The 60,948-nt window shown below is 47.9% G+C and overlaps 1 protein-coding gene across 4 annotated transcripts; it reads left to right on the top strand.

The window, feature by feature from the left end:
• The first annotated feature begins 8,418 nt into the window (after positions 1-8,418).
• LOC146334040 (E3 ubiquitin-protein ligase RNF126-like) lies at positions 8,419-35,313 on the top strand. 4 transcript variants are annotated; one of them, XR_014786453.1, is made up of 10 exons: positions 8,419-8,561; positions 22,368-22,426; positions 24,358-24,421; positions 25,280-25,524; positions 26,574-26,642; positions 27,065-27,134; positions 28,016-28,109; positions 29,895-30,010; positions 31,779-31,879; positions 34,363-34,441. XR_014786453.1 is itself a non-coding variant. In XM_084825395.1 (9 exons), the coding sequence occupies exons 1-9, from the start codon at positions 8,487-8,489 to the stop codon at positions 34,522-34,524; spliced, it is 954 nt and encodes a 317-aa protein (XP_084681521.1). In that variant the 5' UTR covers positions 8,419-8,486; the 3' UTR covers positions 34,525-35,313. The 4 variants fall into 4 exon arrangements, 3 of the variants coding, with proteins under 3 accessions (XP_084681521.1, XP_084681523.1, XP_084681522.1); XM_084825395.1 differs by lacking the exon at positions 31,779-31,879 and having other exon boundaries at positions 34,363-35,313; XM_084825397.1 differs by lacking the exon at positions 34,363-34,441 and having other exon boundaries at positions 31,779-33,050.
• Positions 35,314-60,948: the final 25,635 nt, after the last annotated feature.

Here is a 60,948-nt window from a genome sequence, read left to right as displayed (position 1 = left end):
TTTAAGCCGAAATTTTGCAAGAAGCAGCTCATGATCTGAGCCACAGTCAGCTCCAGGGCTTGTTTTTACTGACAGTATAGAGCTTCTCCATCTTTGGCTGCAAAGGACATAATCAATCTGATTTCGATATTGACCATCTGGTGATGTCCATGTGTAGAGTCGCCTCTTGTGCTGTTGGAAAAGCGTGTTTGCTATGATCAGCGTGTTCTCTTGGCAAAACTCTATTAGCCTTTGTCCTGCTTCATTTTGTACACCAAGGCCATGCCTGCCTGTTATCCCGGTGATTTCTTGACTTCCTACTTTAGCATTCCAATCCCCTATGATGAAGAGGACATTTTTTTTTGGTGTTAGTTCTAGAAGGTGTTGTAAGTCTTCATAGAACCGATCAACCTCAGCTTCTTCGGCCTCAGGGGTTGGGGCATAGACTTGAATTACTGTGATGTTGAATGGTTTGCCTTGGATTCGTACTGAGGTCATTCTATCGTTTTTGAGATTGTACCCCAGTACTGCTTTTCTCGCCCTTTTATTTCCTGAGTGCTGCTCCATTTCTTCTAAGGGATTCTTGCCCACAGTAGTAGATATGATGGTCACCTGAATTAAATTCGCCCATGCCTGTCCATTTTAGTTCGCTGATTCCCAAGATGTCGATGTTCAATCTTGCCATCTCATGTTTGACCACCTCCAGCTTACCTTGATTCACTGACCTTACATTCCAGGTTCCTAAACCATATTGTTCTTTACAGCATCGGACTTTCTTTTCACCACCAGACACATCCACAGCTGAGTGTCCTTTCGGCTTTGGCCCAGCCACTTCACTCTTTCTGGCGCTACTTGGGAATTCCCTCTGCTCTTCCCCAGTAGTATATTGGACACCTTCCGACCTGAGGGCTCATCTTCCGGCATCATATCTTTTAGCCTTGGGATATGTTCCATGGGATTTTCTTGGCAGGAATACTGGAGTGGGTTGCCATTTCCTTCTCCAGTGGACCACATTTTGTCAGAACTCTCTGCCATGACCTGTCGGTCTTGGGTGGCCCTGCACGGCATAGCTTATGGTTTCACTGAGTTACACAAGCTCCTTCGCCACAACAAGGCAGTGATCCATGAAGGGGGGTAGGCTCCATAGGTACCAATAATCCATTTGACCTGGAAATCTGTCTTCCAACACATTCCTCAGGTCTCTTAAAATCTTTTTGTTAAAGGATCCTAATCTTGGCCAAGTGTGTCACAGTACAGGCCATTTTTCAGTGCACAATAAACACAATCTTTTCTTAAACATTCCTACCGGTATCTCAACAGAAGTTAACATGACGTCTAATGGTGAACCCGCAGGTATACTCTTCCCCACACCCATGATTCCGACCTTAGTCGAATTTTCCCTTTGGACGTGTATACCTTTCAACACAGTCCGACGTGAATTCACTTACCTCTATTTGTTGGTCTTGCCCTTCTATGAGGACCCAGCCTTATTGAAGGTTGCCCGGGCCCCTCCCAGAATGCAAAACACCCCAAGGTGTAACTCACCTAGAGCCAGCTGGGTGGTTGTTCTCTGGGAGACCTGAACGCTGACAACTAGACTGTCTCCTGGCTAACTCGCCAATTGTGGTAAGAGGGCAGAATGGCCCCCGTAGGTCGTGTCTAGTGCAGGTCCAATAAAGCCATAGACACCGGGTAAGGATCCAACGCTGTTTTATTGCTGCAGCAAGGCTGAGTACAAGAAAATATACTCCAGCCCCAAGGAAACCTCTGGCTGGTCTTTTATAGCAAGCTGGAGTTACATAAGTCAAAGCGCGCATGCGTCAATAATCTTTCACATTGTTATATATGTTACTAAGAGAGAAGTGTCTAAAGTTCTTAGATCACTATCAGGAAAGTCCCTACACTTTCTCATTGCTCAGATGTGACAACGGGTGACAACTTGTTTCTAAGTGTCAGGAGCACCCTAGCTGCCTCTTGCAGTCCCCACCAATAGCCAACTCAGGACACAGATGACGAGGATCCTTTCTGAGGCTTTATTCCTTTATGACTCTTTCAGATGCTAATCACTAGCGACTAAGCAAGGAACTGCACTGGGGAAAGATAGCAGAGTAGCCTAAGCTCCAGGTAAGGCAGTTCGTCCCCGTTTGAAGGGGAACCATGGGAAGACCCTGAACTTATGGGCTAAGGAGAGATCCTCCCTCTTTTCCTTGGGTCCTCAGGACGCCACCATTGTTTGCGCACCAAACGAGCGGAGCGCCTCTGGGGCTCTATGGACTCAGTGTCCGCCCTGACATCATCCCCGCTCCCATGTGGCCTCCCCCTCGTGCTCCTCCTCTGGGGCCCCGGGTTTGTGGGGGTACAGCTGGTGGAAGCACCTCAGCAGCAACGGAGCACGGGTTCCCAGGATCGCTCATCTGGCCCGTACCCCTTCCAATCCACCAGATATTGCAGGTGGCCATGAGAAAGGCGGGAGTCCAGAATCTCCACGACCTCAAACTCCTCCTCCCCCTCCACCAGCACTGGCGGCAGGGGGGGGAGCAAGCCGAGCGATGAGGGTCGCCAGAAACCAGGGGGGACAGCAAGGACCGATGAAAAACAGGATGGATCTTCATGGCGGGGGGGAGAGCCAGGCGAAAAGCAACAGGGTTAATCTGGGCCGTAATCTGGAAAGGCCCCGTGCGGCGAGGCGCAAGCTTCTTCGCAGGCGAGTGAGTGGGGAGGTATTGGATGGACAACCAAACCCAGTCCCCCAGTTGCAGAGACGGACCCGGCTGGCGCCACCGGTCCGCAGAGGCCTTGTAGGCTGTCTTGGCTTGCTCGAGGGAGTCCCGTAAGAGGTGGTGTACCGCTCGCAACTCCTCTAAAAACTCACGGGCTGCCGGCACCAAAGAGGGAGCTAGGGTGGATGGGAAAGCCCTGGGGTAGTAGCCAAAATGGAGTCTGGCGGGTGGAAGCATGGCAGGCATTGTTATAAGCAAATTCTGCAAGAGGCAGCAAGGAAAACCAGTCATCTTGCTGGTAATTGACATAACAGCGCAAATATTGCTCCAGAGTCGCATTGGTGCGCTCGGTCTGACCCGAGACACCGTCTGGGGATGGTGGGCGGAGGAAAGACGGAGCGTCACATGGAGAAGCCCAAGTAGCTCCCTCCAGAAATGGGCAGTGAATTGGGCCCCCCTATCCGAAATGAGACCCTCGGGCCATCCGTGGAGCTGGAAAGCATGCGCCAAAAACAGCTCCGCCGTCTCCCTGGCTGTGGGCAACCCAGAGCAGGGGATGAAATGGGCCATCTTAGAAAACAAATCCACCACCACCAGAATGGTGGTCTTACCGTGTGAGGGAGGCAAGTCAGTGATGAAGTCAAGGGAGAGCAGTTTCCAAGGTCCTGAGGGGGTAGGCAGGGGGTGAAGCAAGCCTGTGGGCTTGCCGGAGGGGGCCTTCGCCCACTGGCCAATTGGGCAGGAGGCGACATAGGTCTTGTCATCCCGACACACATGAGGCCACCAAAAATCCCGCGTCACTCCGTGCAGGGTCTTGGCGGAGCCAAAATACCCAGCAGTGGGGGAGTCATGGCACTGATGGAGGACCTTCTCGCGGAGATGTCTAAAAGGCACACAGACCCAGCCTGAATGGTGAAGCAGGCCACCTCGCAAAGAGAAGGGTGTAGGGGGGGGCGGAGGCTTGCCCCAATTCCTCCACTTTTGTGCGGACAAAAGCATCCTGAGCCTGTTCCCTCCCAAGAGTGAGGCACCGCAGCTGCCGCCAGGCTCTGGGGGGGAAGAAACAGAGGGGGGGGGATTTCCCTCACCCCGTGGCTGGAGGTCCAGCTTATGAGAAAGAGCATCTGCTTGTAGGTTGTCGGAGGCCTTCACATGGCAAATCGTACGGTGGAACCGGGGATAAAAAAGCAACCACCTAATCTGCCACTGGTTTAAGGCACGGGCTGTCTGAAGATGTTCCAGATTGTGATGGTTGGTCCTAACTTCGACTGGGTGCTGTGCCCCCTCCAGAAGATGACACCAGGTCTCCAAAGAGGACTTGATGGCCAACAGTTCCTTCTCCCAGATGGTATAATTCCTCTCAGACATGTTCAGCTTCCTGGAGTGGTAGGCGCAGGGTTGCAACCCGCCGCCCGCCCAATCTGGCTGAAAAGGCACCGCCCCCACCACAAAGTCAGAGGCATCAGTTTGCACTACAAAAGGCTTCCTCGGGTCAGGATGCACCAGGATCGGCTCAGAGCTAAAAAGCTTCTTAAGTTCCTCGAAAGCCTGCTGGGCAGATGCCGTCCAATGAAAAGGAGATTTCCTGCCCTTAAGGAGGTCCGTGAGAGGAGATGTCAGCCGAGCAAAGCTGGGCAGGAACTTTCTGTAGAAATCAGCAAACCCCAGAAAACGTTGGAAGTCCGTCTTGGTGGATGGAGCCTGCCAGGAGAGGACAGCCTGGACCTTTGCAGGATCCATCCTGATACTGTCGGCTGAGATAATGTAGCCGAGATAGTCCAAAGAGGTTAGGTCAAACGCACATTTCTCCAGCTTGGCATAAAGCTGGTGCTCGCGGAGGCGCTGGAGGACGGCGGGGACATGGTGCTGATGGGTGTGGGGGTCCTCAGAAAATATAAGTAAATCATCGAGATACACAATGAGGAAAGTGTCCAAATAGTCCCGGAAGATGGCATTCATAAAACGCGAAAACGTGGGGAGGGGGTGCAGGTGAGCCCAAACGGCATCACTAGGTATTCATACGCTCTGTACCGGGTGCCCTAACAGGTCTTCCACTCATCCCCCTCCTGGATGCGAATCAGGTTGTAGGCGCCACGCAGGTCCAACTTTGTGAAAATCCTGGCTTGCCCCAGGTGCTCCAGCATCTCCGGTATGAGGGGGAGGGGGTACTTGTTGGGGATCGAGACCGAAAAAAACGCTCTGAAGTTGTGCACCGGGCGGAGTTCTCCCGATTGTTTGCGCACGAACATGATAGGGGCGCAGGCGGCGGAGGAGGAGGGGCGAATGAAGCCGCGGCTGAGGTTTGTGTCCAAAAACTCCTGCAGAGCTTGAAGTTCCGCCTCCGACATCGAATACAGCCAGCTGGCGGGGATGGTCACCCCAGGAATGAGGTTAGTGGCACAGTCGAAAGGGCGGTGTGGGGGGAGCTGGTCGGCCTCCTTCTTGTCGAAAACATCCCGAAAAGCCGCATACTTCTTTGGGAGGATCATGGTAGCTGAAGAACTGCCAGAAGCGGACGAGGAGGGGGAGGGAAGGGTTAAGGCCTGGGCTGGGACTGGCGCCTCGGTCGGGAGGCAATGTTCCCGGCAGTAGGGAGACGCGAACTCCACCTGCTGAAGCCCCCAAGAAATCTGAGGATCATGCTTAGAGAGCCAGGAAACACCCAGCACGAGTGGGTACTGGGGAACCTTGGCCAAGTGAAACTGGATCTGCTCAATGTGGGACTGGGCGCGCAGAGTGAGCGGAGCTGTAATCCGGGTCACCATGCCCGAAGAGAAAGGACGCCCATCGATGGTCTCCACTGCCAAGGGGGCAGGAAGGGGCAGGGTAGGAATCTTGTGGAGGTGAGCGAACGTTTCATGCATGAAACTGGTCGTAGCCCCAGAGTCCACTAAAGCCAGGGCCTCCACCCCACCCCACTGGGAGGAGCAGAGGTGAACATGTAATAGCAGATGGGAGGGTGGGGGGGGTTGTGGAAGACACCCACCGGGTGGGGAACCGACCCCCACACTGGAGACCCCCAGCAGGCTTGGGGGGCAGTCTAGTCAGGCCTGAGGACGAGGAGGAGGAGGAGGAGGAAGAAGAGGAGGGGGAGGCAGTGGGGCTGCGGGTCTGGCGTGGCAGGTTTTGGCGAAATGTCCCAGCTTTCTGCACCGAAAGCATCGGTGCGCCACCGCTCTAGTTCCTCTGGAGACAGTGGGGCTCGGGTACCTCCCAGCTGCATCGGGGTCTCCTCCGCCCCCACCACAGGGGCGGGGGTGGGGGAGGGGGCAGGAAACGTGGGGAAAGGGAGGAGGGAAATCTTGTCCCCCAGCGTCCCGCCGGGTCTGCCAGCGCCCCTCCAGCCGACTATCTATCTGGAGGCAGGTCTGGATGAGGTCCTCCAAAGTAGGTGGGCTAGGCATGCGCGCCAACTCGTCCAAGATCTCTTTGTTCAAACCGTCCAAAAACTGAGCCACCAGCGCGGCATCATTCCACTGTAAATCCTGCATCAGCAAGTGAAAAGTCGTCGCATAGCTAGAAACTGAGTCCTTGCCTTGCCTGAGGAGGCGAATCTCCCGAGAAGCCGTCTGCATGTGCAGGGGGTCACCGAAAAAACTGGCCATCGCTGTCATGAAACCTTAATAGTCCCTGAGCAGGAAGCTAGAAGGAGTCCCGAAGCCCATCTAGCTGCCACGCCTGAAAGTAGGTTAATGATGAAGCCCACACGAACCTGTTCTGTCAGGAAATCCTCAGGTCAAAGGCGCATGTACAGCTCCGATTGGGCCCGGAAAATCTGAAAAAGTCCTTTCTCACCAGAAAACTTCTCTGCAAGAGCTACCGGGCACTTGCAGCGGGGGGGAATCGGGGGTGGCGGGGGTTGAGCCGCAGCTTGCAGACTCTGTACGGCAGTCGTCAGTTGAGCCACTTGATCACGAAGAACCTGGTTCTCTTGCGCGAGAACTTGCACCGCCGGGTCCATGGCAGCCTCCAGAGGCAGTAGGAAAAGAGAGAGAGAGAAAAAAAGAGGAACGGGGACCAAGCTGTCAGGAGCGCCCTAGCTGCCTCTTGCAGTCCCCTACAATAGCCAGCTCAGGACACAGACGACGAGGGTTCTTTCCGAGGCTTTATTCCTTTATGACTCTTTCAGATGCTAATCACTAGCGACTAAGCATGGAACAGCACTGGGGCAGATAGCAGAGTAGCCTAAGCTCCAGGTAAGGCAGTTGGTCCCCATTTGAAGGAGAACCATGGGAGGACTCTGAACTTATGGGCTAGGGAGAGATCCTCCCTCTTTCCCTTGGGTCCTTGGGATGCGACCGTTGTTTGCGCGCCAAACGGGTGGAGCGCCTCCTCTCGGCGCCCTCCATCTGGCACTGCTCCCTGCGTCTGCGCCGAGTGTCCAGCAAGCCCTCCTCCAGCGCTCTCTCGCTGCCAGGGTCACTCTCTCTCCCAGGAATGCTGGCAGGAGGAATCTCTGCCAGCCGCTGTGGTTGTGAGAGACGAGCGAGCTCCTCTCCCACGGATTGCTGTTCCTCCTCAGAATCAGAACTGCTCTGGGGCTCTCTTGGATGAATTTCCACCCTGACACTAAGAATGGAAAGATATGCCTAACCACAAAGCTAATAGAACATTCTGTGGTTTGGCCAAAGTACAACAGTTGGTTATATGTTCTCGCTCGAGCAATTTGTTTCTTGGAACACCTCTTGCTGCTATGACAGCTAAAGTGCAAGCCTCAGCAAAGGTTATAAGTTGATGTAAAGATGGAGTTACTCTAGTTAAGCTATTAACAACAGTTCTAACCTTATATGGTAAAGCCTCTGAACCCTGTCAAGATTATACCAGGAACTGGGGAAAGAGCTTGTTTGCACTTCACAATGGTCATCCCTGGATATAAACTCTGTAGGAAGGACAGGGAAGGGCGTACTGGGGGAGGTGTTGCCCTGTACGTCAGAGAGGGGACAGTGTCGAGCGGACCAGCGCACCTAAAAGGGGTAGGCTCTTCCAGAGAAGCGCTGTGGGCGCCAGTACCAGGCTCCAAAACTACTTTAGTGCTGGGAACGTGCTATCGTCCCCCAGACCAGAATTAGGATCCCAGCCGTACTTGGGAGTCGTGAGCCACTCTTACCCCACCACCTCCTTGCAATGTGGGGAGGGAGCAATGGGGCTTTGTAGAGTAAGAACAGGACTCCTTTGGTTAATGCTGAAAAACTGGAAGATGTTAACATGCTTAACACATACATGGAAGTATTTCTTTTACTGCTGCATGGTTTCATTGAGTTTTTGTTTGTATTTATTTTTTGTTTTTGTGCTGAAGTTTTGTTCATCTAGATTTTATTGTGAGGCGACCTGAGCAGGGGGAAGCAAGGTGGGGTAGAACTTAAATAACAACACTATACAAAACCCTGGCTAGGAAGACCTTTTTTTGCGCTGCCATTTGCAGGGTGGGTTGGCAGTGGTTTTCCAACAACCCCCCCTCCCTAAAATCCTAGTTTGCTCATCATTCCCCTGTGGGCAGCCCTCACTTCCTCCCCACAATGCTTCCGGAATGACGTGCCGCTCTAGAACGCGACTCCATGTGCGAGGGTCGATGAGCTTTCTCTTCCGGAGCGGTCTTAGCCGCGCCCACTACTTTCTGTCCGTTGAGTACTGGGTGTCGCCGGTTTACGGCCCCACACGGCCGCCGTAGTGCGCCTGCGTTTCCAGGCGTGGTGACGTAGATGTGACGCAGTGTGCGGAGACCTTTCTCCCCGTAAGGGGACGGGGGAGAAAAAGAAGGGAGGGGGTGGAGGAGGAAAGGGAAACAAAATGGCAGAGGCTTCCCTGCAGTCGGGACGTTATTTCTGCCACTGCTGCTCGGCCGAGATTGCGCCGCGCTTGCCGGTGAGTGAGGCGGGCGAGGGAGGAAGAGCGGGGCTGGCTGGGTTCTTCGGGTTCTCCCCGCGGGTGGTAGTCAGAGGTGGACTGTCCTTGTCTAGGGAAGCTCTACTTCGGGCAGGGGGCAACCGGAGGCCCCTCCAGGTGTGTGTTGCTGAGACTCCAACTCCTATCATCCCTGACGGCTATGCTGGTTGGCTGGGGCTGATGCGAGTTGGGAGCCCCAATCCAGCCCTCTGAGGCCCCCGCCACCCCGCCACCCCTTGTTTGGTGGCTCCCCATCTTTCGTGCACTTTCCTCCCATTCTAAAAGCTTGAAATGCTTCTCCGGAGGCTGAGTTACTGGCAGTAAGAGCTTGCAGCTAATCTTTTTTTTGTATTTTTGTATTTTTTTTTTGTATTTTTGGCTCTGCCCCCTTTTTTCCTTTGACCCCACCCACCACTGGCATGCGCCCCCCCCCCCCCGTTCTCCGAAATGGAATGTGGCCCTCAGGCTGAAAGTGATTCTGCAGCCCTGCTTCTGGACCTGGTGTGGTGCGTTCAGTGGTGGACTTTGGGTCTGAGAAGCCTGGATCTTCAAATGCCAGCTCCACCCCATGGATTCCTTTTTCCTGGCCTGACCTCACAAAGATAAAAACATGGGAATGTCCAAGTATTGGGTATAGTGCAAAGGTCGACAATCTGATGCCTTCCAGATGTTTTGGGCTACCAGTCCCGTCAGCCCCAGCCAGCATGATTAATGGTCAAGGGTTATGGGAGTTATAGTCCAAAACCTCTGGAGGGCACCAGGTTGCCTGCACCTGATATAGTGTGAAGCAAGAGTTGGGAACTGGTGACCCTCCAGATGTTGCTCCTCCTGTTATCCCTGAACTTTGACCACACTGACTGGTTCTTATAGGAGATGGAGCCCATCAACATCTGGAGGGGCCACAGATTCCCCCCCCATCTATGCACACCTGTTGATAGGCATGTCTCTCCCATAACATCATCATTGCAAGAGCCCCTGCTGGAGTGGATAGCCTCCTGCCAAGAAGCACACAAGCAGGGACAAACTGGGGCATTTCCAGAGAATGGATAACTAAGACACACCTAGAACTTTTTAACATCTGTGGTTTGGGAGCAGTGCATGTAAGAAGGATGTTGGTCTGTCTTAGTGGTTCACATGCTGAAGATGATTCTGCAAAGAGCCTAATGCAATCTCAGGCAGCATTAAAAGAAACTTGTTATTAACAGAAACTTGTTGTTTTCTAGCATTCTTTATGTACATAGAGCTTTACAAAGAACAGGCATGACAGGTCCATATCCCAAGGGACATACAATCTAAAACAGACACAGGGAAACAATGGGGTGCAGGGAGGGAATCAAAGCATAGGTGAGCAGTGGAAGAAAATGTGATTATTCCATTTTCAAGCATAGTGTCCCGATTGTGAGAAGTAATAATTCTGTTCTGTTATGCACTGCTCAGACCATGTCTGGGATGCTGTGGCCATTTCTGGGCACCACATTTTAAGAAGGGCATTTGACAAACTGGAGCGTGTCCAGAAATGAGTGACCAGGATGGTGAGGGGTTTGGAAACCAAATCCTATGAGGAACAGTCGAAAGAGCTGGGTATGTTTAGGCTGGAAAATAAAAGATTTAGGGGAGACATGATCGCAGTATTTAAAGGGCTGTCATGCAGAAGATGGAGCAGATTCATTCTCTGTTCCTCTGGCAGGCAGGACTAGAAGCAATGGGTGGGAATTGCAGGGAAGCAGATTTCAGGTAAACATGAGGACAAAGGTCCTGAGGCTTGACAGTGGAACAGACTGCCTCGGGAGGTGGTGAGCTCTCCTTTGCTGGAGGTATTTAAGCAGAGGCAGTGAGCTTTTATCCTTCCAATATCATAGTAGCAGTCTTTTAGCAACCACAAGGGTGCGAAAAATCGATTTATGCCAACCATGAGTTACATTCCAAGAAGCAGGTAAGTAGTTTAAAAGAACATTTACATCAGTAAATATTAAAGAGCTTTCCAATACAAAATTTATCCGTACAGTAACTTCCTCCCAAAAGAAGGCAGGCATTGGGCATTTCCAAAACATATGAATAAAAGAAGCATTGACTGCATTACACCTCCAACAATTAGCTGAGTTTGACAAGCCTTTGCTAAAAAGACGTTGTGGCGTCCAATAGACCCAAAACAAGAGCTTTTGCTGGATAAGGCATAACCGAAGATCCGTTGAAATGTCCAACACAGACGCCAAAACGACAGTCCATTGATAAAGCAAAATAGGACGTTCCAATTCCCTGTTCCATTCCTGCTGTAAACCACTTGTGTCATATTTATTCATTGATAATAAATGTTTATAAACATGAATGTAGGTCGATACATCTGATCAGCTTCAGTAAGTATTTCCAGTAGCGAAGGAGACTCCGAGGCAGTGAAAGCAGCAGGACCGAATCTAGATACCAACAAATGGTTCAATTGCAAGCCCTGCCATTCCGCTGAAGCCGGCAGATCAAACTGATCTCGCAAAGTTGAAAATACCAAAAACTCATCATCAGCCCCCACTGATTGATCGAAAGTCAAGGTCATCTTATCTGTCCAGGTCCGCCATAAAAACATGTTCTTGCCAATTCTGAAATCTGGATTTCCCCGCAAAGTCAGTTTAGCATGGGAAAATGGATCAAACTGTAATTGATGTGGTATTATACGCCAGACTTCCTTAACTGCCAAAATTGTGAGAGGAGCTCTGTTTGCCTTGATATGCCGAGAAGCTAATGCCATCCATTTAAAGAGAGGCTCCAGACAAGAAGATTCCAACACTGACCACAGAGGAAAACCTAGTTTGAGTTGAAAAGACCAAAATTTAGTAGAGGTCAGCAAATAGGCCCAATGGTATGTAGATAGATCCGGAAAACCAAACCCACCTTCATTAATTGGAAGTTGCATCCTTTTTAAAAATATTCTTTCGGAGAGGAACTCCGAAAGAATGTACGAGACAAAGCATTGAGTTTTTGGAAATATTTGCCAGGTAGAAGTATAGGGATCCTGTGTATAACATAAATAATTCGAGGTATGGTTTTCATCTTAAGTGTATTCACCTTACCCCATAAACTCAACTTTAAAGATTCCCATCTATCTATATCTCATGAAATATCATTAATCAACTTATTTAAATTTAAACTAGTCATCTGAGATATAGCTCTAGGAATAATTATTCCCAAATAAGTAATAAACTCTGGGCACTGTCGAAATTGCCAATTGGCTAATACACTAGAGCAGCGATCCCCAACCTTTTTGGGACCAGGGACCGGTCCGTGGAAGACAATTTTTCCACGGACTGGGGGGGGGGGATATGACCAGGTCGCAGTAGGGGTGTGGGAACCCCCCTTACCCTGGGTCCGTGGGGGGGCAATCCGTCCCTCCCCCCCCCCTGGAATCCTCATCGGTCCTGGACTCACCGTGGAGCTGCCAGCCAGCTCCAGCCAGGGGAGGACTTCCGGCCGCTGGGATGCCATTTACATCCCTGTTCTTTGCAGTCATAGGCTGTTACTGCAAAGAACAGGGCTGGAGCTGGCCAGCAGCTCCGCGGACTTGCCACAGAGTGGAGCCAGCCAGGGCCGGCGAGGATTCTGGGGTGGAGGGGTGGGATGGATCACCTCCCCCCCCCCACAGACCCAAGGTAAGGGGGGGTTCCCGCACCCCTACTGTGGCCCAGTCCCTAACAGGCCACGGACTGGTACCGGTCTGTGGCCCAGGGGTGGAGGACCCCTGCACTAGAGTATATCCTGTGTCCAATTGGCATTATTTCTGACTTTGACCAATTAATTGACTAGCCGGACAATTCACCACAAGTATTAATCAGTTTCATCAAACCTGGAACTGACGATGGGAGTCTCGAGATAAACAACAAAAGGTCATCAGCATAAAGCCTAATTTAAAATTCTAATCCAAAATGGACAAATCCATGAATACTACTATTTTGTCCAATAGCACTTGCCAAGGGTCCCAAACTTAAATTGAATATCAATGGGGAAAATGGGCAACCTTATCTGGTGCCCCGCCCTAGTTAAAAAAAAAGCTGAAAATAAACAGTTGGTCATTACTCTTGCTCTAGGAGCTGAGTATAAAATTTTAACCCATTTCAAAAATTCTATAGGAACACCAAAATTAAGTCAATGTAGTAAAAATAAATTTCCAATGACTTTTGTTGAAGGCCTTTTCTGCATCCCAAGAAAATGATGGCGCCTGGTCAGTTCTTTCAGAGTTTAAAGCAACCAGATCCACAACTAATCTTGAGATTATCAGCCCCCTGTCTATTTTTAATACATCCCACCTGGTCTGGTCTAACCAATACAGCCATGACCTGTTGCAATCTATCGGCCAAGATTGCTGTTAATATTTTGATATCTACATTAATGATATGAGTTGATTGCACAATAGGTTTGGTCCATGCCAGGCTTAGGAATCACAGTAATGTAAGCATCATTTAACGATGAAGAAAGGGAGCCCACTTCAAAAATATGGTTATAGAGGTGATACAACTTTGGGGCTAAAAAACTAGAGAATGTTTTATACCATTCAGCTGGGAATCCATCTGGTCCGGGTGATTTCCCAGTACTCATTTTCATTATTGCATTCATGTTTTCTTCTAAACACAGAGGAGCTAAAAAGAGCTGTTGTGAAGAATCTAAACATGGAAGATGGAGCTGAGGGGAAAAAAGCGTCCATATCTTGCACTGATACCTTATTACTGGTACTATACGGATCCGAATAAAACTTTTAAAAAATATGAGTTTATGTCTGTTCGAGAAGTATATACTTTACCACTCATCTTTAAAAGCTGAAATAAGATTTTGATGTCGGCGCTGTTTAAGACGATGTGCAAGGATCTTACTAGGACGTTCACCATTTTCCTAATATTTCTGTCGTAGACAAGTCAGAGCAAATTCCGCCTGTTGTGAAAGGATATTCTTCAACTCATGCTTAGTATTCTGCAGCTCTTGATGAAGGTGTGCTGTGGGGGAAGTGGCAAGCTGAGTTATGAGAGATTTCAACTTATTTAAGTGCATCTGAGTTTTTCAAGTTTTTTTTGATAGGAAGCATAAGAGATAATTTGGCTCCTTATAAAAGCTTGACTAGCCTCCCACTCAATGGCACACAAACCTGCTGTACCCTCATTAGTGTTGAAATACTCTGTTAATGCAGCCAACATCTGGGTTTTGAACTTTTTTTTAAAATACTTTTTATTTTATTTTTGTCTTTATAAATGAAATAAACAGGACCAACAACCTAATCGGTAGCTAGTATTTCCCAACAATACAATATTCTTAAAGAGGACACAGCAATAACAAAAAGGAGGGAAAAATATTTAAAAGTATTAAATTTAAACTCCAATACACACTGGCTTCAAATCCCATTCTACTTAAACATTATACCTGTAACATTGGCAATATTACAATTCAATACAGCATGATTAATCATATCATGTCATCAGTCCTATAGCAAGGAAGCAGGCCTACAATTCATTTCCAGTAACCATATATTTGTCAGGGTGGAAACTGAGCTGATAGAGCCCCAGAGCAGTTCTGATTCTGAGGAGGATCAGCAATCCGTGGGAGAGGAGCCAGCTTCTCCCTCACAGGCACAGCGGTTGGCAGAGATTCCTCCTGCCGGCATTCCTGAGATAGATAGTGATCCTGGCAGTGAGAAAGTATGGGAACGGGGCTTGCTAGACGCTCGACGCAGATGCAGGGAGTGATGAGTGATGGAGGGCGCAGAAAGGAGGCGTAGCGCTCGTTTGGCGCGCAAGCAACGGCTGCCTCCCGTGGACCCAAGGGAAAGAGGGAAGATCTCTCCCTAGCCCCTAAGTTCAGGGTCTTCAAGTGACTCTCCTTCAAATGGGGATCAACTGCCTACTCGGAGCATAGGCCAGTCTGCTGTTCCTTGCTTAGTCACTGGTGATTAGCATCTGAAGGAGTCATTAAGTTGTAAAAGGATTAAAGCCTTGAAATGAATCCTTTCATCTGTGTCTTGAGTTGGCTATTGGAGTAGACTGAAAGAGGCTGCTAGGGCGCTCCTGACAATTTCTCTTCAATTAACATATAATAATAAAGCTTAACAATGTAACCAGCTAAAATCTTACTAGCCAGTCTCATAATAATGATAGTAATAATAATAAAAAGGAAGGAGATTAAAAAGGATAAATAATAACAAATCACTGATAAATTTTATGTTATATGACAATAAAGCTTAAAAACAACCTTACAACAATCAGTAATATATTTTATACTAGATATATAAATGAGTGTGCACATTTCTATACACCCTCAAACAGAATATTTAGGTACAGTATGTCACACCCATTTTAAAGAAAAAGGATTTTTAAAAAAGAGAAAAATGAGAGAGAGCAGATGGATATATATATAAGCAATTAACTCTGGCCTAGCCTGAGTCATTCGGACTAAACATAGCCAGTTAACAAAACATGTTTATGGATTCCAGTTCATGGGGCTGGAACAGAGATCTCACGCGTTTTTCCGATTAGCCACGCCTCCGCCATTTCGTGATTTAGGAACTTCTTCATCTGACCTTCAGAAACAATGAAAAATGTAGCAGGATATTTTAAATTATATTGTAAGTTCATTTGTTTTGCCAGATTTTTCGCCTTGATGAATTGCCTTCTTTTCTCAGCAACTTCTTTGGTGTAATCCAGAAATAACATAACTTTATCTTGTTTCCAAAAGCAAGATATCCTCTTGCCAAACACAGGATATAATTTTTTGTGGAGATCCTTGCAAATTGGACTATAATTGTATAGCCAGTCCCTTTGGCATTTGGCACACAGAATGCCTGCTCAATATCAAGTAAATCAGATGGCACAGGGAGTACCTCATGCAAAAGCTTATCTACAAAAGTAGACAAATTTACATCACTAGGCAAATTCTTAATACCAATAATACGTACATTTGTCCTGCGTGTAAAAGCCTCCAGTTGAGAAATTCTGACAAAAGAGTTGTTGAAAAAGACTTGTGACGCAGTTTCGTTCGCTGCCACCCTATCTTCCAGCTTGTTAACCTTCGCCTCCATTTTTTGCCAAGAAGTGTTAATTAAATCCACAGCCCCTTTCAGGGCGGTGATGGAATTTTGAATTGTATCCAGTCTCTTAGCCTGTTCAGCAAATTGCAAAGACAAAGTTTTTATCAGAGAAAATAACTCCCCTATATTTTCGGTTCTCGGCGCCTTTGCCAAAGGAGGTACAGGGGGAGTAGGCGGATATGCATTTCCTTTTTTTCTCCTTGCTTTAGCCATGTTTCTCTTCAAACAGCTCTTGCATGTCCTCAAATATCCTCCAATATTGTTAATATTTCTTAAACCATTCCTCAGATATTGTTGGTATTTCTTAATCCATAAATTACAATGGAGCACGTCAGCCCTAATTTCTCCTATTTGGATAGGAGTTTCAAAACAACTTTTGGCGATGATTAAGCTCTGGGAGGGTAGTCTCGGAATCCAGCCCCCCTGCTGCTTCGCCGAGAGGACTAATCTACCAAGACTTCATCCAAATGCTGCCTTGCCTCCCCTTTTCATTCCAGGGAAGTGATGAAAAGGCTTTTCAACCTTTTAAAAAGTTGTTTGAGATAGCATCCCATGGAGGCTCTGTGAAATGCTGCAAGGGCGACATTGGCTCCCATCGGAAGTCCTGGGTTTTGAACTTCTCATTATTAAGAAGTGAAACATTAAAATGCCAAAGACTGGGGGCCCTAGGAGTGTCAGAAAATTGCAGTTCCAAGCATACTGGGGCATGACCCGACACTACCAATGTGTCAATCTTGCAATCTTTGGTTTGACATACTAAAGATGTAGACATCAAAAAATAGTCTAATCTAAAGCAATTATGGTGGACAGGTGAAATAAAAGTATACTCTCTGTCAGCAGGATGTAAAATCCTCCAAGCATCAATTAAACCATATTCCATCATGTAAGCCTGGAGTGCCAGTCTCACCACAGGCTGGGTCTTGGGAGAAGGCACACTCCTATCTAACGAAGGGTCTAAGACCTCATTAAGGTCCCCACCCACCATCTAATAATCATAGCCGAGATCAACCAGTTTAGCCAAACAATCATGAAACATAGCCGGAGAGTCCATATTTGGCCCATATACATTGATCATAGCAATTAATTTGCCCATATACCTTCCTACCAAGATCAAAAAACACCCCTCAGTATCAAAAAATCACTTGTTGCACTGAGATAGAAAGTCACTGATGGATTAAAATCACAACCTCTCTACACAATGTTGAAGTGCCTCCCCAACCCAGTCCTTTTGCAACATCTGCTGATCTGCAGCCATCAAATGAGTTTCTTGGAAGAAGGCCATGTCAACATTAAGCTCTTTTAACTTGGTAAGAACTCTTTTTTGCTTGTTTGCATTTTGTAGCCCCTTGATGTTCCATGAAGTCATGTTAAACATTGAAAAAACAAAAGCAAATTGTTTGCCTTTCCGCCCAAACACATCTTTCTAGATTTACAAACAATGACTAAATGTATATACCATAATTGCTATAGCAAATACATCCTTAATTTACATTTAGGACTAACCATTTCAGACTTCATCAAAATAATTCTCATTACGTAGAAACTGAAAAAAAATTAAAATTATTCCAAAATCTGAACAAAAGTTGAAAATAAAACCAAAATAAAAATAAAACTCAAATAATCCAATTTGTGTCGACCTACCATAAAAAGTGCCAAAAAAAACCACACCCCAACAGACCAAAACAAAAAAAAACCCTTAACAAAATAAAAAATAAAAATGTTTCCCTTCCGTTTGGACCAACGTGTTACCGTAATGCTCAGCCTGGCCCCTCCCGCATATTAAATACATACACAGAGCAAAATTACAAGCAAGCAAAATTACAAGCAAGCAAATTTAACCAACAAGAAATAGTATTAATAATTATTTTCTAAAAAAGAATTAAAAAGCCAGTTGGATATTTTAGGTAATATTGTATCTGGATATGTATTCATATGTACACATACATATACACACACATATGCAGAAATTTATCCATGAATTCAGCAAGACTGAGATCTGTAGCCAGATCTCTTAAGCCAAGAATATGGAGATTAGCTCTCCGAGCAAAGGCCTCCAGTTGAGAAATTCAAACAGACAGAACATTATGAGAGGCATCTATTCCAGTTTTGTGAGCAGTAACCCAGTCTTCAAGTGGATTAACTTTCGACTCCATCTTTTGAAGGCAATTATTCATCGAGTCCACAGACCCTTGAAGAGTAGCGATGGAATCCTGAATCTTTTCAAGCTTCATTGACTGCAGATAACTGCGAGGACATATTTTTTATCAAACCAAGCAACTCCTCTCCCTCTCATGCATCTTTAGAAACCTTTGTGGGGGGGGGGGCAGTTGGAGGGGTAGGCTGCGTTCCTAGGCTTTTCTTCCCCCTCAATGTTGCTATCCTCCTCCTCACTTCCAAAAGCACAACAAGCAAATATAAGTGAAGAAACAGAAAACAAAAGCTTAAGCAAGTTTAATTGCAAATACCCAGATAACATGACAGCCTCCAAGAGGTGATTTTAAAGCCGAAACTCAGGAGAGAGGCAGCGAAGAGCTGATCACGACACCATCTCCAACCAGAAGCCAACCTTTCAAGTACTGGAAGAGTGCTATCCTATCTCCCCTCAGCCTTCTCTTCTCAAGGCTAAACATGCCCAGTTCTTTCCGTCTCTCCTCATAGGGCTTTGTTTCCAGTCCCCTGATCATCTTTGTTGCCCTCCTCTGAACCCTCTCCAGCTTGTCTGCATCCTTCGTAAAGTGCAGTGCCCAGAACTGGACACAGTACTCCAGATGAGGCCTAACCAGTGTTGAGTAGAAGGGAACTAGTACTTCCCAGGATTTGGAAGCTATGCTTCCATTAATGCAGCCCAAACTAGCATTTGCCGTTTTCGCAGCCACATCTCATTGTTGGCTCATTGTTGGCTTGTGATCGATCACAATGCCAAGATCCTTCTCGCTTGTAGTGTTGTTGAGCCACGTATCCCCCATCTTGTAACTGTGCATTTGGTTTCTTTTTCCTAGGTGCAGAACTTGGCATTTCTCCCTATTCAATGTCATTCTGTTGTTTTCTGCCCAGCGCTCCAGTCTATCCAGATCACTTTGAATTTTGTTTCTGTCTTCCAAAGTATTAGCTCTCCCGCCCAATTTTGTGTCATCTGCAAATGTGATCAGCATTCCCTGCACCTCCTCCTCCAAGTCATTAATAACAATGTGGAAGAGCACTGGGCCCAGGACTGAGCCCTGCGGTACCCCACTTGTTCCCTCTCCCCAGTTTGAGAAGGCCCCATTGATAAGCACTCTTTGAGTCCAATTCTGTAGCCAACTGTGGATCCACTGGATTGTTGTTTCATCTAGCCCACTTTGAGCTAGTTTGCTCATCAGGATATCATGGGGCACTTTGTCGGAAGCTTTGCTGAAGACGAAGTATATTATGTCCACAGCATTCCCATGGTCCACAAGGCAGGTTACCTGATCAAAAAATGAGATCAGATTTGTCTGGCAGGACTTGTTTTTGACAAAGCCATGTTGGCTTCGAGTAATCACGGCATTGTTTTCAAGGCGCTTCCAGATGGATTGCTTTTTCATCTGCTCCAGAATTTTCCCAGGGATTGATGTCAGACTGACTGGTCTGTAGTTCCCAGGTTTCTCCTTTTTACCCTTTTGGAAGAGAGGGACAACGTTAGCCCTCCAGTCATCTGGCACTTCCCCCGTCCTCCATGATTGCTCAAAGAGAATAGACAGCAGTTCTGAGCGCTCTTCTGTCAGTTCCTTTATTACTCTAGGGTGCAGTTCATCTGGCCCTGGAGATTTGAACTCATTCGAAGTAAGTAGGTGTTCCTTGACCATATGCCTATCGATCTCAAGCTGCAATCCTGCCCCTTCAGCCTGTACTTCGCCTTTGCCAGTGGGGTCACAGACCCTCTTTCGGGAGAAGACTGAGCCAAAGGAGGAATTGAGCACCTCTGCCTTTTCTTTGTCATCTGTTATCATTTTGCCATCCTTATTTAATAGCTGAACCACCATTTCTTTCCTCTGTCCTTTACTATGCACGTAGCTGAAGAAAGCCTTTTTGTCGCTTTTAGCATCCCTCGCTAGCCTCGGCTCGTTCTCAGCTTTAGCCTTGCTGATGCCATCAGTTCTGTGCTACCTGCCTGTACTCTTCCTGTGTTGCTTGGCCTTCTTTCCAGTTCCTATATGTGTCCTTTTTGGTTTTCAGGTCATCTCTAAGCTTTTTGTGAAGCCACATTGGCTTATTCTGTTGTCTTCCACCTTTTCTCCTTGTTGGAATGGTTTGTAATTGTGCCTTGAGAATTTCCTTGTTTAAAAGTTCCCACCCATCTCGGACTCCTTTTCTCCTTAGGGTCGCTTGCCATGGGACCTTCCTGATCATTGTTCTAAGTTTATTAAAATCAGCTTTCCTAAAATCCAGGGTACGCGTTTGACTACACTCGGCTTTTGCTTCCTTTAGAACCAAGAACTCAAGTATAACATGGTCGCTTTCCCCCAGAGTTCCTGTAACTGCTACTTGATCCACTAAGGGCGCAGTCCTAAGTAGATGGCCTCTCCTGCCTTGCTCTTTTTTACTAGACAGCTGTTTTCAGCTGTCTAGCGGCGGGGGGTCAGCCGGGACAGGAAGCTGCTGTATGACACTCTCCCTGCCCTGGAAAGCCCCCCAGCCCTGCTCCTTTTCAGTTGCTCTGGGCTCGTCTTCTGAGTGCGGAGGACGGGGCTTCTCTGAGCTGCCTCCGAGGCAGCACGGACAAGGGGAGAGGTTGGATTTCCGGGAACCGACCTTGAAGCGCCATCCGACCATCCTATCAGCCTATTCAGAAAGAAGGGCTTGCACGTGGCCTGGGCAAGGTTGACCCAAACGCTTGCTCTCTTGCTTTCCTCCTAAGCTGCTAGGTGCTCTGTGGCTACTAGTCAGAACAGCTCTATATTAACTCCAGTATGTCTCTCAAGACCAGTTTCTGGGGATCAGGAGTGGGAGGGGGGCTCTTGTGCTCCTGTCCTGCTGGTGGGCTTCCCATGGGGCCACTCTGGGAACAGAAAGTTGGCTTGGAGAGCCCTTTGGGTAATTCAACCCAGCCCTTCTGTTCTCATGGTTTGCCCTGCTCTCACAGTCTGCTCAGATATGGACTATGGATCCTTCTTGAGCAGGCCACTTACTTCACCCCCTGCCCCCTTATCAGCTCAGCTCTGACTGCTAAAACTCAGGCCCCTTGCATCATGGAGGCAGCTGTGAACCCAAAGTCCGCTTTGCTGGGCCTCTTACATCATTCCATTCCTCTCTCAGAGTTCTTGTGCTCTGCAGTTACTGGAAACTTGTTGATTTGTCTGTCACCGCTCCCCAGTCAAATCTCCCCCTTCAATACTCAAGTATGCCTTTGAAATGATATAGTCTTACCGGCACTTTTTGTATTACTAATGTTTAGCCACACTCGGAATGCAAGTCCTGACTGGAGTCTTTCCTAGTCCATCTGTAATACAGGCTAGGCTGTTGGGAGGACCCTCTGCCCAGGACTTGAATGCGACCGGCTGTAAATAGCGGCTTTTTGACTACAGGGAGTCACAGTTGCATCCAGGTGACCAGACTTGTAAATTGAAAAGGAGGTCTGTCTCCCTGTGAATAAAATCCTGCAGTGCAATCCTCTGCATGTTTATTCCAAAATAAGGCCCCCAGTGTTTGGTAGGGCTCAAATTGGGCACATTCATACTATGAGCTGGGTAACTGGGAATGTTGGCAACATCACTATGTTTGAACTGGCAAGAGACTCCTGGCTTATTGCAACCAAGTGACATGCTAGTGCATGCAGCCCATTCACTCCCACTTGGGCCCTCCCACCAGCGGGAGCGGTTCAGCTAACCAGGAAAAGAAAGTTCAGCATGTTCCCCAAAGTGGTCCTCCTGGCTTGTTGCTGCCCTTCCAAGACAGGACTGCTAAGCAGAGTTTCTTTTTGGCTTACGAATCCTAGCTCATTTTGAAGCAGCAAGTCAGGAACTTGTTTGGACAGCACACTAAGCTTCCGATTGCTGGTTACTTTAGCTGGTGGGAGAAACCAAGCAAGAGGGAACTGGTTGCATGCAGTAGTTTGCAGCTCTTTTGTGGTAAGCCAGGATTCTCTGGAATTCTGGCTTACTGTTGTGTGCAAATGCAGTCCATGATTCTCAGTCTGTTTGGGTGTTCAGTGCAAAGAATGCATCCAACTTTAGTTCTGAAAAATTGCATTCCTTGGCTTTTGGCATGGGGAGTTCCTTTGGTCATGCAACCAGATCTGATGCCTGCTCTAAATTCAAGTAAATAAAAGGCCAGAAACCATTGAATTGTAAGTTGGCAAATGGTTTCTTTTAGGTGAAATATAATTGTAATGTTGCATATCACTCATTAATCTATTGCGTAAAACTCAGTTTATATGATTGCTTCACTTACAAAATGCAGCCACGTCTTGTTTGGAGGATTCAGTCTATCAGGGCCCCATCCCTGTTAGTCTCGTGTTCACAAAAAACCAAACCTGTATGGAAAGACTGGGAGAGCTAGAAATGACAATTAGATGCTAGGTGGGGTGTTGAGAGGGGCTGGGGTGGGGGCAGTGAAACACAGCCTAACACTGTTGAGGGATGGTGCCCTGAACCCTTGGCCTTGGCAGATGGATACACTTACCAGATAACACACCGCCGGTGTTCTCTCTTTTTTTGGTGGTGTTGCACTAGTGGGTATTTTTTAAAGCCTTCTCATGTGGCTTTCCTGTTCTGCAGGATTACATTTGTCCGAGGTGCGAATCTGGTTTCATTGAAGAGCTGCCTGAAGAGTCTAGGTAACAATCCCTCTCTCTCTAATTCTGAAAATACCAAGTGTGTGTGTGTGTGTGTTTGGACTGGGGTTAACCTCCTCCTCCTCTTCGTCCCTGGTGCTGAGAGTTCATCGATCTGCTTTGCTTCTAAGATGACAGTCAGTCACATGTTCTCCTGGCTTCTCAGCAGCCACTTCCTGCCTGTATGTGGGGAACAGGGTAAGCTCTCATTTTCACATGTAGAACAGTGGGGGGCAGGGGGCAGGTTCCACTTTTGCTTTCCTATGTTTAAAACCTCCCTGTAACTAGAAAATCAGCACCACAGACAAACTGACTTACCTGGCATCCTTTCTCCCTAACACCTAGTTTTCTAGTTGCAGGGAGTTTTCTTCTCTCCCCGAGAAAGCAGTCTCCAGTGCCTACAGTCTGAAACAGTGCAGTCCATTTTCCCACCTCATTTCTGTTGCTAATGCAGATGATCTGAAGGAAGTGGGACTTATTGTGGGATGGCCCACGCTAGCTGGGATGTAATGGTTTAAATGCCTGTCTGGGGCTGGTCAGCTGGAGCTTGCGATGCTGATGTTATTCAGTCTTCCCAGGCTGCCCATTTAGTTTCTGGGCTCGATTCAAAGTCCTGGTCCTTAACCTGAAAGCCCCATGAGGCTCAACGTCTGGGTGCCTTAAGGACTACCCCCCCCATATGTGCCCCCCCTTGTGTGTTCTGTTCATCCTCTAAGCTCCTACACTGTGTCCACCTCCAGCCGAGATTCAGTGGGCTGTCAGTTCAACTGTGGTGCCAGTCCTGGAGAATGCCTTGGCTGGCCCTGTCATCCGCTGCATTGTTTGTTCCAACAGACCTTTGGGAATGGTCAACTGCAGGTTCTGCTGTGGGCGTATGGGGGGGTGTGCGCATGCATGCACTCTGCCCTTTGGTGAACTCCTGTGCTGTTCTTTATTTGGGTGGGGGTTTGCCTTTTACTTTATTCTCTGCCCCCGGGCTGTGTTAGATTTTTCATTTCGATCTTTCAATCATTCTGATGGTCTTAATAGACTTTCTTGTTCCTGGCCACTTTGGTTTCTCTTCGAAAATACAGTAGGATATCAAGGGTTTTTTAGAATAACTAAATAACACTTCTGTAATTCTCTTCTCTGAAAGTGTATAATTTAAATTTTATTTAAGGCACTTCTATTCTGCTCCTCATAGTATCCCACAGCAGTTCACACATAGTAAAGTAGACAAAATAATATCACTGAAGCTGCAACTGTATGCCCACTTACTTGGGAGTAAGCCTCCTTGAACTCAGTGGGACTTACTTCAGAGTAGGTTGCTCTGTAAAACAGTATACATTCAGCAGGGAAGTAAAGATCAACCCCAGTGCTGTTTCTGGCTCCACCAGTGGCATTTCACCAGGTGCATGTGGGGTCTGAAGATGAATATAAGCATTTGTTGTTACTTATAAAAACATCTAATATCTTTTAGGTGCTGTTCAGAAACAGGCAGTGCACATCCCTTGCAATCTTAAAGAAAATATGAGACACAAGGAGAGGAGGAGCTTGAGGGAAAGGGGAAAGTTTGTTCAGGTGGGGAGACTATCCGTTAAAGAATAAGAATGTGTTAGTTGACCCTAGGAGTGGGAAAGACTAAAAAAAAAAAGTCAAATTGTATATTGAGGGCGGGGGGGGGGGGGGGATGTGCCAAGATGAATTTTTAGTCATTTCTTTCTTTACTGCTGTCCAACAGACCAGTTGTGGATTGGTGAAACACAGCCTTATAGTCTCTGCAGATGTTGCTGGTCCACATTAGTCATCTGTGGCTTTTTTTTAACAGAGAGAAAAAAGCCCAAACTTATGCAAAGTTTCTCCTGCCTGGAAGTGGGTCTTGGCCACTGGTGGCTTTTGACAATCCTCATTCCAGTGTAGTTTAGCCTGAGCTTGTTTTATTTGCTTCCTCCCAGGAATGTCGAAAATGGGTCCAGCTCTTCTGCGTCGACCAGCAATCAGAGCAGATATCCATTCGAGGTGAGCTATATTTTTAAGCCTCTGCCAACTGTCAGGCTCTTAATCACATTGAGATAAATTTGCATATTATGAAATGTTCCATCAGGTTCAATGCGCGGTGTCTCCAGATGAAAAGATCTTAGGCAGCAGTGCTGGTGAAGGCCTGTCTCTGCTGCAGACCATGGAGAAGCCTTGCTGGTCAGAAGACCCATTGCTGGGCTAGGTGAACTTTCAGTTGCTTAGGGTGGAGCCCAGGCAGTGCATGTGGAAATTCAGTCCCTGACCCCTGCCTTAGGAGAGGCATTTCAACCTTTCGAAATGAAGAAAAGACTGTGTAAAAGCCAGGAAAGAGGCTGGGCCAGGGGAAGGGGGCGGGACCACTGCAGGAGCCCTGGATTTGGCCCCCAGGTCTGGGCTTCTCCTCCCCTTACAGGACTAGGAGAGACTCTGGCAGAGAGAGCGACACACAGCCTGGAGAGCTGTGGCCAGTTGCAGTAGACTGGCCTGGCCTGGGTGCACCAGTGGTCTGACTCTGGATAAGTCAGCTTCCTGTGTCTGCCCTCCTCCACTGTGACGAAGCTCAAAAGAGGGAAGGCACTGAATCACTGAAGAGATGGAAGGAGGGGACCCGCCAGGCGCCAGAACACAAGAGCACCGCAAGTTGGATAGTTGAGGAAACATTTAATTTGATCCCCAATGTGTTTTGGGTTGTAAAAACCCTTGAGAAAGACATGTTGGGCTTAAATTAAACGTTCCCTCAACTATCCAACTTAAGGTGTTCTTGTGTTCTGGCACCTGGCGGGCCCCCTCCTTCGGCCTGCTTGGTCCTCCCCCACTCTAACCAACTCTCTTTCTGGCCTTTCCTCCCTCCCTTGCTAGAACATGGATCAGCACTTATTCACCTTGCCCCAGGGCTACAGCCAGTTTGCCTTTGGGATTATCGATGATGGCTTTGAGTTTCCAGCCTTTGGGTCCAACGCTCAATCAGAAGACAACCAGGACACTGAGAACCAGCGAGAGCGGGAGCACCAGTCTCGGCACAGATATGGCGCCAGGCAACCTCAGGCTCGTTTCACCACCCGGCGGTCTGCTGGCAGACATGAGGGGATCCCCACACTAGAAGGGTGAGGACAGCGTTCTGGGTCTGCGCTCCAAATTTGCTGTTGGTTGTTGTCTCTTTCAATATAAAAGTCATGTTTAAAATTGAAGAGGTCTTCGTCGAAGGTGTATTTGTATTGAAAAGGCATAATAACATTTAAAATCTGCCTGATTAGCCAGAAGCATCCTGACTAGTAAACTTTTATCAGCTTGGGCTGGTATACCAACTACGCCCTTATCTGGACAGAGAGAGCCTAGCTTCAGTTATCCATGCTCTGAGAACTTCTCATCTGGATTACTGCAGTGTGTTATACGTGGGGCTGCCTTTGAAAACGGTCCAGAAACCAGCTGGTCCAAAGTAGGGCAGCAAGATTGCTAACAGGGACTGGCCTGCGAGCTCATATTACACCAGTACTTTTCCAGCTGCACTGGCTGCCAGTCCATTTCCGGGCCCGATTCAAAGTGCTGGTGTTAACATTCAAAGCCTTTAACGGCTTGGGGCCAGGTTCTCTGAAGGATGGCCTCCTCCCATATGTGCCTGTCCAGACCTTAAGATCATTGTCAGCGGCCCTTCTCCGTGAGCCCCTGCCAAAGGAAGTGAGGTGGGGGACTACGAGGAAGAGGGCCTTTTCTGCTGCAGCACCCCGACTGTGGAATGAGCTCCCTAGAGAGGTTCGCCTGGCACCCATGTTGTACTCCTTTCGGCACCAGGTGAAGACTTTCTGTTTTCCCAACATTTTAGCTTCCTAGTCTTTTAGCTCTGCTGTTTTAAATCTGTATTTTAAATCTCTCCACTGCTGCTAGGTTTTATTCTGGTTGTACGGTTATATTGTGGTTTTAAGCTTTCATATTTTATATTGTTTTATGCTGCGCTTTGTGGTTTTAGTTTTCGTGAAATGCCCAGAGAGCTTCAGCTATTGGGCAGGGTGTGTGTGTGTGTATATGTAAATATCATGACACACATACCCTCCCAAGGCCCTCTGAAGTCCAGCTTGATGTCTTTCATGTATAGTATTTAGCACCCTTCTCCTTTCTTCTGGAGATTGATCATGTTCCTTTCTCTCCTTCTTGCCAGAATCATCCAGCAGCTGGTCAATGGGATTATCGCGCCTACCACAATACCGAATCTCGGAGTTGGGCCCTGGTGAGTGGGGGCAGTGTGCTGCTCTTTCTGAAGGCCTACCATTTCTCCCCTCCCTCTTGTTTTCTCTTGTTTTTAGCAGTGCTAGTTATATAACTCTGCATCATGTGCTTATCTTTATAAAAATAGCATTGTAGAAATTTGCCATCTACTTCCATCCTTGCACCATTTCTATTACTTTTTTAGGGGAACCATAATTGTTAGATAGTAGGGTTATCTAACTCTTTCTCTTTTAAAGCTAAACTATCGCATGAGTTGTATATACTTTCGTTGAACTGGAAAATATAATTGAATATTCGGATTTATTGTACTAATTCCACAAAGCTCAAGGCTTTCCCAGCCAGCTTTTGCTAACGGCTGGCTGGTCCCAGTGGAGGCCTAACCCTTCCTCTCTTCCTCTCTCTGTTGTCTTTTTGTTCTTAAAGGGGAGTCTTGCATTCAAATCCCATGGACTACGCTTGGGGTGCCAATGGCTTGGATGCCATTATTACTCAGGTGAGCCCGGCTGTATCTTCGCAAGGGAGGGAGGAGGGGAGTCCAGGGCTGCATCCTCCTCTGGGGACAAAGTTCTCACCTCCCATCAGGGCATGGTTTAATTTTAGCCAGGCTAAAATTTAGGGTAGCTGAGTGGAACCTCCATCTTCCAAGGCAGTCTACCTCTGAGCCCCACTTACTAGGGGACCTGCTACCAGGGAGAGCTGTGGCTGCCCTGACCTGCCCTGCCCGTGGGGTTCCCACAGACCACCTTCTCATCTGATCCAGCAGGGCTGTTCTGCAGTAGCTATAAAAAAGAAAAAGTATTAAGTCATTGAGTGTCCATACCATCTGCGTGACCACAGCAGCCTCTCCCCCCCATCCCCCTGCTTCCAGAATGTGGGATTAGAGGGGTGCCCGGTGAGCTTTGCAGGTGAGTGAGGATTTGAACTGTTTCCCTTATGCCAGGGGTGACACAAGCAGGCAATGGGCTTCTGGGGTCTACTTTGGTTTTTTAACTTGATCCCTGAGATCCACCAAGTGTTTGCCTAGTGGCCCATAGTGGCAGCCATACCCTTAGAGTTAAAGAAGGGGGAAGGGTACCTCTGAGCATATGCTCATCCCAGGAATTTGTTTTTGTTACCAGAACCAGGGTCTCAGCCTTTACACACACAAGTCCAGAACTGGTTCCCATCAATTTTGTGTTCTTTCATGAGATAGACAGAGATTGGTTTTAAATTGCTGCTATGGTTAAGCAGCTGGAAGTCAGAAACCCCCATGCCAATTGACTGCAGGTCACCCAGAGCTCCACCAGTAGATCCCAAACCATCTTTTACCCATCCCTGATGTCTGCCATGCTGTCCCCCCTCCCACCCTCCTGTGCCATCTTCCCCCCCTTTCAGCTACTGAACCAGTTTGAAAACACCGGCCCCCCTCCTGCAGACAAAGAGAAGATCCAGACCCTCCCAACTATTCATATAACAGAGGAACACGTCGGTACGTGCGTTGCTTTCTTTTTCTCTTCCTTTACATCATCCGGGAAGAGCTTGCCCTCCTTAGGCAAAACTTTAGAAAGGTTTTGTTGTGTTATGTAGCATGGGTGCATTACTGCTTTTTATTCTGCAGTTTGTCCCTTGATTTTGTAGTTTGTGGGTGGGCTTTTGATATCTTGATTTGTTTCTATTATTTGTATTATGTGATGGGCAAGCTCTCCCAGCCTTGCCTCAGATTAAGCTGGAAATTGTCGCAGATATTTTCCCCAAACGTCAGAATATCTCAGATCATTGGGGGGGGGGGGGGGGGTTCTGAGCCAGTTAAGAGGCCTGGGGAAAAAAAGGAGCCACCTCTGCCTGTCTTTAAACCCATGAAGTCTTCCAGGTTGTGGAACAGGGGCAGATTTAAGAGGCGGGTCATTTTTCCAGATGGCTTCATTACCACATTAGCATATGATGAGTCTTAATCAATCCTGGATTTGTCTTATGGTTATGGTTGATTGAAGTTGTTCTAGATGCATGTTGTCTTTGTGTATATTGTCTGTGTGTTTTTTTAATGTAAATTGCTTTTAGCCTCTGTATACTGTATGTTAAATGTTTTAAATCATTGTAAACTGCTCAGAGAGCTTTGGCTATGGGGCGGTATAGAAATGTAATTATTAATAATAATAATTACATTCAGGCCAGGGAAGCTAGCAATTCTAGAAAGATTTCCAGGGATGGGATTGTAATGCTCCCCTCTGAAATAAGCCCCTGAAGTTGTCTTCCTTGTTTAGCTCAGGAGAACTTTGCTGGCACCTCTGTTTTTTTGTAAGCCACCTTAATAGGGGCAAGGCAGCAGAGATAGGTAGTTCATTTAAAATTAGTCCTCAGACTGTTAACATTTTTTTTTTTTTTACAAATAAAAGGAAAGTGCACACGTGAACAAAATTATATAGGGAGAACAATTGTATATGCTTAATGTTAAATGAGCAAAGTCAAGGTTTGTCATTTGCAAGTATTTTTGGTCCAATTTTTCAAATGTTCTGGATAATAGTGACATTTATGCCCCTCCAGACATATTAGGAGGAGCACCACATCTGAATGTCTAGGTTAGGATGCCAAAATTTGCTGGATCCGGGCGCTAGAGCAAAACTGATCAGTTATTCTAAAATATCATATGTATCAATGTTTCAGTAGTCCCAGAATCACAAGGAGAGAGTCTTAAAGCAATGGGTTTTGCTCCATATCGGCCTAATAATAATCGGCACTGCATCACATTGAACCTTGCTAATGTGAAAGCCATGTGGTACTTCAGGATAGTCAAATTCTGTAAATACCAAGCACTTCACAACATGTTAGGAAATGCTAGTTGATGAACTAAAGATGAACGTGCATGGTTAGCTTGTGCCAACTGGTTCTGTCTATATATCCTGAATTCTCTGTCTAATTAATGATTTGGCTTGCGATGGCTCCATTGTAAGCACAAATGTTGATGAGAAACCAAGCATGTATAATAACTGAGGAATACCTTTTTTTCCACCTAGATTCATAAGTAAATATACTTACTGGGTGGGTGATGACAGAGTGCCTTGACTCTTGGAAGCTTAGGGAGCACAGCTGAAAACTTTAGAAGTACCAAATATTACCACTTGCATGCAGTAAACTTCACTCCCAGCCCCGTGGGTTATTTGTAGCTTTTTCCCTTCTCTGTACCTCTCCCCCCACCCCACCCCACCCCCAGTATCCCCTTTTACTTGGGAAAGGGGCAGATAACTTAACCCTGATCCTATTTGTTTTGGAACTGCAGGTTCTGGGCTGGAGTGCCCTGTATGTAAGGAAGATTACGAAGCCGGCGAGAGTGTGCGGCAGCTACCCTGCAACCACCTGTTCCACAATGGCTGCATTGTCCCCTGGCTAGAACAGGTTAGCTACAAAAATAAAGAAAAGAGTTCTAAAATTGCAAGCGTAGACTGTCAGCAGATCCTCTCACTCCCTTAATCTTTTTCTGTAGGCCAGGAATGGTCAACCAGGGGCCAGGTTAGGGCCCCAGAGCTCTCTCATCATGTCTCCTGTGCTTGTACCACCTTTTAATCGAGGGCAGTGAACAATCTATGTTTCAAGAGACATGGGTGGGAGAGATGCTCTCGAAATGCAACCATATGCTGGTTACACATGGAACTTTGGTTGTGACACACACCCCAATTCTGACCTAGGTCATCAATCTACACACATGCGCTCACACGCGCACACACCTAGATCACCTACCTCTACATCAGCCTAGCAATAGTATATTAAGATCCTCTTTAAATGCCCTCCTCTGGGTACCCCACTGGCTGTGAGGCTGGTGGAGATGAAAGTGGGAGGTCCTTCTCTGTTGTGGCACCCCAGTTCTAAATTGCTCTCCCCAGGGAGGCTTATCCTTTCAGCACCAGGTGAAATCCTTTTTTTTTTCTGCAGCATTTTAAGTCAGTCTTAACAGAATTAGTTAGAATTTGCGTTTAGTGAATTGTAATATTGTTGACCTCCTTTTATCATCAGTCTTTTATGTTTCTATGTGTTTGTAAAGCTGCCCAGGGAGTGGGTGGGGAACTCTTGAAGGACGGGGTAACAACCTCTTGACAAATCATGTTTGGCATTGATCAAACTTTACTGATTTACTTATTTCAAAGGTTTTTAGGCCATCTTTCCAGATATAGTCCCCCTCAAGGCAGCTTACAAACATATTGACCAGGTTCAGACAATGCGTCATGGATCATTGTGGGTTATTTAACCCACAGCACCCACAGCCACCAGATTGCATATGCAACCCCCACTCGGGTTGTTGTGTCATGCCATGCAAACCTGGTGAGCGTGGGTTATGCAAACCTGGTGAGCGTGGGTTAACCCTCACATAACCCACGCTCGCCGGGTTCATATGATAACCTCCAAGCGGTGGTTGCATACTCAAAATGGCGGCTGCACACTCACCACAGCCTCACCATGGGTTAAATGACCAGTTGCAGGCTGTCATCTTTAGCGAAAATGACAGCCCGCAATCATGTTCTATGATTTAGAACATAAAACATCAAAATAACTATGGTGCAATTCTTTGGTCCCTGGAAGGGTGGCCCGAGGGCCATAGGATACCATCACCTTCCCCTCTGCAGGTGAAGAGAGAGGTCAGCTGTGGAGGGCCTCCTTTGACCTGTGATGGAAAGTGCTGCCACTGTGGCTGCTCTGACAGCAGTAGGGGCAAAAGGGGGGTGGGTTTGGACCTGCCCCTGGAGCATAGTTAGTTATTTTCCCTCCTATCATTGGAAATTTTTCAAGAAGGAAAAATCAGAGGCAAAAACAGGAAAAAGCCCCCTTCATTACCCCATAAGAAATGGTAGCTTCCCGCCCCCATGCTCTGCCCACCATATAAAGCTTTTTTTAAAAACTGGTCAAAACAAGCATAGAAATCAATAGCCAGCAATTTAAAATCAATCTAAAACAATGGTTCAAAAGCCAATCTCAAAGCTAGCAATTTTTTTAAAAGCCCTGTGGTGTACCAGATAAAACCATCTCAGTTAAAGGCTTGTTGATACAGATGAGTTTTTGAAGTCCACAACTGATGGGGCTAATGGTATATCCTTTGGGAGGACTTTGCCTGGAATCAAAGAATAAGAAGGTACCTTGGAGGTCATCTAGTCTTACCCTCTGCTCTGTGCAGGCTCTGTAATGCAGGATGCAGCTGCAGTGTCCCCGACCGGCAGCCCTCCAGCCTCTGCTTAAATACCTCCAGCAAAGGAGAGCCCACCATTGACCCCAGAGGTACTCTGGTCTACTACTGTTGGTGTTGTTTATTAAATGTACATGTCAGACTTCTCATGGCAAAAAGCAGTTCCAAAGCGACTACAGACATAAATATAGAAATGCATAATCAATAGAGCTGGGGAAAAAACCCAAATTAATATAAACCGTAATCAAACACGATAAAAACATAAAACATGTATTTATCAATTAATTAATTAATTACATTTCTATACCGCCCAATAACCAAAGTTCTCTGGGCGGTTTACAAAGATTAAAAACATTAAATACAGTATACAGATTTTAAAAGCCAATTACATAAAAAAAAAACACAAGCAGACAATATACACAAGAGAACTTATGTCTAAAACAACTTCAAACAATCAATCTCAAAAACAAACAACCATAAACATAAGACATTGCAGGATTGATTAAAACTCATCATATGCTGCCAAATGCCTGGGAGAAGAGAAAGGTCTTAACCTGGCACCGAGAAGATGACAGCGTTGGTGTCAGGCGGGCCTCATTGGGGAGATCATTCCATAATTGGGGGGCCACCATCAAGAAGGCACTCTCCCTTGTTGCTGTCTTCCAACCTCTCCCTCTCGCAAGGAGGCATTTATCTCCTCCCTGGCCCAGCCGGCTCTTCCCTCCCTGCCAGTTTTTATCAGCCAAGAGGGGCAAGGATCCATTATGGAAGTGGCTGCACGCACCTGTCCAAGCACCTTGTCCATGTCCTCGAGCTGCGCCAACTGAAGCTCATCCCAGAAAGCTGGGCAAGGCTGTGCTCTGGACACCTCACCAGATTCACCTGCTGCAGTACTGGAGTCTGCGACCCGGCGGATGCAGGGGATTTTATCCTGGAAGTGCCTAGCCAGTGCATTACAGCGGGCCTCAGAGGGGTCTACCGTGCCCTTAGGGCCGGCATGCCATAGCCCCTTAACGACTCTGAAGAGCTCCGCTGGGCGGCAGATAGAAGATTCAATAGAGGCAGCAAGATGACGGGTTTTTGCCGCCCTCGCTGCCCCTGACTATACCTTACCATAGGCACGCACCAGGGTTCGATCGCACCCACTAGGAGTTTTTCTCCACCTGCACTCAAGCCGTCTCCTATTTTGTTTCAAAATAAATGCCCCCAAATCTATAAACAATACAGTATGAAAAGTGTTCATCCACCTGTCATGGTTCCCCTTATGTCCTGGGCCCCCTGAGCAACCCCTTAAGGATTTCTTTTTGTCTCCTTAAGAGTCCCACCTTCCTCCTTTTAAACTTCCCCTTCCCAGTAATGTGAGGTTTAGGCTGTAGATGTGGGTGACTGACACTCTAGGCACAGGGTTCAACCACAACAGTTGACTGGTAATTTAAAGCAACTAAATTGCAACTAAAGATATTTATACAGTAGAGCTGAGTGATATAAAAGGCCTTAAAAGAAAATAAAGGTTTCAGAATTCAAGTTCCTATACCCTAGCTGTTCTTAGACTTTTCTGAGCTGCTTCTTCCTGCTCACCTTTCAGACTCTGCTCTCACTTCAGGCTCTGGCTGTCTCTGCTCTTACTGGCTCTCTTGCTCGCTTTATAAACCCTCCTCCCTGAAAACCAAAAGTACTGCTTCAAACCTGAAGAAATGAAACTTAACTGGGGAAATGAAACGGACACTTAACCAGAGAAATGAAACTACTCCTCTCAGGGTTACCCGCACCCAACAGAAAACCTCAGGCCTCTAAGCCTGACATTTTTCCCTTTGCCTCTATTGGCCTTAAACCTTCACACTACCATAGACAAAAATCTCCACCCATCCCTCACCACAGCTTAGGATGTGCACCACAAAAGCAGCCTGCAATAACTGGTCCATAACTACTGCCTAAATACCCGGGAAAACAAGAATGTCTTCCCCTGGAGCTGGAAAGATGACAGTGTTGGCACCAAGTCAGCTTCCTTGGGGAGAGCATCCCATAAACATGGGGCTATTGCAGAAAAGGCCTGTTCCCAAACTGACCCGCCACCCAAGCTTCTCTCAGAGGGGGCACACAGAGAAGGGCTTCTGAAGCCACTCTTAGGGACCAGGTAGCTTCATATGAGGAGAGTCAGTTCCTGAGCTTCTGGGGTCCTGATCCATGTTGAACAGCTCAAACTGTTAGGAAGTTTCTCCTTGTCTTTGGCTGAAATGCCCCTTTCCCATCAACAGGAACAAGCTACGAAAACACCAGTTGTGATCCCACTTCCTGCACTTTCTCACCCAGAACCTTGTAGTCGTTGAAAGCCCATTCAAGATTTCCGCTGGCAGTATAGATTAGGGGTCACCACTAATGAGCCCTACGTGAGCAAATGCTGTGCCGCAGCTGCCTTGACCCTACCACCTCCAGGAGGGCTTTGGAGAGAGGGAAGAGAGCCCGGTCAAGGCTTAGTGGGGTGTGTGTGCGCGTGCGTGTGTGCGCACGCGCGCGCAGAGTGCTGGCCTTTATTTCTGACATCTTTCTTGTGTCTGTGTGTGTTTTTCCTCGAAAGCATGATACCTGCCCAGTGTGTCGGAAAAGTTTAAGTGGACAGAACACAGCCACAAACCCGCCGGGACTCTCAGCGATGAATTTTGCGTCGGCGTCCTCCTCCTCCTCCTCCTCCTCCTCCTCCAGTTCACCAAGTAATGAAAACTCTGCAAACAACTCATGAATCTTTAAAAGCAAACAAAAAATGTTGCCCCTCTCCTGCTCTTTTCTAATGTCATAGCCCTTCCTCACTTCACCCCGCCGCCACCACCACCACCAGGCGAAAATGCGTGTGTGGGGGGTTTCCTCAGAACGGAGCAAAGGGGGAGAATGGGAACTTCTCATACTTTTCCCCTGAACCATAATGACACCAAAACCCTTTCTCTTCCTCTCTCCCCCCCCCCCCCCCCCAGTGCTTGGTGTTAAAATATCCCATTCTCTTAAAGGCGGGGGTGAGAGAGACCCATTCTTTTTGAAATGCGTGCTGCTGTGTGGACCCTTAAAACCAGCCAAACACAGCTGCAAAAAGCGGTAGGGATTGGAACATGGGAAGCACTGAACTGAGAGGTCAGAATTCCAAAGGGGCATTCAAAACGTGTTTTTTGCATTTTTAAAAAAAATTGACCATTTTTTTCCTGCCTCTATCCCTCTCTCAGTTCTTTTAAGCTTTGCTGTTTCTAAGCCTTGAACATGGAAATATAACGCATATCCTCTTTCCTGCCCCCCTCCCCTGCAGATTTTCTACATTGTGAGGGGTTAATGAAGCTTTTTAGTTAGCTGCCACTGAAAAAAATGGGGCGGAGAGGGCACGTGACCCTAACAATTGGACACCATTTCCTGACCCTGTTGAGTTTCCTCTTCCGTTTTTTCTCTTCTGTTTAACACCAGTCTTTTTGGCAATTCGGCACTGAGACTGGGCTTTTTCTAAATTTAAATTATTACTGCTGTTAAATAAATGGACATCTCAGTTCAACCCTGTGCTGCATTTGGATTTGTGCTGCTGGGAGAAGCCAAGAAAAAGTTGGATGGAATGGCTTGGAGCTTGCTCTCTGCAGGTGGAGACCCCCACACCTAGAGCATCACTGTTTACATCTCAGTAAAAAGGACTTTCTAAAATGTATACTGAAGCATGCACAGATTGCCGCAACTTCCAGCTCCCTTCAGTTTATTTGTATCTCCCACCACCACATAACTGATTTGTTGATAAAGCACTGCCCCACCGAGTGTACGTATGACTGCATCAATCAGTTTTACTCTTCTTGGATGGTGGTTTAGTGAAGCACACGTGCACCACACCCAAAGAATCTCGATCCAGCTGTATAGACAATCATATCAAAATTGATTATGTGCGCGTGCACAGCGTTTTACCAGTGTGCACTAGTGCATGGCTGATTGATAAAACACTGCACAAAAAGAATCTTGATAAGGTCACATACATTGCATCAGCATTGCTTTTTTGCAGTGTGTTTTCGATCCATAAAGGAGGAGGAAGTAATTCGGGATAGACAACAGGAAGAGCGTCTTCACATGGCGCACTGTTAAACTGTAACTTGATGGCTGCCAACTTGGATGGCTTTAACAGAGGATTAGATAAATTCATGGAGGATAAGGTGGATCAATGGCCACTAGTCCTGAGGGCTACATGCTTCCTCCAGTATCAGAGGCCATATGCCTCCCAATACCATTTGCAAGGGAACACAAGTGGGAGCAGGGAGTTGCTTCTGGGAAATCCACAAACAGGTTGTTCAGTCGTGTCCGACTCTTCGTGACCCCATGGACCAGAGCACGCCAGGCCTTCCTGTCCTGCGCTCTCTCCCGGAGCGTGCTCAAGTTCATATTCATTGCATCGGTGATGCTATCCAGCCATCTCATCCTCTGCCGTCCCCTTCTCCTTTTGCCTTCAGTCTTTCCCAGCATCAGGCTCTTTTCCAGAGAGTTTTCTCTTCGCATTAGGTGGCCAAAATACTTGAGCTTCAGCTTCAGTCTCTGTCCTTCCAATGAGCACTCAGGGTTGATTTCCTTTAGGACTGGCTGATTTGACCTTCCTGCAGTCCAGGGGACTTGTAAGAGTCTTCTCCAGCACCACAGTTCGAAATTATCACTTCTTCAGCGCTCGGCCTTCCTTACAGTCCAGCTCTCACAGCCATACGTTGCTACTGGGAAAACCATAGCTTTGATTAGACAGACCTTTGTCGGCAAGGTGATGTCTCTGCTTCTTACTATGCTGTCTAGGTTTGCCATAGCTTTCCTCCCAAGGAGCAAGCGTCTTTTAATTTCATGGCTACAGTCACCGTCTGCGGTGATCTTGGAGCCCAAGAAAATAAAATCTGTCCCTGCTTCCATTTCTTCCCCTTCCATATGCCAGGAAGTGATGGGGCCAGATGCCATAATCTTCGTTTTTTTAAATGTTGAGTTTCAAACCAGCTTTTGCACTCTCCTCTTTCACCCTCCACAAGAGGCTGTTTAGATCCTCTTCGCTTTCTGCCATTAGGGTGGTATCGTCTGCATATCTGAGGTTGTTGATAATTCTCCCGGCAATCTTAATTCCGACCTGTGATTCATCCAGCCCGGCGTTTCTCATGATATACTCTGCATATAAGTTAAATAAGCAGGGCGACAATATGCAGCCTTGTCGTACTCCTTTCCCAATTTTGAACCAATCGGTTGTTCCATGTCCGGTTCTTACTGTTGCTTCTTGACCCTCGTACAGGTTTCTCAGGAGACAGGGAAGGTGGTCTGGTACTCCCATCTCTTTCAGAATTTGCCAGAGTTTGTTGTGATCCACACAATCAAAGGCTTTAGCGTAGTCAATGAAGCAGAAATAGACGCTTTTCTGGAATTCTCTTCTTTTCTCCATGATCCAGCGAAAGTTGGCGATTTGATCTCTAGTTCCTCTGCCTCTTCGAAACCCAGCTTGTACTTCCGGCAGTTCTCGGTTCGCATACTGCTGAAGCCTAGCTTGTAGGATTTTGAGCATAACCTTGCTGGCATGTGAAATGAGTGCAATTGTACGGTAGTTTGAACACTCTTTGGCATTGCCCTTCTTTGGAATTGGAATGTAAACTGACCTTTTCCAGTCTTGTGGCCACTGTTGAGCGTTCCAAATTTGTTGGCATATTGAGTGCAGCACTTTAACAGCATCATCTTTTAGGGTCTTAAATAGCTCAGCTGGAATACTGTCATCTCCGCTAGCTTTGTTGTTAGTAATGCTTCCTAAGGCCCACTTGACTTCACTCTCGAGGATGTCCGGCTCAAGTTCAGTGACCGCACTATCATGGCTATCGGGGAAATAAAGATCTTTCCTGGATAGTTCTTCTGTGTATTCTTTCCACCTCTTCTTAATCTCATCTGCTTCTGTTAGGTCCCTGCCTTCTTTGTCCTTTATCATGCCCGTCTTTGCACAAAACGTTCCCTTGAGATCTCCAATTTTCTTGAAGAGATCTCTAGTATTTCCCATTCTGTTGTTTTCCTCGATTTCTTTGCATTGTTCATTTAAGAAGGCCTTCTTGTCTCTCCTTGCTATTCACTGGATCTCTGCATTCAGTTGGATGTATCTTCCCCTTTCTCCCTTGCTTTTCGCTTCCCTTCTTTTCTCAGCTACTTGTAAAGCCTCCTCAGACAGCCACTTTGCTTTCTTGCATTTCTTTTTCTTTGGGATGGATTGAGTTGCTGCCTCCTGAACAATGTTACGGACCTCCGTCCATAGTTCCTCAGGCACTCTGTCTATCAGGACTAATCCCATAAATCTATTCCTCACCTCCACTGTATATTCATAAGGGATATGATTTAGGTCATACCTGAATGGTTTAGTGGTTTTCCCTACGTTCTTCAATTTAAGCCGAAATTTTGCAACAAGAAGCTCATGATCTGAGCCACAGTCAGTTCCAGGTCTTGTTTTTACTGACAGTATAGAGCTTCTCCATCTTTGGCTGCAAAGGACATCATCAATCTGATTTCGATATTGACCATCTGGTGATGTCCATGTGTCGAGTCGCCTCTTGTGCTGTTGGAAAAGAGTGTTTGCTATGATCAGCGTGTTCTCTTGGCAAAACTCTATTAGCCTTTGTCCTGCTTCATTTTGTACACCAAGGCCATGCCTGCCTGTTATCCCGGTGATTTCTTGACTTCCTACTTTAGCATTCCAATCCCCTATGATGAAGAGGGCATTTTTGGGGGGGTGTTAGTTCTAGAAGGTGTTGTAGGTCTTCATAGAACCGATCAACCTCAGCTTCTTTGGCCTCAGGGGTTGGGGCATAGACTTGAATTACTGTGATGTTGAATGGTTTGCCTTGGATTCGTACTGAGGTCATTCTATCGTTTTTGAGATTGTACCCCAGTACTGCTTTTCTCGCCCTTTTATTTCCTGAGTGCTGCTCCATTTCTTCTAAGGGATTCTTGCCCACAGTAGTAGATATGATGGTCACCTGAATTAAATTCGCCCATGCCTGTCCATTTTAGTTCGCTGATTCCCAAGATGTCGATGTTCAATCTTGCCATCTCATGTTTGACCACCTCCAGCTTACCTTGATTCACTGACCTTACATTCCAGGTTCCTAAACCATATTGTTCTTTACAGCATCGGACTTTCTTTTCACCACCAGACACATCCACAGCTGAGTGTCCTTTCGGCTTTGGCCCAGCCACTTCACTCTTTCTGGCGCTACTTGGGAATTCCCTCTGCTCTTCCCCAGTAGTATATTGGACACCTTCCGACCTGAGGGGCTCATCTTCCGGCATCATATCTTTTAGCCTTGGGATACGTTCCATGGGATTTTCTTGGCAGGAATACTGGAGTGGGTTGCCATTTCCTTCTCCAGTGGACCACATTTTGTCAGAACTCTCTGCCATGACCTGTCGGTCTTGGGTGGCCCTGCACGGCATAGCTTATGGCTTCACTGAGTTACACAAGCTCCTTCGCCACAACAAGGCAGTGATCCATGAAGGGGGGTAGGCTCTATAGGTACCAATAATCCATTTGACCTGGAAATCTGTCTTCCAACACATTCCTCAGGTCTCTTAAAATCTTTTTGTTAAAGGATCCTAATCTTGGCCAAGTGTGTCACAGTACAGGCCATTTTTCAGTGCACAATAAACACAATCTTTTCTTAAACATTCCTACCGGTATCTCAACAGAAGTTAACATGACGTCTAATGGTGAACCCGCAGGTATACTCTTCCCCACACCCATGATTCCGACCTTAGTCGAATTTTCCCTTTGGACGTGTATACCTTTCAACACAGTCCGACGTGAATTCACTTACCTCTATTTGTTGGTCTTGCCCTTCTATGAGGACCCAGCCTTATTGAAGGTTGCCCGGGCCCCTCCCAGAATGCAAAACACCCCAAGGTGTAACTCACCTAGAGCCAGCTGGGTGGTTGTTCTCTGGGAGACCTGAACGCTGACAACTAGACTGTCTCCTGGCTAACTCGCCAATTGTGGTAAGAGGGCAGAATGGCCCCCGTAGGTCGTGTCTAGTGCAGGTCCAATAAAGCCATAGACACCGGGTAAGGATCCAACGCTGTTTTATTGCTGCAGCAAGGCTGAGTACAAGAAAATATACTCCAGCCCCAAGGAAACCTCTGGCTGGTCTTTTATAGCAAGCTGGAGTTACATAAGTCAAAGCGCGCATGCGTCAATAATCTTTCACATTGTTATATATGTTACTAAGAGAGAAGTGTCTAAAGTTCTTAGGTCACTATCAGGAAAGTCCCTACACTTTCTCATTGCTCAGATGTGACAACGGGTGACAACTTGTTTCTAAGTGTCAGGAGCGCCCTAGCTGCCTCTTGCAGTCCCCACCAATAGCCAACTCAGGACACAGATGACGAGGATCCTTTCTGAGGCTTTATTCCTTTATGACTCTTTCAGATGCTAATCACTAGCAACTAAGCAAGGAACTGCACTGGGGAAAGATAGCAGAGTAGCCTAAGCTCCAGGTAAGGCAGTTCGTCCCCGTTTGAAGGGGAACCATGGGAAGACCCTGAACTTATGGGCTAAGGAGAGATCCTCCCTCTTTCCCTTGGGTCCTCAGGACGCCACCGTTGTTTGCGCACCAAACGAGCGGAGCGCCTCCTTTCGGCGCCCTCCATCTGGCGCCACTCCCTGCATCTGCGCCGAGTGTCCAGCAAGCCCCCCTCCAGCGCTCTCTCGCTGCCAGGGTCACTATCTATCCCAGGAATGCTGGCAGGAGGAATCTCTGCCAGCCACTGTGGTTGTAAGAGACGAGCGAGCTCCTCTCCCACGGATTGCTGATCCTCCTCAGAATCAGAACTGCTCTGGGGCTCTATGGGCTCAGTGTCCTCCCTGACATCATCCCCGCTCCCATGAGGCCTCCCCCTCGTGCTCCTCCTCTGGGGCCCCGGGTTTGTGGGGGTACAGCTGGTGGAAGCGCCTCAGCAGCAACGGAGCATGCACATTTTCCACGGGTTCCCAGGATCGCTCATCTGGCCCGTACCCCTTCCAGTCCACCAGATATTGCAGGCGGCCGTGAGAAAGGCGGGAGTCCAGAATCTCCACGACCTCAAACTCCTCCTCCCCCTCCACCAGCACTGGCAGCAGGGGGGGGAGCAAGCCGAGCGATGAGGGTCGCCAGAAACCAGGGGGGACAGCAAGGACCGATGAAAAACAGGATGGATCTTCATGGCGGGGGGGAGAGCCAGGCGAAAAGCAACAGGGTTAATCTGGGCCGTAATCTGGAAAGACCCCGTGCGGCGAGGCGCAAGCTTCTTCGCAGGCGAGTGAGTGGGGAGGTATTGGATGGGACAACCAAACCCAGTCTCCCAGTTGCAGAGACAGACCTGGCTGGCGCCACCGGTCCGCAGAGGCCTTGTAGGCTGTCTTGGCTTGCTCGAGGGAGTCCCGTAAGAGGTGGTGTACCGCTCGCAACTCCTCTAAAAACTCATGGGCTGCCGGCACCAAAGAGGGAGCTGGGGTGGACGGGAAAGCCCTGGGGTAGTAACCAAAATGGAGTCTGGCGGGTGGGAGCATGGCAGGCATTGTTATAAGCGAATTCTGCAAGAGGCAGCAAGGAAAACCAGTCATCTTGCTGGTAATTGACATAACAGCGCAAATATTGCTCCAGAGTCGCATTGGTGCACTCAGTCTGACCGTCCGTCCGGGGATGGTGGGCGGAGGAAAGACGGAGCGTCACATGGAGAAGCCCAAGTAGCTCCCTCCAGAAATGGGCAGTGAATTGGGCCCCCTATCCGAAATGAGACCCTCGGGCCATCCGTGGAGCTGGAAAACGTCTTGCTGAGTTTCCACTAACTTAGAACCGATCAACCTCAGCTTCTTGCTGAGTTTCCACAAACAGGACATGCATATAATATGTCCTGTTTGTGGATTTCCCAGCATCTGGTTTGGCCATGCTGGGGAAAGAACACTGGACTAATTGGGCCTTTGGTCTGACCCAGCAGAGCTCTTCTTGTGTTCTTTGGAGAGAATGCGGTAAAGTATATTGCTCCTTCCAAAATTTGGAAGTAACGAAATGACAGAGGGTTCCCGATACATTCATTCCACATTGGAAAGAAACCATTTGGAGCTGCAAAACCCAGGGGAGGAATTTTGGCCCTGGAGACTTTCAGAAGCCTCCATAACAGCTCTTGTGTTTGAACCTTCCTTCAGGACGTTCGTGTCTGTGCGTTTCAAGAAATCCCTCTTCCCTCATGCTCTTCGTTTTCTCTTGAGGGCTGTGGATTAATAGCAGGGAGCATTTGGAAGAAGTGATGCCGTGATTGCAAAAGGGAGCCTTCTGGACGTCAAGTGTGTGTGGGGGTATTGTGTCATGGCTAAATTATGAGAGCGGGTGGGAGAAGGGAATGATGCCAGAAGGTTAGTCTCTGCACACCTGTTAGAGGGAGGAACACGACTCCTCTTCCAAATCTGTTTTGCAAGGATCTGTCATGCAGGCGAAGAGAGGGGACACCCAGCGTGCTGCTTCCTATGTAATAGACTTAGACTGCTAGTCAAAACCTTGTCGGGGGCCTCTGGTGTTTAGATCAGAGGTCCACTTTGCAGTAGATCCCCAGTAGGACCAGACGCAGAGATGTTTAAGGCCTTAAAAATGCTGGAAAAGTAGCCACCATCCACTATATGTGGTACATAAGGTGGGTGCTGGAATGTTCAAAGATGGTTAAATACCCTGGGGTTTCTAGTGTGGTGCCCATGGACATAAGCATTTCTCTTAAGATTTTTTTTTTAAAAATTTAATTTAATTGGGAGGCTGGCCTGCTGCAAAGCAAAGTGTTGTGCTCCACTCCATCTTTATTTGAGTTTCAAGAGACTGGTTTTGCGTTTTGTAGCAAAGACTCCACCTCTGCCTTGTGCTTAGGTTCTTGCAGACATGTCTTTTCTTAGCTGCACCTCTGAAGCGTTACCCCAATTCCAGAAGATGTCTTTTAGCTCTGGTGTTTCAAATTTGTATTTTAAATCTCTGCATTGCTCTTAAGTTTTATTCTGGTTGTACTGTTCTATTGTGGTTTTAAGCTTTCATATTTGATACTGTTTTATGCTGTGCTTTGTGGTTTAAATTTTTGTGAACCTCCCAAAGAGCTTCAGATATTGGGTGGTATAGAAATAAAATAAACCTTTTAGTCTCACCAGTTTGCCTTCTGAGAAGTGAGTGATTTGTGACCAGCCAGGCCCACCATGGCAGCCATTTTGTGAGAGCGCCCATGACACTCAAAATTCCAAATGTGCCCACTGACCCATAGGGAACCCTATGCTAGGGCATGGAACAGAGAGGTGGTTAACCAAAATCTCTGCATGAACATCCTCTGGAATTGAGATAAAGCTTCAGAGGTGCAGCTAGATAAGCTTAAACCCTGGACTTAATGGTCTTATGAGTGTGTGTGTGTGTGCGCGTGCACATGCGCACACTTTAGATGGCCACTGCCAGGATTGATCCTGAGCGCAGGGAGATAGTTAGCAGCTCAGATTCAGAAGAGGAGCAGCCAGAACCGGGGGAGGCATTTTCACAGGCCAGTTCAGATATGGGTAGGTGGGCTGCTCAGGTTACCAGCTCCCAGATGGCCGGGCCTGAAGCTCCCTCCTCACCCCCCTCTGTGAGAAGCAGCAGGAGGGGGGGCTTGGGGACTGTGACCTAAGAGATGCGAGGCGGCGTCGCAGAGCTAAGAGGGAAACGTCAGGGGCGGCGCCCAGACGGCCGACCCGGTGAGCGCTGCGTGAGAAGCTACGCAGGGAAGCATCGCGCGAGGGGCGGGACCCCCCCTCCCCACGTTAGCCTAGCCAGACAGCCGCCCTCTCAAACCGCGGGCAACGTTCGGTGATCCCATTTGGATACCCTGGAGGCATGCCTTTGCAGCCAGGGAGTCTTCGAGGATCCGCATCTGTAATGAACCTGCGAACAATGCATTACGGGCGTGAGACTGAAGCCTCTCCTTTTTTGTGTTTGTGAGTGCTGGGGGAAAGAGGGGCTGAAGGGAAATGTCACAGCCATGTGTATTACTTCAGTTCAGTTGTGAAACACACAACATATTTATTTATTTATTAAATTTATTAATCGCCCATCTGACTGGTCACCCAGCCACTCTGGGCGATGTACAACCCACCATAAAACAATTTAAAACAATAAAATTTTACCATAATTTTTTTTTTTTTAAAATACCCTAGCCCACCCCAAATGCCTGCCTGAACAGCCATGTTTTTAATGCACGACGGAAGCTCATTAAAGAGGGGGCATGACGGAGTTCCCTAGGGAGGGAGTTCCACAAAGTGGGGGCCACCACAGAGAAGGCCCTCTCCCTCGTCCCCACCAGTCTAGCTGTCCTGGCTGATGGGACAGAGAGAAGGCCATCCGAGGCTGATCTTGTTAAGCGGCCTGCCTGGTGTTGCTGGAGGCGCTCCTTAAGATAGGCTGGGCCAGAACCATATAGGGTTTTAAAGGTCAAAACCAACACCTTGAATTTGGCCCGGAAAACAACTGGTAACCAGTGCAACTCCTTCAGCACTGGAGTGATGTCATCTCGCCGGCGGCTGCCTTTAATCAGGCGAGCCGCCGCATTCTGTACCAGCTGCAGTTTCCGAACCATCTTCAAGGGTAACCCCACGTAGAGCGCATTACAGTAGTCCAAACGAGAGGAGACCAGGGCATGTACTACCGATGGGAGCAGATGGTCGGGAAGGAAGGGGCGCAGCCGCCGTATCAGATGGAGTTGATACAGCGCTGTCCGGCTCACAGCTGACACCTGAGCTTCCATGGACAGCTGGAAGTCCAAAATGACCCCCAGGCTGCGGACCTGGTCTTTCAAGGGTAGCTGTACCCCATTCAACACCAGGTCAACATCCCCCAGCCTCCTCTTGTCTCCCACCAAAAGTACCTCGGTCTTGTCAGGGTTGAGCTTCAGCTTATTCCTCCCCATCCAGCCACTCACCGTCTCCAGACATTTGGACAGGGATTCTACGGCCAACCTTGGTGAAGATTTGAATGAGAGGTAGAGCTGCGTGTCATCCGCATATTGATGACACTGCACCCCAAACCTCCTGATGATAGCCCCCAGTGGCTTCACATAGATGTTAAATAGCATCGGGGAGAGGATGGAACCCTGTGGCACCCCACAAGTAAGTGGCCACGGGTCCGAAACCTCCTCTCCCAGTGCTACCCTCTGGTACCTGCCGGAGAGGAAGGACCGGAACCACCGCAATACAGTGTCTCCAATGCCCAACCCCTCCAGGCGGTCCAGGAGGATACCGTGGTCAACGGTATCAAAAGCCGCTGAGAGGTCGAGGAGAACAAGGAAGGAGCCCTCACCCCTATCCAGAGCCCTCCTCATATCATCCACCAAGGCGACCAAGGCCATTTCTGTCCCATGCCCAGGCCTGAAGCCCGACTGAAATGGGTCTAGATAATCCGTTTCTTCCAAGTGTGCCTTCAACTGCACCGCCACCACCCGCTCAATCACCTTGCCCAAAAATGGCAGATTTGAGACTGGGCGAAAGTTGTTCAGAACCTGAGGATCCAAGGAGGGCTTCTTCAAGAGCGGTCTTATCACTGCCTCCTTGAGGGCTGATGGCATCACTCCCTCCTCAAGGGAGGCGTTCACCACCGCCCTGATCCCCTCACCCAGTCTCTCTCTGCAGCTCATAATGAGCCAAGATGGGCAAGGATCAAGTAAGCAGGTGGTCGGCCATACAGATGAAAGTACCTTGTCCACTTCATCAGGAGGAAGAAGCTGGAACCGATCCCACAAAACTGGTTTGCCACAGGCCGCCTCTTGCTCACTAACTGTATCCACAGTGTGCAGAGTAACACACCTAATCTGATCAATTTTATCTGCAAAGTGCCTTGCCAAAGCCTCATAGGAGGCCTTAGAATGCTCCAGTGGTTCCGGAGCCACAGGACCGACCAGGATCCGGACCACTTGGAACAGCCTCCTGGGGCAGCACTCTGCAGACGCGATGGAGGCAGCATAATATTCCTTTTTTGCTGCCTTCACCGCCACGTGATAGGCTGAAGATACAGCTCTAGCCCGTGTCTGATCGTCTTTGGAGCGAGACTTCCGCCACCGGCGCTCTAGCCATCTCACCTCCTGTTTCAGAGCTCGTAACTGCGGATTAAACCATGGTGCAGTCCGAGCCCTGTTCAGGGGGAGAGGGCGTTTCGGAGCCACCCGATCTAATGCCCCAGTGATTGCGGCATTCCAGCCACCCACCAGGGTCTCGACCAAGTGGCCGTTGGCATGCCCCAGAGAATCCCCAAGCGCGTTCAGGAATCCATTTGGATCCATAAGACGCCTGGGGCGGACCATTTTAATGGGTCCTCCACCCCTGCGGAGGGGTTGTGGAACCGAGAAGTCCAACGTCACCAGATAGTGACCTGACCATGACAAGGGGGTGGTGGATATACCCCCGACTTCCAGATCACTCCCCGCTTCTCCAGAAACAAACACAAGGTCTAGTGCATGACCGGCTACATGGGTGGGCCCAGTTAGAATATGGTGCAGCTCCCAGGAGGCCATGGTCTCCATGAAGTCCCGAGGTGCTCCTGTGAGGATGGCCTCCGAATGTACGTTGAAGTCCCCCAACACCAGTAAGTTAGGGGACTGCACACGCACATCAGAGACCACCTCAAGCACCTCGGCCAGGGAGTCAGTCGTGCAGCGGGGTGGACGGTACACGAGCAGAATCCCCAGACTGCCCTTCGGGCCCAACCTCCAGTACATGCACTCAACAACCTTGGTCTCCCGGAGAGGGGGTCTGGTGAAGACCAAGGACTCCCAGTAGATAACAGCCACTCCCCCTCCCCGATCCCCAGCCCTCGGCTGCTGTGCAGACGAAAATCCCGCTGGACACATGGCTGCAAGGGTTGGAGCAGCAGCCTCGGCCAGCCAGGTCTCCGTAATACATGCCAGGTCTGCACCCTCATCCAGGATCATGTCATGGATGAGGGAGGTTTTCTGGGTAACAGACCTGGCATTGCAGAGCAGCAAACGAAGGCCAGAAGATGGGGTCACGCCTCCCCCAGCCATCCTTTGGCTCTGGACAGGCCCGGAGCAGGGGACAGATACTACACATCTCTCCCTTGTTCCCCTTACCTGGCATGGCCTGCCCCTAGCGCTCCGCCAGCGCCTGCCGCCCAGCCTCGGTATGTTCTGGCCCCCAACACTCCCCCCACTGCCTCCATCAGGTGGACACATGCCCCCTCGCCCCCGCCTATCAGGCAGGCTACCCACCCCTAAACACACAACAAAATCCCCCCCAACAAAATAAAACAAACAAACAAAACAATTAAAATCCCCTTAAAAATGCCAGGCAGGAGTCCACAGGGAAGGCCTGGTGGCGGTGGTAGCGGCGACGGCGGCAGCAGGCCCAGCGGCGGCAAGCACGCCTCTTCCCCGGTGGTGGTGGTGGTGGCAGCTTCTCCTGCAGGCCCTGGCTCTCCCAGGCCACCTCAGCCAGCCAGCTTATGTAGCCCCTCCAGGGAGGGCAGGTGGAGCAGCACAGCTGGCTCGGTACCTGGGGGCCTGGTCCTGCAGGGACTGGCGGTCTGCCAGGCAGAAGTCCACAAGGAAGGCCGGGTGGTGGTGGCAGTGGCGGCAGCAGCAGGCCCAGCGGCGGCAGCAGCAGCAGGCCCAGCGGCGGCAAGCACGCCTCTTCCCCGGTGGTGGTGGTGGTGGCTTCTCCTGCAGGCCCTGGCAGATATCTCTCATATCACTTTGCCATGTCCCCACACTCACATCATTCCATGCTTTATAGCTGCTTCTACATTCCTGATATGTTAGAGTGATAACGACAATGACAAAAACCATTTGCTAACCCTGATTTTTAAAAAATAATAATTCTCTGAGCATGTGCATGCAGCTTTGCATTTGAAATTCCCTGAAAACAAAGCACCACCATGGCTACAGCAACAAAATGGAGTTCGTGTGTCCGCCGCACTGATGTAAAAAACGTGCTTACTTTGGAGTAAGCACCACTTCGTTGGAGAAAAGGATATAGTTATTTTAAAGACTATAATTTTGTTTTAATACCTATTCCCAGGTGCTGATGGTCTGGTTTCAGTAGCAGGACGAGGGGTCATTTTATAAGGACTTTAAGATTTTAAGCGGGGATGTTTCTGGAACTCTCCTTGCCTTACTTCCTCTCCAAGTTCTGGGGGATACAGGTTGTCAGAAATAGCACAAGGATTCCCTTGGAAAGGGGAGCAGTGCAGCAGCGTGCAGGGGGATCCCTTTGCTATCTCCAGTTACAGATCATAGATCATAGAACCACAGGGTTGGAAGGGGCCTCCAAGACCATGGAGTCCAAGCCCCTGCTCCATGCAGGAAGCCTGATGCCCAGGCAGTCTCCTAGCCAAGGACTAACTGGGGCTGATCCTGCTTAGCTTCCGAGATCAGGCACATTGAACAAGGGGGACACTCTCCCTGCCTCCTGCCCAACCCCCAGTAGCTTCTAGGCCAGGGGTGGGCTTGGAGAGGAGAATGGGTGCACAACTTCTTGTGGGCTGGATTGAGAACCTCTGTGGGCTGGATTAGAGCAGAGGTTCCCCACCTCTGGTCTTGCATCATGCCAAGAGATGGAACAGAGGGCAGCTATACAGATGAATGGGTCAGGGCTACTGGTTTGTCATGGTCTCTACTGCGTTCTAAGGCAGGGTGCTGGCTCAACTCACAGTGGTCTCTGGAGTTTTATGGAAGGAAACAGGTCAAAATCTAGGAGGAGGGCATTGAACGAGGGGAGAAAACTGAACTTTACCAGGCTCCCCAGAGACAGGGTTAACCTTGACCTCAGTGGCATCCCAAATGCAGCCCTGTTAGCATCTCCCATAGAATTTAATGGGAGGGACAATCGCTCCTTCTCATTGTTATTTTTATTATTATTTTCCTATCCCATGCTTCTGTCAAGCAACTCAGGGCAGTGTGTGCACCCCCCCCCCTTCCTTCTGTGCTCACAGCAACCTGCTGAAGTCAGCTAGGCTGAAAGACTGTGACTGGCCCCAAGTTGTCCAGGGAGCTTCATGGCCAAGTGGGGGTTCGAACCCAGATGGCCCCAGCTCTCGTCTGGCACTCTGACCACTCCCCACACATGCGTGAAAGGGCAGCAGACCTCCCCTTAAAGGAGGTCTACAGCTTACCCAAGGCACCAAGTGCATCCCAGGTATCTCCAGGTTGTTTCTCTTAAAGGATGAAGTAGCTTAGTAGCAACATCTCTTTTTGGCTGAGCTCCTGGAGAGCTTCTGCCCATTAGACCAAGTTTCCCCAACCTGGCGTCCTCTAGAGATTTTGCACAACAACTCCCATCACCCCCAGCCAGAAATAGCCAATACTGGGCTAGATGGACCGAAAAAACAGCAACCCTGACCTGGTATAAATGCAGCTTCCTGTCTTCCTAATGGGCATTTAACTTATGCACTGTCTGTACAACAGGTGACCTGACCTAGAAGGGGTGCACTTATGCACACACACACACACGCCAGGCATAAAGTCAGTAATTTTATTATAAAAATGCTAATGATAATAATGCACAGTTCCCTCATTGTTCAGCCTTGGTTGAGCCGGGCCGTATCTAGGATTTTTAAATGTTTGTGTGAGCTGCTAGAATTGTCTTCCTTCCAAGTCCAGCCCCGTCACTGGGGTTTCTAGACATAAAGTTGCAATCCTGCATAGGATTTGGAACTCAGAATAAAACTGCCTATATCATACTGCCTTTATACAAGTCTATGGTGCGACCACACTTGGAGTACTGTGTGCAATTCTGGTCACCACATCTAAAAAAGGATATTGTAGAGCTGGAAAAAGTGCAGAACAGGGCAACCCAAATTATCAAGGGGCTGGAGCATCTCCCCTATGAGGGAAGGTTACAACAGCTGGGATTGTTTAGCCTGGAAAAAGGAAGGTCAGGGGAGACATGATAGAGGTGCACAAAATTATGCATGATGTGGAGAGGGAGACATTTTTCTCCCTCTCTCTAAATACTGGAACCCAGAGGGGTCATCCCATGAAGCTGATTGGTGGGAGATTCAGGACAGATAAAAGGAATCCTGGAATCAGAAGAGTAGGGTTGGAAGGGGCCTACAAGGCCATCGAGTCCAAGCCCCTGCTCAGTGCAGGAATCCAAGTCAGAGCATCCCTGACAGGTGGCTGTCTAGCCTCGTCTTGAAGGCCTCCAGTGTGGGAGAGCCCACCGCCTCCCTGGGTCATTGGGTCCATGGTCGTATTGCTCTAACAGTCAGGACGTTTTTCCTGACGTTCAGCCGGAATCTGACTTCCTGTCACTGGAGTCCATTATTCTGTGTATGGACTTCTTCACACAGCACAAGGTTAAACGATGGAATTTGCTACCACAGGATGTAGTGATGGCCACCAACTTGGATGGCTTTAAAAGGGGGTTAGACAAACTCCTGGAGGAGAAGGCTATCCATGGCTACTAGTCCTGATGGCTCTGTGCTACCTCCAGTACCAGAGGCAGTGAGCCTCTGTGCACCAGCTACTGGGGAACATGGGCGGGAGGGCGCTGTTGCACTCGTGTCCTCCTTGGGGGCTATTCACAGGCATCTGGTTAGCCACTGTGTGAACAGAATGCTGGACTAGATAGACCCTTCGTCTGATTCAGCAGGTTTGTTCTTAGGTTCTTATGTTCTTATCTACTTACCTGGGAGCAAGTCCCATTGAATTCAATGTGACATACTTTTGAGCAGATGCATATAGGATTGCACTATGCATGACTGAGCAGGGATACCCACTGCTTGTCTCTAAATGCATGAGCATGAACCCTTTATTGATTTATAGGCCACCCCTCCGAGCAAGGGCGCAGCATACCATTTAAACAACAAATACAATAGGAACTCCTAATAAAACATTACTAGCACAGGAGCAGAAGTGATAAAAATAGTTGATCAAATCCAGAAGAGACAATGCTAGAATCCGTTACAAAATACGCTGGACATCTTGGGCTGATAAAAATGTATTTGTCTGGCATATACATTTTTATATACACAATAGGCATATGGTCAAGGAACACCTAATGACGTTGAATGAGTTCAAATCTCCAGGGCCAGATGAACTGCATCCTAGAGTAAGAAAGGGACTGGCAGAAGAACTCTCAGAACTGCTGTCCCTTCTCTTTGAGAAATCATGGAGGACAGGGGAAGTGCCAGATGACTGGAGGAGGGCTAATGTTGTCCCTTTCTTCAAAAAGGGTAAAAAGGAGGAACCTGGGAACTACAGACCAGTCAGTCTGACATCAGTCCCTGGGAAAATTCTGGAGCAGATGATAAAGCAATCCATCTGGAAGCACCTTGAAAACAATGCCGTGATTACTCGAAGCCAACATGGCTTTGTCAAAAACAAGTCCTGCCAGACAAATCTGATCTCATTTTTTGATCAGGTAACCTCCCTTGTAGACCGTGGGAATGCTGTGGACATCATATACCTCGACTTCAGCAAAGCTTTCGACAAAGTGCCCCATGATATCCTGATGAGCAAACGAGCTCAAAGGGGGCGAGATGAAACAACGATCCGGTGGATCCACAGCTGGCTACAGAATCGGACTCAAAGAGTGCTTATCAATGGGGCCTTCTCAAACTGGGGCGAGGGAACGAGTGGGGTACCGCAGGGCTCAGTCCTGGGCCCAGTGCACTTCAACATTTGTATTAATGACTTGGAGGAGGAGGTTCAGGGAATGCTGATCCAATTTGCAGATGACACAACATTGGGCGGGATAGCTAATACTTTGGAAGACAGAAACAAAATTCCAAGTGATCTGGATAGACTGGAGCGCTGGGCAGAAAACAACAAAATGACATTTAATAGGGATAAATGCCAAGTTCTGCACCTCAGAAAAAGAAACCAAATGCACAGTTACAAGATGGGGGATACATGGCTCAACAACACTACAAGCAAGAAAGATCTTGGAATTGTTGTCGATCACAAGCTGAATATGAGCCAACAATGTGGTGTGGCTGCAAAAAAGGCCAATGCCATTTTGGGCTGCATTCATAGAAGCATAGCTTCCAAATCCCGGGAAGTACTAGTTCCCCTCTACTCTGCAGTGGTTAGGCCTCAACTGGAGTACTGTGTCCAGTTCTGGGCCCCACACTTGAAGAAGGATGCAGACAAACTGGAGAGGGTTCAGAGGAGGTCAACAAAGATGATCAGAGGACTGGAAACAAAGCCGTATGAGGAGAGACTGAAAGAACTGGGCATGTTTAGCCTTGAGAAGAGAAGACTGAGGGGAGATAGGATAGCGCTCTTCAAATACTTGAAAGGTTGTCACAGAGAAGAAGGCCAGGATCTCTTCTTGATCATCCCAGAGTGCAGGACACGGAATCATGGGCTCAAGTTACAGGAAGCCAGATTCTGGCTGAACATCAGGAAAAACTTCCTGACTGTCAGAGCAATACGGCAATGGAACCAGTTATCCAGGGCGGTGGTGGGCTCTCCCACACTGGAGGTGTTCAAGATGAGGCTGGACAGCCATCTGTCAGGGATGCTCTGACTTGGATTCCTGCACTGAGCAGGGGGTTGGACTCGATGGCCTTGTAGGCCCCTTCCAACCCCACTATTCTATGATTCTATGATTCTATGATTCTTGAGCTTTCCACCAGGTGTTCTTAAGTTCTCTAGTTCTTCTTTGGACCTCAGCCTTTGCACTGGTGTAGATTTTTTTCTTAGCAGCACGGTTGATGTCTTTTTGCCATATTTGGAAAGCTTTCCTTTTCTTATCAATAATATGTTCAATCTCCCTATTATTCTTATCAAACCAGTCCTGATGTTTCTTAGTTTGGTATAGTTTGTTCACATCAGTCAATCCTAAAGGAAATCAACCCTGACTGCTCATTGGAAGGACAGATACTGAAACTGAAGCTCAAATATTTTGGCCACCTAATGTGAAGAGAAAACTCCCTGGCAAAGACCCTGATGCTTGGAAAGACTGAAGGCAAAAGGAGAAGGGGGCGGCAGAGGATGAGATGGCTGGATAGCATCACTGATGCAATGAATATGGACTTGAGCACGCTCCGGGAGAGAGCGCAGGACAGGAAGGCCTGGCGTGCTGTGGTCCATGGGGTCACGAAGAGTCAGACATGACTGAACGACTGAACAACAAGTTTGTTCACAGGCTGCGATAATGGAAGTCTTCCGTTTATTCCAGTGTTCCTCAACATTTTCAGGGGTTTCCATAGCTAGATGTTCCTTGAGGGATGTTTGAAAGCAGGCTCGCTTAATAGGGTCTTGAAGGGCTTGGGTGTTCATTTTACGCCTTGGTTTTCTTCCTTGGAGCCTACGTTGAGGGACAATCTTAATGGCCATCGTGGAACGAATTAACCGGTGGTCTGTCCAGCAGTCGTCAGCACTCGTCATGGCTCTGGTGAGGAAAATATTGCAGCGATCTCTGGCACGGACAATTACATAATCTAGAAGATGCCAGTGCTTCGACCGAGGGTGCTTCCATGATGCTTTAAATTTATTTTTCTGATGAAAAAGTGTGTTGGTAATGACAAGATTATGCTCTGCACATTTAGTCAGAAGTAGAATTCCATTCTGGTTGCTATTGCCGAATCCTTCTTTCCCAATGGTCCCTGGCCACAAATCAAAATCACGCCCAACTCTTGCATTGAAATCGCCCAGGAGGAGGATTTTATCCTCCTTAGGTATCTCTGATAAGATGGTGTCCAGTTGGGAGTAAAAAGTTTCTTTGATGTCTTCATCAGCATCTAATGTTGGTGCATAGGCACTTAGAATGGTTGCCTGCTGGTTTTTGGCGAGTTTTATTCGGAGGGTTGTGAGTCGTTTGTTCATGCCAGTAGGAACGTCTGACAAGAGCTTCATAAGATCATTTTTAATAGCAAGGCCTACTCCATGTATTCGCCGTTCTTGTTCAGGCAGTCCTTTCCAGAAGAAGGTGTAACCTCCTTTTTCTTCCTTCAGTTGTCCCTCTCCTGCTCTTCGAGTTTCTTGGAGTGCTGCTATGTCAATGTTAAAACGGCTCAGCTCCCTTGCAGTGATGGCAGTCCTGCGTTCAGGGCGTTCACTGTCTGTGTTGTCCAACAGTGTCCATATATTCCATGTTCCAAAGTTCATTTGTCTTTTGCGACCGCTAAGTGGTGACCCCGCTGGACGCAGTAATCCAGTCAGGGAGGAGGTGAGGCAGACTATGTTTAGGACACCTTTTCTAGCCCCCTCCCCATACGGGGTGAGCAGAGTGGATCCTGAATAGGACTGCTCAGTCGTGCATACAGCTGCCGAACTACTCAACTGCCTCGGTCCTTGAGTCAGGACGACTGAATCTGTATCCACCGCCCATGTGCCAGTCCATGACTAGGGGCGTCTGGATTTCACAGTCCTGCCCCCGTTGCCATTTGCCGATCGCCATGGGACTTTTGGTTGGTTGGGTTTAGATTGGAAGACGCCTGTGCGTGACTTTGTTTTATGTGTGGAGATCAGTGCACAATGATCAACACACAGTCTTCGCAGAAAAGGCTCTAATCCAATGGCATGAATATCATGACAATTGGTGGTCCTTTATCTGCTGCAGCCTTCATCCGCCTTCTCAGCCGTTGTAACATACACCTTGTTATCTTCCACCTGTTCTGCTGTTGAGGACTTCCTTGGATCGTTCTTTGTCTGGTTCCTCCCCCTTGACCTTGCCGCCATGGGTGACCCTGCTGGGAGTACGTAACTCCCGACGGCTTCGCTCACAGGGTTCATTGGAACATACAAGCCCACTCACCACAGCAAGGTACAAACCCCTTACGCTTAATAGATGGTGCTGAACGTCTAAAGGACAAAGAGTCTATTGCACTGCATTGGAAAGAGCATTACCACAACCTCCTTAACTGTAATTCTATTGTGGCTGATGAGGTCTTCTCGCAAATCCCACAAAAACCAGAGATGAGCTTGCAGTATCCCCTAGTTTGGAGGAAGTCAGTAAAGCCATCAACCAAATGAAAAATAATAAAGCTAGTGGACCCATGGGATCCCTGTTGAAGTCTTTAAAGAAGGAGGGCCTGAAGCTACACAACAGCTTCACAAGCTCATCGAAAAAATCTGGATGAGGGAGGAGATGCCAGCAGACTTCAGGGATGCCATAATTATCACTCTCTTTGAAAAGGGTGATGGATCAGATTGTGGAAAGTACCGAGGCATCTCCCTTCTAGCTACGGCAGGCAAAATCCTGGCAAGGATCCTCGCAAACCGCCTTCTACCTATCTCAGAAGACATCCTCCCTGAATCCCAAAATGGCTTCTGCCCTTCCAGGGGGACAGTGGATATGATCTTCACCGCATGACAGCTCCAAGAAAAATGCAGGGAGCAAAACCAACCCCTGTGCATGGCGTTTATTGATCTGACTAAGGCCTTCGGCACTGTAAATCGTACTGCTCTCTGGACCATCCTTCTGAAAACCGGATGCCCTAATACATTTGTGAGCATCTTGCGGCTCCTCCATGACGGCAACAATCTTGGATAACAATGGCTCTCAAAGTGATCCATTCAAAGTGGGATCAGGCGTCAAACAGGGACGCGTCATTGCTCCAACCTTATTCGCTATCTTCATCGCTATGATTCTACACCTCGTTGAAGGGAAACTTCCCACCGGTGTAGAAATCATATATCGAACAGAGGGAAAACCTTTTAATCTCAGTAGGCTGAAAGCAAAAAGTAAGGTAATTACATCCTCTGTCATTGAACTTCAATATGCTGATGATAACGTAATCTGCGCACATTCAGAGGAAGATCTCCAAACTATCCTAAACGTCTTTGCAGAAGCATATGAAAAGCTCGGCCTCCTGCTTAACATCAAAAAACCCAAAGTGCTTTACCAGCAAGCACAAACCAACCCCTCTGTAGCGCCATCAATCCAGCTTCATGGTGTGATGCTGGAAAATGTCGATCACTTATCTTGGCAGCCATCTCTCTACAAAAGCCAACACAGATGCTGAAATTCAGCATCGCCTGAGATCTGTTACTGTAGCATTCTCCTGAATGAAGCGTAGAGTGTTTGAGGATCGGGACTTTCGCAGGGCGACCAAAATGCTTGTTTACAAAGCCATTGTACTACTGACCTTACTGTACGCCTGTGAAACATGGACCATCTATAAACGCCACTCCCAACTTCTCGAAAAATTCCACCAATGCTGCCTCCGAAAAATTCTGCAAATTACTTGGGAAGACAGACGGACTAATGTGAGCATACTGGAAGAAGCAAAGATCACCAGCGTTGAAACAATGATTCTCCAACATCAACTTGAGAGCCAGTGTGGTGTAGTGGCAAGAGTGTTGGACTAGGAGCTAGGAGATCCGGGTTCTAGTCCCCACTCAGCCATGGAAGCTCACTGGATGACTTTGGGCCAGTCAAAGACTCTCAGCCCAACCCACCTCACAGGGTTGTTGTTGTGAGGATAAAATGGAGAGGAGGAGGATAATGTAAGCCGCCTTGGGTTCCTTGCAAGAGGAAAAAAGGCGGGGTATAAATGCAATAAATAAATAAATAAATAAATAAAACTTCGCTGGATCGGCCATGTTGTTCGAATGCCTGATTATCGTCTTCCAAAGCAGTTACTCTATTCCCAACTTATGAATGGAAAACGGAATATTGGTGGACAGCAAAAGAGATTTAAAGATGTTCTCAAAGCTAATCTAAGAAAACGTAACGTAAGCATTGGGAGCTGGGAAGCTCTAACCCATGAGCGCTCCAGCTGGAGGTCAGCCTACATTACAGGTGCTACGGACTTTGAAGAAGCACGAGTACAGGGCGAAAGGGAGAAACGAGCTCAGCGGAAGGCACGTCAAGCAAACCCTCGCCGTGACCGCCTCCCACCTGGAAACCTATGTCCTCGCCGCGGGAGGCGGTGCGGATCCAGAATCGGCCTTCACAGCCACCTGCAGACCCACTGCTAGAGATTAATGTGTTGATTGACCTATCTTCTATGGATCTGTCCAATCCTTTTAAAGAGTTATCTATATAGACTCTATCTCTGGAAGACAATCTTACTCGGTCGTGAGTGATCGCCATGATGATGATGATTACTTACAATATTTATATACCGCTCCACAACAGAAGATTTTGGACCGGTGAACAACATGGTAAAAGAATAAAACAACAGGTTAAAAGAGTTAAAACATTTTTTCACATATAAACTTGAAACTCTCCATAATAGTCCATGCATCTAATGAAGTGGGCTATAGTCTATGAAAGCTTATTTCAGAATAATTTGTTAGTCTTTAAGGTACCACAAGCCTCTGTTGTTTTTGCTGCAGCAGACTAAATGTAGAACCTGTAGTACCTGGTTCCATGGCCCAGACCCACTTGGCATACAAGGCCCAGGCTGTGACTCCAGCTATAAAGGCTGACTCATAAATTATGAATTGTTTATTGCATTGTCTTATATATTCAGACCCCTTCATGGATCACTGCCTTGCTGTGGCGAAGGGGCTTGCATAACTCAGTGAAGCCATAAGCTATGCCGTGCAGGGCCACCCAAGACCGACAGGTCATGGCGGAGAGTTCGGACAAAATGTGGTCCGCTGGAGAAGGAAATGGCAACCCACTCCAGTATTCCTGCCAAAAAAACCCCATGGAACATATCACAAGGCTAAAAGAGATGACGCCGGAAGATGAGCCCCTCAGGTCGGAAGGTGTCCAATATACTACTGGGGAAGAGCAGAGGGAATTTCCAAGTAGGGCCAGAAAGAGTGAAGCGGCTGGGCCAAAGCCGAAAGGACACTCAGCTGTGGATGTGTCTGGTGGTGAAAAGAAAATCCGATGCTGTAAAGAACAATATTGTTTAGGAACCTGGAATGTCAGATCAATGAATTAAGGTAAGCTGGAGGTGGTCAAACATGAGATGGCAAGATGGAACATGGACATCTTGGGAATCAGCGAACTAAAATCGACAGGCCTGGGCGAATTTAATTCAGGTGACCATCATATCTACTACTGTGGGCAAGAATCCCTTAGAAGAAATGGAGTAGCACTCATAGTCAACAAAAGGGTGGGAAAAGCAGTCCTGGGGTACAATCTCAAAAACGATAGCATGATCTCAGTACGAATCCAAGGCAAACCATTCAACATCACAGTAATTCAAGTCTATGCCCCAAGCACTGATGCCGAAGAAGCTGAGGTTGATCGGTTCTATGAAGACCTACAACACCTTCTAGAACTAACACCAAAAAAGGTGTCCTTTTCATCATAGGGGATTAGAATGCCAAAGTAGGAAGTCACAAAATCACCAGGATAACAGGCAAGCATGGCCTTGGTGTACAAAATGAAGCAGGACAAAAACTAATAGAGTTTTGCCAAGAGAACACGCTGATCATAGCAAACACTCTTTTCCAACAGCACAAGAGGTGACTCTACACATGGACATCACCAGATGGTCAATATCGAAATCAGATTGATGATGTCCTTTGCAGCCAAAGATGGAGAAGCTCTATACAGTCAGTAAAAGCAAGACCTGGAGCTGACTGTGGCTCAGATCATGAGCTGCTTCTTGCAAAATTTCGGCTTAAATTGAAGAATATAGGGAAATGCACTAAACCATTCAGGTATGACCTAAATCATATCCCTTATGAATATACAGTGGAGGTGAGGAATAGATTTAAGGGATTAGACCTGATAGACAGAGTGCCTGAGGAACTATGGATGGAGGTCCGTGACATTGTTCAGGAGGCAGAGCAACTCAATCCATCCCAAAGAAAAAGAAATGCAAGAAAGCAAAGTGGCTGTCTGATGAAGGTTTACAAGTAAATGAACAATGCAATCGAGGAAAACAACAAAATGAGAAAGACTAGAGATCACTTCAAGAAAATCTGAGATCTCAAGGGAACGTTTTGTGCAAAGACGGGCATGATAAAGGACAAAGAAGGCAGGGACCTAACAGAAGCAGATGAGATTAAGAAGAGGTGGAAAGAATACACAGAAGAACTATCCAGGAAAGATCTGAATGTCCCTGATAGCCATGATAGTGTGGTCACTGAATTTGAGCCGGACATCCTAGAGAGTGAAGCCAAGTGGGCCTTAGGACGCATTACTAACAACAAAGCTAGCGGAGATGACTGTGTTCCAGCTGAGCTATTTAAAATCCTAAAAGATGATGCTGTTAAAGTGCTGCACTCAATATGCCAACAAATTTGGAACACTCAGCAGTGGCCACAAGACTGGAAAAGGTCAGTTTACATTCCAGTGCCAAAGAAGGGCAACGCCAAAGAGTGTTCAAACTACCGCACAATTGAGCTCATTTCACATGCCAGCAAGGTTATGCTCAAAATCCTACAAGCTAGGCTTCAGCAGTATGCGATCCGAGAACTACCGGAAGTACAAGCTGGGTTTCGAAGAGGCAGAGGAACTAGAGATCAAATCGCCAAAATTCGCTGGATCATGGAGAAAGCAAGAGAATTCCAGAAAAACGTCTATTTCTGCTTCATTGACTACGCTAAAGCCTTTGATTGTGTGGATCACAACAATCTGTGACAAATTCTGAAAGAGACGGGAGTACCAGACCACCTTCCCTGTCTCCTGAGAAGCCTGTATGAGGGCCAAGAAGCAACAGTAAGAACCGGACATGGAACAACCGATTGGTTCAAAATTGGGAAAGGAGTACGACAAGGCTGCATATTGTCGCCCTGCTTATTTAACTTATATGCAGAGTACATCATGAGAAACACCGGGTTGGATGAATCACAGGTCGGAATTAAGATTGCCGGGAGAATTATCAACAACCTCAGATACGCAGACAACACCACCCTAATGGCAGAAAGCGAAGAGGATCTCAAGAACCTCTTGTTGAGGGTGAAAGAGGAGAGTGCAAAAGCTGGCTTGAAACTCAACATTAAAAAACTAAGATCATGGCATCTGGCCCCATCACTTCCTGGCATATGGAAGGGGAAAAAATGGAAGCAGTGACAGATTTTATTTTCTTGGGCTCCAAGATCACCGCAGACGGTGACTGTAGCCATGAAATTAAAAGACGCTTGCTCCTTGGGAGGAAAGCTATGGCAAACCTAGACAGCATAGTAAGAAGCAGAGACATCACCTTGCCGACAAAGGTCCGTCTAATCAAAGCTATGGTTTTCCCAGTAGCAACATATGGCTGTGAGAGCTGGACTATAAGGAAGGCTGAGCGCTGAAGAAGTGATGCTTTCGAACCGTGGTGCTGGAGAAGACTCTTACGGGTCCCCTGGACTGCAAGGAGGTCAAACCAGTCCATCCTAAAGGAAATCAACCCTGACTGCTCACTGGAAGGACAGATACTGACAGATACTACTGCCAATCCAAATTCTAGTCTTATGCGAGAGGGAGGAAAATGCCTTTCCATTCACTTTCTCCACACAGTTCATAATTTGTGTCATGCTCCCCGTGGGTCATCTTCCACCCACCTCCGAACAAAAAAGACCCACATTTCCCTCCTAGAGATGGTGCCCCACTGTTGCCCCTCTTCGAGTCCAAAGGCCTCAGATCCCCTTGCCAACCTCACCTGCCGCAGGTAGAGCTTCAGGACATTGCTGATGTCAGGTGGGGAGGCCTGGGACAACTCGACCAGCTCCTTCCCATTCTCAAAGGCCTGGCACAGCTTCTCCACATGGGTTTTCACCCCACTGACACAATAGATGCCCTGCAGGAGAAAGAGCAATGAGGATTGCGGGGGAGCCAGATTTATTTATTTTTTAAACAGTGGGGCTGTGTGCCATTTCTCCATCTAGCCCAGAAAGGTTTATTTTACCTATTCACTAGCGAATGGACCTGGCTTGGCACTGGTTGGAATAGCTCTTCGTTTCATACAGTGAAGACTTCAAGCAAACCTACGCCACTGTCAGAGTTGTACACATCATTTCTTCCCCATCTGGGTGAAGCCATGCCCTGTGACACCCCTAGGCACAACCCCTGCCATGGTGAACCCTTATAGTCCCCTGAGGGAGAGGTCTGCCCACTCCATTCCCTGGGGGAGGGGGCGAGCATATAATGCTGTCCCTCGGCCTGCTGATCTCCTCTGGCTTTAAACTGTAAGAACTTTGCCGCGATGTGCTGGTCAGGGAAGTCTGCAGTTAGTGGCTGAAGATGTCAGTGCAGGCTTCAACGACATTACAATTAAGTATAATTAATCAATGTGTTTAAAAAAATCAAATAACCCCAAGGTACATGCCCATAACTCCAGCA

Source organism: Heloderma suspectum, chromosome W, assembly GCF_057233095.1.
Source record: "Heloderma suspectum isolate Gila_16-S chromosome W, 16-S_ref, whole genome shotgun sequence".
In the NCBI taxonomy this organism is placed as follows: domain Eukaryota; kingdom Metazoa; phylum Chordata; class Lepidosauria; order Squamata; family Helodermatidae; genus Heloderma; species Heloderma suspectum.
Note: the sequence above shows the minus strand (reverse complement) of the source record. Positions and strands in the feature narration are given on the sequence as shown.

Bases quoted from the DNA above. Each gene is read 5' to 3' on its own strand.
- LOC146334040 (XM_084825395.1), top strand. From the start codon at position 8,487: ATGGCAGAGGCTTCCCTGCAGTCGGGACGTTATTTCTGCCACTGCTGC. The intron at 24,422-25,279 runs GTGAGCTATATT...CTCCCTTGCTAG, and splicing joins AGAGCAGATATCCATTCGAG to AACATGGATCAGCACTTATT. The intron at 25,525-26,573 runs GTGAGGACAGCG...CCTTCTTGCCAG, and splicing joins GGGATCCCCACACTAGAAGG to AATCATCCAGCAGCTGGTCA.